The sequence below is a fragment of the Phocoena sinus genome, chromosome X (assembly GCF_008692025.1).
Source record: "Phocoena sinus isolate mPhoSin1 chromosome X, mPhoSin1.pri, whole genome shotgun sequence".
Taxonomy (NCBI): domain Eukaryota; kingdom Metazoa; phylum Chordata; class Mammalia; order Artiodactyla; family Phocoenidae; genus Phocoena; species Phocoena sinus.
Window position 1 is genome coordinate 66,711,705 of NC_045784.1, and position 72,089 is coordinate 66,783,793.

Here is a 72,089-nt window from a genome sequence, read left to right on the forward strand (position 1 = left end):
CTTTTCCCCGAACTCCCTCCCGGCTAGTCGTGGTGCACTAACCCCTTCAGGCTATGTTCAAGCCGCCAATCCCAGTCCTCTCCCTGCGCTCCGTCCAAAACCGAAACCCGAGCCTCAGCTTGCAGCCCTGCCCGCCCCGGTGGGTGAGCAGACAAGCCTCTCGGGTTGGTGAGTGCCGGTCAGCACCGATCCTCTGTGCGGGAATCTCCCCGCTTTGCCCTCTGCACCCGTCGCTGTGCACTCCTCTGCGGTCCCGAAGCTGCCCCCTCCGCCTCCCGCAGTCTCCGCCCGCGGAGGGGCTTCCTAGTGTGTGGAAACTTTTCCTCCTTCACAGCTCCCTCCCACTGGTGCAGGTGCCGTCCTTATCCTTTTGTCTCTGTTTTTTCTTTTTTTTCTTTTGCCCTACCCAGGTACGTGGGGAGTTTCTTGCCTTTTGGGAGGTCTGAGGTCTTCTGCCAGCCTTCAGTAGGTGTTCTGTAGGAGTTGTTCCACGTGTAGATGTATTTCTGGTGTATCCGTGGGGAGGAAGGCGATCTCCGCATCTTACTCTTCCGCCATCTTCAAGGTCCCCCTTAGGACAGGGTATCTTAAATTGTTTTATTGTAAGTCAAGCATGGGTTGGAGGATGATAAAAGCAGTTCTTCCAAACTCCAAAGATCTTCCCAGTCCTTGTTCTTGGCCACAGAGGTTTTGGTCTGGCTGCTCACAATCAGTGTATAATCCTTTTTTTCCTTTTCTTTTGTATTTCGTCTAGTTTCTCTTGCTCGTAGGGGGCCATGGGCAGAGGCCTTGCCCCAACCCCTCAAACCAGACTTCCTCTTTGGGGTTTTTTTGTTCTTCTTTCTCTAATTGCTGTAGGTGCAAGTTTAGGTTGTTTATTCGAGATGTTTCCTATTTCTTAAGGTGGGCTTGTATTGCTATAAACTTCCCTCTTAGAACTGATTTTGCTCCATTCCATAGGTTTTGGGTTGTCGTGTCTCCATTGACATTTGTTTCTAAGTATTTTTTAAATCTCCTCTTTAATTTCTTCAGTGACAACTTCTTTATTAAGTAGTGTATTGTTTAGCCTCCATGTGTTTGTATTTTTTACAGATCTTTTCCTGTAATTTATATCTAGTCTCCTAGCATTGTGGTCAGAAAAGATACTTGATACAATGTCAGTTTTCTTAAATTTACCAAGGCTTGATTTGTTACCCAAGATATGATCTATGCTGGAGAATGTTCCATGAGTACTTGAAAAAAATGTGTATTCTGTTGTTTTTTGATGGAGTGTCCTATAAATATCAATTAAGTCCATCTTCTTTAATGTATCATTTAAAGCTTGTGTTTCCTTATTTATTTTCATTTTGGATGATCTGTCCATCAGTGAAAGTGGGGTGTTAAAGTCCCCTATTCTGAATGTGTTACTGTCGATTTCCCCTTTTATGGCTGTGATTATTTGCCTTATGTATTGAGGTGCTCCTATGTTTGGTGCATACATATTAGAATTGTTATGTCTTCTTCTTGGATCAATCCCTTGATCATTATGTAGTGTCCTTCTTTGTCTCTAATTGCTTTAGGTACAAGGTTAGGTTGTTTATTTGAGATGTTTCCTGTTTCTCAAGGTAGGATTGTATTGTGATAAACTTCCCTCTTAGAACTGCTTTTGCTGCATCCCATAGGTTTTGGGTTGTCGTGTCTCCATTGTCATTTGTTTGTAGGTATTTTTTGATTTCCTCTTTGATTTCTTCAGTGATCACCTCGTTATTTAGTATTTTTTAGCCTCCATGTGTTTGTATTTTTTACAGATCTTTTCCTGTAGTTGATATCTAGTCTCCTAGCATTGTGGTTGGATAAGATGCTTGATAAAATATCAATTTTCTTACCTTTACCAAGGCTTGATTTGTGACCCAAGGTATGATCTATCCTGGAGAATGTTCCATGAGCACTTGAGAAAAATGTGTATTCTGTTGTTTTTGGATGGAATGTCCTATAAATATCAATTAAGTCCATCTTGTTTAATGTATCATTTAAATCTCGTGTTTCCTTATTTATTTTCATTTTGGATATTCTGTCCCTTGGTGAAAGTAGGGTATAAGTCCCCTATTATGATTGTGTTACTGTCAATTTCCCCTTTTATGGCTGTTAGTATTTGTCTTATGTGTTGCAGTGCTCCTATGTTGCGTGCATAAATATTTACAATTGTTATATCTTGTTCTTGGTTTGTTCCCTTGATCCTTATGTAGTGTCATTCTTTTTCTCTTATAATAGTCTTTGTTTTCAAGTGTATTTTTTCTGTTATGAAAATTGCTACTTCAGCTTTCTTTTGCTTTCCATTTGCATGGAATATCTTTTTCCACCCCATCACTTTCAGTCTGTTTGTGTCCCTACATCTGAAGTGTGTCTATTGTAGATAGTATATATATGGGTCTTGTTTTTGTAACCATTCAGCCAGTCTATATCTTTTGTTTGGAACATTTAATCCACTTACATTTAAGGTTATTATCGATATGTATATTTCTATTACCAATTTATTCATTGCTTTGGGTTTGTTATTGTAGGTCTTTTTCTTCTCTTGTGTTTCCTGCCTAGAGAAGTTCCTTTAGCATTTTTTGTAATGCTGGTTTGTTTGTGTTGCATTCTGTTAGCTTTTGCTTGTCTGTAAATGTTTTGATTTCTCCATCAAATCTGAATGACACCCTTGCTGGGTAGAGTACTCTTCATTGTAAGTTTTTCCCTTTCTTCACTTTAAATATGTCCTGCTACTCCCTTCTAGCTTTCAGAGTTTCTGCTGAAAGATCACCTGTTAACCGTATGGGGAGTCCCTTCTATGTTATTTGTTTTTTTTCCCTTGCTGCTTTTGATATTTTTTCTTTGCATTTAATTTTTGATAGTTTGATTAATATGTGTCTTGGCATGTTTCTTCTTGGATTTATCCTGTATCCATCTCTCTGCACTTCCCTGACTTGATTAACTATTTCCTCTCCTATGTTACAGAAGTTTTCAACTCTAATCTCTTCAAATATTTTCTCAGTCCGTTTCTTTTTCTCTTCTTCTGGGACCCCTATAAATCATATGTTGGTGCATTTAATGTTGTTCCAGACGTCTCTGAGACTGCCCTCAATTCTTTTCATTCTTTTCTCTTTTTTCGGCTCTTCAGTAGTTATTTCCACTATTTTACGTTCCAGGTCACTTATCCATTCGTCTGCCTCTGTTATTCTGCTACTGATTCCTTTTAGAGAATTTTAAATTTCATTTATTTTGATTTTCATCATTGTCTGTTCCAGTTTAGTTCCTCTAAGCCCTTCTTAAACGTTTCTTGTATTTTCTCCATTCTATTTCAAAGATTTTGGATCATCTTTACTATCATTACTCTTAAATATTTTTCAGGTAGACTGCCTATTTCCTCTTCATTTGTTTGTACTGTTGGGTTTTTATCTTGCTCCTTCATCTGCTGTGTGCTTCTCTGTCTTCTCATTTTGCTTAACTTACTGTGTTTGAGGTCTCCTTTTTGTAGGCTGCAGTTTTGTAGTTCCCATTGTTTTTGGTGTCTGCCCCCAGTGGCTAAGATTGTTTCAGTGGGTTGTGTAGGCTTCCTGGTGGAGGGGGATAGTGCCTGTGTTTTGGTGGATGAGGCTGGATCTTGTTTTTCTGGTGGGCAAGACCACATCCAGTGGTGTGTTTTGGGGTTCTGTGACCTCATTATGGTTTTAGGCAGCCTCTCTTCTAATGGGTGGGTTTGTCTTCCTGTCTTGCTAGTTGGTTGGCATAGGGTGTCCAGCAATGTAGCTTGCTGGTCATTGAGTGGAGCTGGGTCTTACCCTTGAGATGGAGATCTCTGGGAGAGCTTTTGCCGTTTGATATTACATGGATCTGGGAGGTCTCTGGTGGACCGATGTCCTGAACTCGGCTCTCCCACCTCAGAGGTATAGGCTTGACACCCGGCCAGTGCACCAAGACCCTGTCAGCCACAGATCTCAGCAGAAAAGTGGGAAAAAAAGAAAGAAAGAAAAGAAAAGAAAAATTAAAATAAAATATAAAATAAATTATTAAAATTAAAATGTAACAAAAACAGAAAGAAAGAAAGAAGAGAGCAACCAACCAAGAAGCAAATCCACCACTGATAACAAGTGTTAAAAACGATACAAAAAAAAATCAAATATTGAACTGAAAGAACCCTAGGACAAATGGTAAAAGAAAAGCTATACAGACAAAGTCACACAAAGAAGCATACACGTACACACTCACAAAAAGAGAAAAAGGAAAAATCTATATATTCCATTGCTCTCAAAGTCCACTCCCTCAATTTCGGGCTCATTCATTTTCTATTCAGGTATTCCACAGATGAGGGGTACATGACTGTGGAGGTTTAGTCCACGGCTGCTGGCTGAAATTTCCCTTTCTCTTCTGTGTTTACACAGCTCCTGTGTTTCAGCTTTCGATCTGGCCCTGCGTCTGCATGTAGGTCACCTGAGGGTGTCTGCTCTTTGCTCAGACAGGACAGGATTAAAGTAGCAGCTGATTCGGGCACTCTGGCTCACTCAGGCTGGGGGGAGGGGTGGGTACGGAATGTAGAGCGAGACTGTCTGCAGAGGCCGGTGTGACGTTGCAACAGCCTGAGCTGCACCATGTGTTCTCCTGGGGAAATTGTCCCTGGATCACAGGATCCTGGCAGTGGCAGGCTGCACAGGCTCCCTGGAGGGGAGGTGTGGATAGTGACCTGTGCTTGCACACAGGCCTCTTGGTGGCTGCAGCAGCAGCCTTAGCATTTCATGCCCGTCTCTGGTGTCCGCACTGATAGCTATGGCTTGTGCCCTTCTCTGGAGCTCATTTAGACGGTGTTATGAATCCACTCTCCACACACACCCTGAAACAATTGTCTCTTGCTTCTTTGGCAGTTCCACACCTTTTCCCAGACTCTCTCCCAGCTAGCTGTGGCGCACTAGCCCCCTTCAGGCTGTGTTCACGCAGCCAACCCCAGTCTTCTCCCTGGAATCTGACCTCTGACGCCCGAGCTTCAGCTCCCAGGCCCCACCCACTCTGGCGGGTGAGCAGACGAGCCTCTCCGGCTGGTGAGCGCTGGTCGTCACAGATCCTCTGTGTGGGAATCTCTCCACTTTGCCCTCTGCACCCCTGTTGCTGCGCTCTCCTCTGTGGCTCTGAAGCTTTCTCTCTCCACTACCCCTAGTCTCTGTCCGTGAAGGGGCTTCCTAGTGTGTGGATACATTTTCTCCTTCACAGCTCCCTCCCAGTGGTGCGGGTCCCATCCTTATTCTTTTGTCTCTGGTTTTTCTTTTGCCCTACCCAGGGACGTGGGGTGTTTCTTGCCTTTTGGGAAGTCTGAGGTCTTCTGCCAGCGTTCAGTAGGTGTTCTGTAGGAGTTGTTCCACTTGTAGATGTATTTCTCTTGTATTTGTGGGGAGGAAGGTGATCTCCACGTCTTACTCTTCCGCCATCTTGAAGATCTCTCCTTAGCACATTTTTAAGTGTATAATACAGTATTGTGAACTATAAGCACAGTGTTGTTCAACAGATCTATAGAACTTTTTCACTTTGTGTAACTGAAACTTTATACCCTCTGAAAAACATCTCCCTATTTCCTGCCCCCTAACCCGGGCAACCACCATTCTACTGTCTGCTTCTATGAGTTTGACTCTTTTAACTGCCTCATATGAGTGGAATGATTTAGGCTATTTGGAAATAGCCTAAATTTACATTGAGAAATTAATGGATAAAGAAAGTGTGGTATATACATACAACGGAATATTATTCAGCCTTAAAAATCAAAGAAGTCCTGCCCTATGATGCAACATGGATGAACCTTGAGGACATTATACTCGTTTACTTTACATCAAAGTTTTTTTCAGATGAAAGCTTGAGCAATTCGTGTTATCAATCCAGATTCCAGTAATGTGAACAGAGACTCTCCTGTTTTCCAGACTCTGTGTCAAATACTGCACGTACATTTTCTCATTTAACACTTGCAGCAACCCTCAGACTTGGAAATTACGAATATCTAGTCTTTGTTTTAGAAAGCATGGAAATTGATGTTCAAGAAGTTAAGAGACTTGCCTAGAGCTAATCACAGAACTACTAAGTCGTAGACCTAGGATTTGAATCCAGGTTGCTTGAGTTTAACTCCAATATTCTTCCCTTTGTAGGTCAGAGACATCTTATCCCACATGTGTGCTTTTGTAGGTATATCCGCCTATTGTGAAGATGAAATCTCATACCACTTTAGCCAGTATCTTTTACTTAGTGTCCATTATAGTAGATTTAGTTCTACTGAGTTGAGTCAAATATGTTTGGTAGCAGTGACATGGAACATAGAAAATACAGGCTTCTCTCTCTCTCTATTAGTGTGATTGGTGACAGCCACGACCAACCTTATGCAGAGGTAAAATAAGTAGAGTAGTAAATGTGCTGAGATTTACTGAGTACAGATTATTAGAACTAAAAAGAATCTAGATAATCCATTCCAATTTTCAGAGAGGAAACCTGACACTCATAGAAACTAAGTGACTTGTACAAAACCATGTTGTGTACTAGCAGCAGAGCCAGCACTGGGACTCATGTCTTTAAGTTCTCTTGTTTTAAGAGGAAAAATCACTCTTCTAGCTTGCTGCTGTGCTTGAAAAATCCATAATCACTAGAAGTTCAAATTTTTGGATTTTGTTATTTTGTGTTAATGCACTGATCTTCTTAGAAGAGTTAACTAACTCATGCTGTTGTAAATTCTCAATGTCTCATTGTGTACTCTCAGGTACGTGGAACCATTTGAGAGCTGAGTACTGTGGTGAAAAGGAGACAGAGCAGGACAACTTTTGAGTTCAGAGGGAGAAGAGGGAAGTCTAGGGCTCCCACTCTTAGGGAAAAAGGTCACAGAAGGGGATCCTGGGTCACCATGAGACAGTGTGAAGCCGTAAAGCATTTGGGGAGCTATGGAAAATGGACAGAGAGCACAAAAAGAGAGAGGGATAGAAAACAGTATTGCATGGCCAATGAATACTAATTCACCCAACTCCACAGTTTTGGCCCCAGGCAGCAGTGGCCTTTGAATGGCTTTATTTGCTGTTACCTTCAACTAATGTGGCCATATTGGGATTTGGAGAAATTCTTTTGTGCACTAAATATTTATATATTTCTTTACAAGTGGGCAATGATCCCTGATTATTATTCGACCCTGTGCTTCCTGGAACCATCATCGGAACATCACTTCTCATTCCTCTGTGCATGCAAATCAGCCCTGAGGCCAACTGTGTCCCAACGAACAACCAGGTAAGCACATGTTGACTGCTTTTTCTAAAATCAAGGATGCCTGATGAGGGCCTTCATTTTATAGTGATTCTAATTTGTTCCAATGTAAAATGATTAAGTCAGTCTGGTGCTGAGTTTTTGGTTAGTATCTATTCTCTTGATTGCTTATTGTTCAGTTTTGCTTCTGGTGTAATTAAATGCTTCTGGACCTTACCAATCAGAAGGTAGCTGTCAGGAGACATCTTACTTTATTTTGATGGGAGTGAAACTCACTTTCCACTTTTGTTATTCACTTTTTGGATGACCTGTGAATTTGTAAAGTTCCTTGCCCATGAGGTCTCAGTATATTAGCTTACTTTTTAATACCCCACAATGCAGGTCTTGGATTTTGTATAGGCTTGGCATGTCTAAATTTTCTTTCCTCTGAGTGCTGGGATAATTCATCCACTCTGTGACAGGTCTGGTGGACAGATTTGTACTCAAACTGTCTCTGTTCTTTGTTTGGAGTCAGTTACATTACTTTTAAATTTCTTTGTGTGCTTATTATGTGCAGAGCAGCAGGACCCTGTGTCAAGCTATGCTGTGCTAAAGGTAAGAGTAGTAACAGGAGTGACTAAAACATGGACCCTGGTCTCAAAGAAATTGCTGTCCAGTGAGGGACAGTACAATATGCATAAATGAGTTGATACATAGTAGACTATAATGAGTACCATTAAAGAGATTCAGAAGCAGAACTGTGGAATTAAAGCATCAGAAGATGTTTTATATATTTGGGAAATCAGAGAAAGCTTCGTGGAGGCAATAAGAATGTGAGCTGAATCTTAAAAGATGCATAGAATCCAGCAAGCAAAAAGTGTTGCTATAGGGAGAATGTTGGTTGACAGAGGGAACATCATTGCATTAGAGGCAATCATTTTATTAGAGGCAATGGGGAGCCATTGAAGGATTTTAAGCAGTAGAATAACATGTTCCAAGATGTCCTCCAGAAAGATAACTCTGGCAACAGTGCAAGGGACAAACTCAAGCTGGATAGTAAATGTGAGAATAGAGAGAAGGAGATGTTTGCAAGAGATATTTGGGAAGACTTAGTTATTGATTGGATATAGGGAATTGGAGAGAGCCTGGGTAACCAAGAAAATGCTTTTTCCAATAAACAAGCTAAGAACTTCAGAAGGATGCTTGCAAAGTGCTGCACTGTTGAGACGTAGGATCCTCAGAGCTAGAAGGGAAATATTATACCTTTAGAAATCTACTTAGCTGAAATATCTCTTTTACAGATTGAAAAATTGAGTACAGATATATGATATGATGTCATCATTCCAAGGTTACTTGATAGCAGAGCTAGGATAGGAACTGAGCTCTTCTGAGGACAAATCTGCTGTTCTTTCCTTGTTACCATGTTGTGTCAGCTTTATAAAAGAATAGGATTGGGGTGTGTGTGTGTGAGTGAGAGGGAGAAGGAGAAAGTTGATACCAACAAACACCATTGACTGAAGGATTGATAGAAATTAAAGGTACTTTAGTGTTCATCTAGTCTAAACATTTCATTTTATAGATGGAAGTTCTGAGGCCCAGAGAGGGGAAATGATTTGTCTGAGGCCACGTAACTGGTAGAGCATGTTTTCTGTATATTTGAGAAATTAAGATCAGCACACTTGAAGCTGAGAACAGGCTGTTATAGATACACCACTCAGGGAGAAAATGTCTAAAGAGCCATTTTGCAGGCAAGCCTATGTCCTAGGATGCCAGAGTGGAGCCTGGACTGCTGGATAAATAGGAATCAGCCAGGGAAATCATCATTGCCCCTTGTGAGAACTGGTATTAGTGTACTTCTGTGTAGTGACTACCAATAAATAGTTAAATGACAGGAAAGAAACGTTTATACTGTTTTCCACTATGGGTGTGCCAATTCACATTCCCAACAGTGTACAAGGATTACGTTTTCTCCACATCCTCACCAGAATTTGTTATCTCTTGTCTTTTTTTTTTTTTTTTTTTTGTGGTACGCGGGCCTCTCACCTTTGTGGCCTCTCCCGCTGTGGAGCACAGGCTCCGGACGCACAGGCTCAGCGGCCATGGCTCACAGGCCCAGCCGCTCTGCGGCATGTGGGATCGTCCCAGACCAGGGCACGAACCCGTGTCCCCTGCATAGGCAGGCAGACTCTCAACCACTGCGCCACCAGGGAAGCCCTCTTGTCTTTTTGATAATAGCCATTCTAACACGTGTGAGGTGGTATCACATTGTGGTTTTGATTTGCATTTCCCTGATGATTAGTGATGTTAAACAAAGGTAACCATGTGTGGTAATGGATGTGTTAATTAACTTGATTGTGGTAAACATTTAACAGTGTATATGTATATTAAATCATCATATGTTGTACACCTTAGAAAAGCATCACATTGTACAACCTAAATATATACAATGTTTATTCATCAATCATACCTCAATGAAACTGGAAAAAATTACAGGAGAGACAAATTGGTCATTTTTGAAAACAAGGGACTTCATTTTTGAGTGAAAAAGCTATATTAGAAAACTTATTTTTTTTTTGGCACATTGTGTGGCTTGCAGAATCTTAGTTCCCTGACCAGGGATGGAGCCCAGGCCACGGCAGTGAAAGTACTGAGTCTTAACCACTTGACCTCCAGGGAATTCCCTATAATAGAAAACTTCTGCTCTGTAGGTAGAGGGAGGAATAAAGTTTTCTCCCATTTAATTCCTTTCCTAAAAATGAGAACATCACAAAAAGATAAAACTAGTACCTGACACATATATACAATGGAATATTAGCCATAAAAAGAAATGAAATTGAGTTATTTGTAGTGAGGTGGATGGACCTAGAGTCTGTCATACAAAGTGAAGAAAGTCAGAAAGAGAAAAACAAATACCGTATGCTAACACATATATATGGAATCTAAGAAAAAAAAAAGGTCATGAAGAGCCTAGGGGTAAGACGGGAATAAAGACACAGACCTACTAGAGAATGGACTTGAGGATATGGGGAGGGAGAAGGGTAAGCTGTGACAAAGTGAGAGGTGGCATGGACATATATACACTACCAAACATAAAATAGATAGCTAGTGGGAAGCAGCCGCATAGCACAGGGAGATCAGCTCAGTGCTTTGTGACCACCTAGAGGGGTGAGATAAGGAGGGTGGGAGGGAGGGAGATGCAAGAGGGAAGAGATATGGGAACATATGTAGATGTATAACTGATTCACTTTGTTATAAAGCAGAAACTAACACACTATTGTAAAGCAATTATACTCCAATAAAGATGTTAAAACAAACCCAACAAACTAGTGCCTGAGAAGTATTCAACATGAAAAAGAAAAGTTTCCTCTTTTCCCTTCTAGTACTGCATTTCATATTGCTACCTGAATTCTGCTTTACTTGTTTCTTTCCTCACTTGTCTTTTCCATCCTCCCTTCACCAACCTCTCAGAATCCTTCACCTAGGTCCTTGTAGTAGAACTACAGCTATGCTTTAGGTGTACAAAGGCAGGGAAGAAAGGTACAAAATAGGCATATGGATTGTAGCTGTTTTGCCAAGTGTAAAATCCCCTGGGTTGTGATGTCTATGGCATCAGTCTATCCATTTTTGTCTGCATTTATCTCTAACTAAAATAGAAAAATAACTTATATATGAAAGAGACAGATGGAAAATTATTTAGTCCTCAGTGGAGAAGAACCAGAGATGTTGAATGAATCAATGATGCATATGTAAGTCTAAGGATGAAATCACTGCAACAATGAAGACTAAAAGAAACCAGAAAGTACAAAGAGGAGACTGTCCAAAAGATCAATAATGGTGCAAGGCTTTCAAAGTCTACTCCCTTTCAAATACACAGAAGGTTAAAATTTTAAATTAAGTTAAAGTTTAAAAGAACTTGAAGGCTACAAATGACTTATGTTCGCTATTGGTTTACTGTTTAAAATGACTGCATAGCATGGGCCAATTATATGAAAATATATGGAACTTTGCAAATTATCAGGCTATTAAAAAATCAAATCAATAAATAATCATTGAGTTTCTACTATGTGCAAGATTTATGCTGAATGTTTCAGGATACAACTATTAATAAAATAAGAGCTCTTGTCTTAGAGTTTTACAAATTAATGAAGGGAAGAGGCAGATAGGACCAATGGATGAAAGCTCAATAGAAACATTTAAAGGACTGTTTGAGAAAACACTGGAAGAAATATGACAAGTCAGTGAATGTGAAATCCAAATAAAAAGGACAGTTTGTCAGTTTGGAAGTTGCACAAATGCATGCTGGGGTGATCAGCAAAGGTTTTATAGAAGATATGAAATTTGAATTGGGTATTTAAAAAACAATTTAGGTTGGTGGCACGATGGGGGAGTAGAAAGACCCTGAGCTCACCTTCTCTCACAGGCACACAAAAGTCACAACTATTTGCAGAACAACCAAAGAAAAAGAAAGGAACCTGCCAGAAAAGATCTACAACAAAAGATATAAAGAAAGAACCACATCTAGACAGGTAGGAGGGGTGAAGTCGTGACATAGTCAAGTCCCATAGCCCAGGTTGGGAAATCCACAAAAAGAAGAATAATTAAAATTGCAGAGGTTCTCCCAAAGGAGTGAGAGGTCTGAGCCACAGGTTGGGCTCCCCAGCCCAGGAGTCCTGCACTAAGAACTTGAGACCCTAGAGCATTTGACTTTAAAAGCCAGAGGGACTTACTTTCAGGAGTCCCAGAGGGCTGGGGAAAATAGAGACTTTACTCTTAAAGGGTGCACACAAAATCTCACACACTCTGGGACCCAGGGCAGAAGCAATAATTTTGATAGGAGCCTGGGTCAGACCTACCTAATTATCTTAGGGAGTCTCCAGGAGAGACAGGAGGCAACTGCAGCTCAACCTGGGGACATAGACACCAGCAACAGCCCTTTTTAGGAGCTCCTTCTACCACGTAGACACTGGTGCTGGCAAGCACCATTTTGAAATCCTCCCTCTACGTTATTAGCCCCAGAACCCAGCCCTGCCCCCCAACCTGTAGGCACCAGTGTTGGGATGCCTCAGGCCAAGCAATTAACTTGGCATGGACATAGCCTCACCCATGAGCAGATAGGCTGCCTTAAGACCCCCTGAACACACTGCAAACCCTGGACACATTCCTGCCCACCAGAGGATGCAGGACCTGACCCCACACATCAGTGCATAGGCACTAGACATGGGACCCCAAAACTCTCCAGCCAGAGACCCCAGGATACAGCTCCCTACCCACCAGTGGGCAGGCTCAAGGCCCAGAATGCCCTGAGCCCTGGACCCTCCCTCAAAGGATCCTGCTCTAGCCTTGGGCCTAGCTTTACCCACCAGGGGGCAGACACCAGCCACAAGAAAACCACAGGTCTGCAATCTGCAGTTGCAGCCTACCCACCAGCAGGCTGGACCCTGCCCTGGGACTGGCCGTACCCCAGTCTTGTTCACCAGTGAGCCTTCTCTAGCCTTGAGCCCAGCTTCACCAGCCAGTGGGCAGATAACAGCTGCAAGAAAAATGCAGCCCCATAGCCTATGGACTTGGCCCACCAAAGCAGGCCAGATATTTCCCTGGGACTGGCTGGGCCCTGGCTCCATCTACTAATAAGCCAACACAAGCTTTGGGAAAACACAGACCCCACAGCCAACTCTGTCAGGAACTGGCCCCACCCACCAGCAATCCCACACCATTTCTGGGAACCCTGGGCTCTACAACCAGACCCTAGGACCTGACTTTCCCCACCAGTAGGCTGGCATTAACCCCATACCTGGATTCACCCATCAGAGGGTGGGCAATAGTCCCAGGGTCTCCTGGACCCTGACTTTGCCCACCAGTAACCCAGCAATAGCCCTGGGGCCCCCTGGGGTCCAGCAGCAAGTTGCCTTGTGACACGGTCCCACCAATCAGCAACCAGCAGCCTCCACAGGAGGCAGGGCCTGACAACTAACCAGACTGGAGGCCAACCAAGCCTACCAGACTGCACACATGGTCAGCCTGTCACAAAAGAAAGACACATGCAGTCTTCATAGGAGAAATTCTTGGAGCATATAGTTCTGGTGATGAGAGGGGAGAGTGCTACTGGGACTCATGGGACATCTCCTATAGAAGGACACTTCTCCAAGTTTGGGAAATGTAACCACCCGATCAGATACATAAAAATAAAAACAGCAACATACGCAAAATAAGGCAACAGAAGAACATGTTCAAAATGAAGGAACAAGACAAAACCCTAGAAGAAGAGCTAAGTGAAGTAGAGATAGGCAATCTACCTGAGAAAGAGTTCAGGGTAGTGATCATAAAGATGATCAAAAACTTGGGAGAAGAATGGATGCGCAGAGCAAGAAGTTAGAAGTTTTTAACAAAGAGTTGGAATATGTAAAGAGCAACCAAACAGAGATGAAGAAAACAAGAATTGAAATGAAAAATACACTAGAAGAAATCAACAGTAGACTAAATGATAGAGAGGAGCAGATCAAGGACCCAGAGTACAGAGTATTGGAAATCACTGATGCTGACAAAAAAGAAAAAAAGAATGAAATGAGGACAGTTTAAAAGACCCCTGGAAGAACATCAAGTGCACTAGAATTTGCATTGTAAGGGTCCCAGAAGGAGAAGAGAGACAGAAAGGGCCTGAGAACATAACTGAAGACATAATAGCAGAAACTTCTGTAACTTGGAAAAGGAAACAAGCATGCAACTCTAGGAAGCTCAGAGTCACATACAAGATCAAACCAGAGAGGAACCCAGCAAGACACATTGTAACTAAAATGGAAAAATTAAAAATAAAGGGAGAATATTAAAAGCATCAAGGGAAAAATACTAAGTTACATACAAGGGAGCTCCCATAAGCCTATCAGCTAACTTTTCAGCAGAAAGTCTGCAAGACAGAAGGGAGTGGCATGATATATCTAAGTGATGAAAGGGAAAAATCTACAACCAAGAATTCTCTACCCAGCATTGCTCTTGTTCAGATTTGAAGGAGAGATCAAAATATTTAGAGACAAGCAAAACCTAAAAGAGTTCACCATCACTAAACCAGCTCCACAACAAATGTTAAATGAATTTCTCTAGGTAAAAAAGAAAAGGCCACAGCTAGAAACAAGAAAATTATGAAATGAAAACCTCACCAGTAAAGGTAAACATACAGGAAAGGTAGGAAATAGTCCACACACAAAATTAGTATAGAAGTTAAAAGACAAAAGTAGTAAAATCATCTATATACACAACCGTGATCCCAAACCTATGGGATGAAGCAAAAGAAGTTCTAAGAGGGAAAGTTATAGCAATACAAACTGACTTCAGGAAACAAGAAAAATTTCAAATATATAACCTAAACTTACACCTAATGGAGCTACAAAAAGAAGAACAAATAAAACCCAAAGTAAGTGACACCTTCAAGATAGTGGAGGAGTAATATGTGGAGATCACCTTCCTCCCCACAAATACATCAGAAATACATCTACATGTGGAACAACTCCTACAGGACACCTACTGAACGCTGGCAGAAGACCTCAGATTTCCCAAAAGGCAAGAAACTCCCCATGTAACTGGGTAGGGCAAAAGAAAAAAGAAAAAGACAGAGAAAAAAGAATAAGGACAGGAATTGCACTTCTCGGAGGAAGCTGTGAAGAAGAAAAAGTTTCCACACACTAGGAAGCCCCTTCACTGGCAGAGACGGGGGGCGGGTGGTGGGGGAACTTCGGAGCCCTGGAGAAGAGAGCAGCAACAGGGGTGAAGGGGGCAAAGTGGAGCACAGGGAATCTGTGCCGACCAGCACTCACCAGCCAGAGAGGCTTGTCTGCTCACCCGCCAGTGTGGGTGGGGGCTGGGAGTTGAGGCTCCAGCTTTGGAGGTCAGATCCCAGTGAGGGGACTAGGGTTGGCTGGGTGAACACAGCCTGAAGGGGGCTAGTGCACCACAGCTAGTAGGGAAGGAGTCTGGGAAAAAGTCTGGAACTGCCTAAGAGGCAAGAGACCATTGTTTCAGGGTGCACAAGGAGAGGGGATTCAAAGTACCACCTCAATGAGCTCCAGAGAAGGGCGTGAGCCACGGCAATCAGTGAGGACACAAGAGACTGGCATAAAACGCTAAGGCTGCTGCTGCAGCCACCAAGAAGCCTGTGTGTAAGCACAGGTCACTAGCCACACCTCCCCTCCTGGGAGCCTGTGCAGCCCGCCATTGCCAGGGTTCCGTGATCCAGGGACAACTTCCCCAGGAGAACAAATGTTGCCACCACAGGCTGTTGCAGCGTCATGCCAGCCTCTGCCGCCGCAGCCTCACCCTGCATTCCGTACCCCTCCCTCCCCCCGGCCTGAGTGAGCCAGAGCCCCCTAATCAGCTGCTACTTTAACCGCATCCTATCTGAGTGAAGAAAAGATGCCCTCAGGCGACCTACATGCAGAGGCAGGGCCAAATCCAAAGCTGAACCCCAGGAGTTGTGCGAACGAAGAAGACAAAGGGAAATTTCTCCCAGCAGACTTAGGAGCAGCAGATTAAATCTCCACAATCAACCTGATGTACCCTGCATCTATGGAATACCTGAATAGACAACGAATCATCCCAAAATTGAAGTGGTGGACTTTGGGAGCAATTGGAGACATGGGGTTTGCTTTCTGCATCTAATTTGTTTCAGGTTTTATGTTTATCTTACCTTAGTATTTAGAGTTTATTATCATTGGTGCATTTGTTTATTGATTTGGTTCCTCTCTTCCTTTTTTATAAATATATGTATATATTTATTTATTTATTTATTTTTCCTTTTGGTCAGTTTGTAAGTGTGTATGGGTAGGCTTCTTTGTGTGATCTTGTCTGTATAGTTTTGCTTTTACCCTTTGTCCTAGGGTTCTGTCTGTCTTTTGTTTTTTTCTTAGTATAGTTTTTAGTGCTTGTTATCATTGGTGGATTTGCTTTTTGTTTGGTTCCTCTCTTCTTTCCTTCTTTCTTTTCTTTTTCTTTTTTTAAATTACTTTTTAATTTATTTTATTTTTAATAATTAAAAAATTATTTTAATAACTTTGTTTTAATTTTTTTCTTTCATTCTTTTTTTCTCCCTTTTCTTCTGAACCTTGAGGCTGACAGGGTCTTGGTGCTCTGGCCGGATGTCAGGCCTGTGCCACTGAGGTGGGAGAGCTGAGTTCAGGACGTTGGACCACGAAAGACCTCCTGACCCCACATAATATCAAACAGCAAAAGCTCTCCCAGAGATCTCCATCTGAATGCTAAGACCCAGCTCCACTCAACGACCAGCAAGCTACAGTGCTAGACATCCTATGCCAAACAAAGAGCAAGATAAGAGCAAAACCCCAACCATTGGCAGACAGGCTGCCTAAAATCATAATAAGGTCACAAACACTCCAAAACACACCACCAAAGGTGGTCCTGCCTAACAGAAAGACAAGACCCAGCCTCATCCACCAGAACACAGGTACCAGTCCCCTCTACCAGGAAGCCTACACAACCCACTGAGACAATCTTAGCCACTGGGGGCAGACACCAAAAACAACGGGAACTATGAACCTGCAGCCTGTGAAAAAAAGGAGACCCCAAACACAGTAAGTTAAGCAAAATGAGAAGACAGATTAACACACAGCAGATGAAGGGGTGAGGTAAAAACCCACCAGACCAAACAAATGAAGAGGAAATAGGCAGTCTACATGAAAAAGAATTCAGAGTAATGATAGTAAAGATGATCCAAAATCTTGAAAATAGAACGGAGAAAATACAAGAAATGACTAACAAGGACCTGGAAGAACTAAAGAGCAGACAAACAATGATGAACAACATGATAAATGGAATTTAAAATTATCTAGAAGGAATCAATAGCAGAATAACTGAGGCAGAAAAACGGATAAGTGACCTGGAATATAAAATAGTGGAAATAACTACTGCAGAGCAGAATAAAGAAAAAATAATGAAAAGAATTGAGGACAGTCTCAGAGACAACTGGGACAAAATTAAGTGCAACAACATTTGAATTATAGGGGTCCCAGAAGAAGAAGAGAAAAAGAAAGGAACTGAGAAAATATTTGAAGAGATTATAGTTGAAAACTTCCATAATATGGGAAAGGAGATAGTCAATCAAGTACAGGAAGTGCAGAGAGGCCCAAGCAGGATAAAACCAAGGAAAAACATGCCATGACACATTAATATGTGTCAAAGTATCAAAAATTAAATACAAAAAAAAAATATCAAAAGCAGCAACGGAAAAACAACAATTGATATACAAGGGAATCCCCATAAGGTTAACAGATGATCTTTCCGCAGAAACTCTGCAAGCCAGAAGAGACTGGCAGGACATATTTAAAGTGATGAAAGGGAAAAGCCTACAACCAAGATTACTCTACCCAGCAATGATCTCATTCAGATTCGACAGAGAAATTAAAACCTTTACAGACAAGCAAAAGCTAAGAGAATTCGGCACCACCAAACCAGCTTTACAACAAATGCTAAAGGAACTTCTCTAGGCAGGAAACACAAGAGAATGAAAAGACCTACAATAACAAGCCCAAAACAATTATGAAAATCGTAATAGGAACATACATATTGATAATTACCTTAAATGTAAATGGATTAAATGCTGCAACTAAAAGACATAGACTGGCTGAAAGGATACAAAAACAAGACACGTATATATGCTGTCTACAAGAGACCTACTTCAGACTTAGGGACACATACAGACTGAAAGTGAGTGGATGGAAAACGATATTCCATGCAAATGGAAATCAAAAGAAAACTGGAGTAGCAATTCTCCTATCAGACAAAATAGACTTTAAAATAAAGACTATTACAAGAAGAAGACTTTAAAATAAAGACATTACTATCCAAGAAGAAGATATAAAAACTGTAAACATTTATGCACCCAACATAGGAGCACCTCAATACATAAGTCAAATGCTAACAGCCATAAAAGTGGAAATCAACAGTAACACAATCATAGTAGGGGATTTTAACACCCCACTTTCACCAATGGACAGATCATCCAAATTGAAAATAAATAAGGAAACACAAGCTTTAAATGATACATTAAACAAGATGGACTTAATTGATATTTATAGGACATTCCCTCCGAAAACAACAGAATACACTTTCTTCTCAAGTACACATGGAACATTCTCCAGGGTAGATCATATCTTGGGTCACAAATCAAGCCTCACTAAATTTAAGAAAATTGAAATTTTATCAATTATCTTTGCTGATCACAGCGCTATGAGACTAGATAACAATTACAGGAAAACAATCTGTAAAAAATAAAAACACATGGAGTCTAAACAATGCACTACTAAACAACCAAGAGATCACAGAAGAAATCAAAGAGGAAATCAAAAAATACCTAGAAACAAATGGCAATGAAACACAACGATCCCCTATCAAACTACAAATGGCATTTTTCACAGAACTAGAACAAAATATTTCACAATTTGTTTGGAGACACAAAAGACCCCGAAGAGCAAAAGCAATCTTGAGAAAGAAAAATGGATCTGGTGGAATCAAGCTCCTGGACTTCAGACTATACTACAAAGCTACAGTAATCAATACAGTATGGTACTGGCACAAAAACAGAAATATAGATCAATGGAACAAGATAGAAAGTCCAAAGATAAAGCCACACACATATGGCCACCTTATTTTTGATAAAGGAGGCAAGAATATACAATGGAGAAAAGGCAGCCTCTTCAATAAGTGGTGCTGGGAAAACTGGACAGCTACATGTGAAAGAATGTAATTAGAACACTCCCCAACACCGTACACAAAAATAAACTCAAAATCAATTAAAGAGGTAAATGTAAGGCCAGACACTATAAAAGGCTTAGAGTAAAACATAGGCAGAACACTCTATGACATAAATCACAGCAAGATCCTTTTTGACCACCTCCTAGAAAAATGGAAATAAAAACAAAAATAAACAAATGGGACCTAATGAAACTTAAAAGCTTATGCACAGCAAAGGAAACCATAAACAAGACCAAAAGACAACCCTCAGCGTTGGGGAAAATATTTGCAAAGGAAACAACTGACAAAGGATTTACCTACAAAATTTACAGGCAGCTCATGTAGCTTGATATCAGAACAACAAAAAACCCAATCAAAAAATGGGCAGAAGACCTAAATAGACATTTCTCCAAAGAAGATATACAGATTGGCAACAAGCACATGAAAGGGTGCTCAACCTCACTAATCATTAGAGAAATGTAAATCAAAGCTGCAGTGAGGTATCACCTCACACGAGTCAGAATGGCCATCTTCAAAAAATCTATAAACAATAAATGCTGGAGAGGTTGTGGAGAAAAGGGAACACTCTTGCACTGTTTGTGGGAATATAAATTGATACAGCCACTATGGAGAACAGTATGCAGGTTCCTTAAAAAACTAAAAATAAAACTACTGTATGATCCAGCAATCCCACTACTGGGCATATACCCTGAGAAAACCATAATTCAGAAAGAGTCATGTACCACAATGTTCATTACAGCTCTATTTACAATAGCCAGCACATGTAAACAGCCTCAGTGTCCACCAGCAGATGAATTGATAAAGAAGATGTGTCACATATTTACAATGGAATATTACTCAGCCATAAGAAGAAAGGAAATTGAGTTATTTGTAGTGAGGTGGATCGACCTAGAGTCTGTCATACAGAGTGAAATAAGTCAGAAAGAGAAAAACAAATACCATATGCTAACACATATATATGGAATCTAAAAAAAAGAAAAATGGTTATGAAGAACCTAGGGACAGGACAGGAATAAAGACCCAGATGTAGACAATGGACCTGAGGACATGGGGAGGAGGAAGGGTAAGTTGGGACGAAATGAAAAAGTGGCATTGACATATATATACTACCAAATGTAAAATAGATAGCTAGTGGGAAGCAGCCACATAGCACAGGGGGATCAGCTCACTGCTTTGTGATCGCCTAGAGGGGTGGGATAAGGAGGGTGGGAGGGAGACACAAGTGGGAGGAGATATGGGAATATATGTATATGTATAGCTGATTCACTTGGTTATAAAGCAGTAACTGTGACACCATTGTAAAGCAATTTTACTCCAATAAAGATGTTGAAAAAAAAAAGAAAAAAACAAAAAAACCTCCCCAGAAACAGCAACAACAAAAAAATTGTGTAGGCTTTATAGCATATTGTTTAATCTGGTTCTTAAATTCAGTTTTATAATCCTTTGGTTGCCTTTTGGTTGGATGTTTAATCTATCCGATTTAATGTTATTATTGATATGGTTGTAATTTTGATGCCATTTTGTTTTTTGTTTTCTATATGGCTCATGAATATTTTTGTCTTATCTTCCTCTTTACCATTTGTCTTTGTCTTGAATGGCTATTTCCTAGTGTAACTTTTTCATTGTTTTAAAGATTTTTACTGTATTTTTGAGGTTTTTCTTAGTGGTTGCTCCCGTGTTTCCAATATTTAGCTTAACTTATCAAACTCTACCTCAGATTTATAGTAACATACTTCCAAAAAACTTGCGTTTTTATTTGGCTTCGCTATTGTTACCATTGATGTCTAGGTAAGTCAATTTTTCCTTATGCCTTTGAGAGTTAGTCTGTGACTTAAGGTCTCATATTAACAGATCTAAATCCAGAAATTTTCAAACCTTAGAAGGGTTCAAAAACCACACATTCTGTTAGGAATTTGTCAGCTTCTAGTGAGCAGTTTGCATTACAAAACACAGGTCTTTATGTTTGCTCATGAACAAGATATTTTGTGCAGAGTTGTAAGTGTTCTATCAAAAGAAGATGTGATTATGATTATTCGCCTGGAAATTGGTAGAATTAATGGAAGAATTACTAGCTGTGTGGCTTTGGGCAAGTCACTTAACCTTTCTGTGCCTGATTTATCTTAAGTATAAAACAAGAATAATAACAGTAACTACAACATGGCATTGTTGTGCAAATTAGGTAAATGAATATAGGTAAAGCACTTAGAATATTGCCAGGCATATAGTAATGCTCTAGAAAAGTTTTCTATTGTCATTATTATTATTACCTTGACATTTTTCTAACCTCTATCAAGCATTCAAGGCTTCTGGGTACTTTACAAAGCTCTTTGGCAAAAGCATTCATTTTCTCCACCCACCAACCCCATCTATAGCTGTGGGAAGTTGCTATTATCTAAGCCTGTTCAGTTAGTGAGAAGGAAATCCCAGTTTCCAGAGCAACAGCTAAGAGGTGATGGTGCTTCAGTGTGAAAGATGAGCTAAAAAATCTTCCAGGGACTGTGCTTGAAAAAATATTTTCTGCCCTTTCAGTGATGTAGTATCCAGTGTTATGAACTGGTTTGGAACTTAACCTTGTGGTCCCTTTCTCCCATTGAAGCAAAAAAAAAAAAAAAAAAAAAGACTGTATTAAAAAGAAAGTCTGTAAAATTCAGGATCTCGCTTGTTTTATGAAAGGTTTCAAGATATCTGATAATTAATGCAAAATAAGTAATTAAATGGCTTCACTTCCTAGAACACTGCCCAGATTTATATAGGCACTGTGTTCATTTAAAGAATATGAGGGTGTTCAAAATTGTTAGATGGACCCTGAGCCATAGGCATAGTTAAAATCCTTTGGTTACATTTATACTGTTTCTAAGGAAACTAGCATAGTTTTGAGTCTCTGGCACTTGGGGCAAATTCATCCAGTCCTTTTATATTGTTGGCAGAAAGAAAAAATGATTTGGGTTTGGAGTGTTAAGGTCTTAAGCATCTGGCTGTTCTTTTTCAAGTGTGTAAATTCCCAGTTGGAAGTTAGTCATATTTTAGTTACTTTCTTTTCAAACAGATAAAAAAATGAAATTTACACTCTCCCAGGTAGTTCTGAGTGCACTTTTTTCAGCTGCATATTCATTCCCCTGCTCTCCTGGTAGACATTTTTTTAAAATGACTTTTTGGGTTAAGTTGTGTGGCTATAAACTGGCTGTTTGGGGAACACCTTGGAGAAGTTTCATTTTCCCCCTTCCACCTTACAAATATTAGAGCAAGCACAACCAGAATGTTCACAGTGAGGATTTTTTTTTTTTTTTTTTTTTTTTTTTTTGCGGTACGCGGGCCTCTCAGTGCTGTGGCCTCTCCCACTGCGGAGCACGGGCTCCGGACGCGCAGGCTCAGCGGCCATGGCTCACGGGCCCAGCCCCTCCGCGGCATGTGGGATCTTCCCGGACCGGGGCACGAACCCGCGTCCCCTGCATCGGCAGGCGGACTCTCAACCACTGCGCCACCAGCGAAGCCCCACAGTGAGGATTTTGAGGTGAGAGCAGAAGGAGATGACAGTGGATAAGCTTCAGTACTTTCTTGTTCATTGGCCTTTTTTTCCTCATGTGTTTGTACTCTTTGTTGTAAAATAACACCTTGATGTGGACTTGTTTGTAAAGGGATGAAATGGCACAGGTTTTCACCTGATGCGTAAAACAAGACAAAACAAAACAAGTAACACACTGGTACTCTGCTTAGGCAAGAGAGAAGAGTTTTTGAGAACATTACTAATAGTAATTTTGAATTACGTAGATATAGACCCTATCCTCTTGGAGTTTGCAGTTGGGAGAGACTGACAATCAAATTATCACACAAATAAAAAAATTCACAGCATCACGTAAACTTATACCTGTGATGAATGCAGTGAAGAAAAGGTGGATATGACCTGAACTAGGGGTTAAGGAAAGGTTTCCTGAAGACATGATTACTGGGATAATTTCTGAAGGAGGAGTAAGAATTACCTTGGTGAAGGGGAGGCTAGAGAGGGGGAGTGTTACAGGCAAGGGGACTAGCATGTAGAAATGTCTATGGTGTGAGAGATCATATCTCATTCTAGGAAGATGAAGTAGGTCAGTGAGGCTGGAACTCAGGTAGAGAAAGAGTGATGCTAGAAGGGCATCTGACCCAGTGATATGATAAACAACCTGGGAGTCATTTGTGAGATTAATCAGAAAGGTACTTGAATACCTTAAGGAGAAATGAAAGCAGATGAATTAGAAGACTGAGGAATATTAATCCAAAGAGGAGAATAATAATGAGCTGGTCATACATACAGATAGACAGTGACCACGACTATTAAGTTGACTTTAATCAGTGTAGTGCATTGAGTTGCTACAATTGAGCACTCCTGAAAAAAGCTCTTCTCATTACCCATTTTTTCTCTTCACAAACCAGTTTCATTTTCACCTTGATTCACTTTATACCTACTGCATTTTATCACTTGTGTCTGGACACCTGAAAAGATTTCTCCTTTTCTTGGCTTATTTAAATACTAATTATCCATCAAGGTCCAGATCGAATTCCATCTCCTCCAGGAAGCCCTTCTGGACTTATCCATGGGACTTCAGCCTCTGATCCATTACAAAACTTCCTCTCCATACAATAACTTTAATAGTTTTCAAAATTTGCCTTTGCTACTCACTCTTTCATGTGTCTTGTGTCCCCAGCTAGACTGTGAGGCACTGCAGGGCAGTGACGGTGTCTTTCTCTTGTAGACTGATAAATATGCCAAGGACTGATCCAGGCCCAGAGTGGATGAATGACCACTTGTGGAGACATAGCCAATTCAGCAACTGACAGAAATAGACATACCTGAGATAAGTGGAGAGGGGAACAGAAAGAGCAGAGACTGGGGGTGGGGGAGAGAGGAAACGATAGAGAAAGTGCTTTTTAGAATAAGTCACTAGTAATGAGGCTAGTATCAGCTTTACACTTACTTATTTACTAGCCTTGACTCTTAGTGAGAACAGCCACAATAGAGCTGTAGAAAGAGGGAGAATAAACAAACATGAAGCATGCCTTATTTAGGAGGCAGCTTAATTACACAGATTGAGGTTTTGAAGCAGTCAGAGGATCCCTCAATTCTCCAGGAGCACCGCTCTGCCCAGAGTAAGAAAGCACCTTATCCTTGGCCCAAGATTTACAGAGAAGGGGGAGGGGTTGCTGTTGGTGGTAGTATTGGCAGTGAGTGGAGGTAGAGGAGAGAAGAATGAAGGGAACTGGCAGAAGGGAAGAGCTAGCAATGAAGTTACAGTTGGGTGAATGAATTTCTGCAACAAATTCAGATCAAAGAGAAGGGGGGAAGGAGAAAAAATAAGGAGGAAAAGAAAACAGTGTGAGCAACCAAGGCAGTAAACCTATAGGAAAAGAACTTGCCCAGGGGGATATAAGTATACAGTTGAAGATAACTTCCTATTATAAACAAATTGCATCTGTACTATTTATTTTGGGTTTTAGCAAACCTCTGAAAAATCTCATGGTAATTAGATGTCCTGCCAGGCAGTTATTTAAGAGAAGCGTAGACCCTCCTTTTGCCACAGAGCACTCCCTAGTGCATTGAAGGTGGGTAGTAGAGCTCTGGGACCCCAGCACATCTCCATCTGAGGGCACTGCACTGGCCTAAGTGAGTATAGTATTAAAATTTATTTTATTGTGGTGGTGGTGGTGGTTTAATTTTGCATAGTATAATAGGAATGTATTTACGGTACCAATCACTTTTGCCTTTCCCCGCCCCCTACTTATTATTAAGATTTTTATTGTAATTATTTTAATAAAGTTGGAACAAACATGGGCTGCTCATAAGTGAAACACTCCTCCCAGTTTGGAGTTTCGTCTCCTCCTCATTAGAATTGTAAGAGGGTGGGGGAGGATAGCCGTCCTGCATCAAAGACAGGCACAAAGGCTTTCTCTGCGGATTAATTGGTCAGGAAAGACACTTTTTATATTGTGAAGTGGCACTTAAGCCGCCAATTCTTGACTGTGAAAACTGCTTTTCCTGGGCAATGCTCTTTAAGGAAAAACTTCTTCAGTCCAGTGATTGGTGACTGAGGGAACGATGGAGCACAGGGTATTGGGCGGGATTTCTGCTCCTAATAATGCCTCCTTATCCAATGAAAAGCATTTCCTATTGAGACCCCCAAGAGTTCCCCCGGCCCTACGCTCCGGCCCGGACTTTGGGCCTTTTCTTGCGTCCTGTTTGTTAAAGGCATGCCAGCTACAGCATTCAAGAGGGCCGTTCCTTAACAAAGGGAAAGAGATAAATGTAAATAAGCTCACATTTCAGAATGAGCAGTTTGCTGTAAGAAGCTTCGGCAGCCCAGTGTCTGCTACTTTGGGCTGGGCTAACCTTTCCCTGTAAAAAAGAATAGTAGATTAAAATATGCACTTCTAAAGTGCGAGTTGCCCGTTTACATGTTTATTAGCTAATTGTCTACAGGCATGAGCACACTCTCTCATCTAGCACACTCTTTCTTGGGGTAAGTCTCTTTGAGAAAGATTTTATTCGGGCGTTTGGTGGTGGGGGGATAGCATAACAAACTTCAGTGGAAACACTGATGCTTAGAGTGTTTGGGGAAAGAAGTTAGATTTCAACTCTGAAGTGCTGAACAGGGATCTTCGAGTCGAATGGTTAAAAAAAAAAAGCAGGAATTTCTATTGTTTTGGCAATAATACTGTTTCAGTGGAAGAGATACAAGATTTTCAGGCTGTTGTTTCATGTAAACACAGTTGTCCTAAAGAGATGATTTAAAATCACAGAGTAGAGCAATTTAGAAATTCTTTTGGCTAGCTTTATATTTCTTTGGTTTACAATTGATTGTGAGCTAATGTGGCTTCTATTTTGATGAGGTTTTTTCTAGTAAAACTATACAGCAGCGTGCCTTTGATGCCTAATTGATTTATGGAGAATGTGACATTTGTTATATTGAATAATTCATGAACTAGACCATAAAGGAAGAAACACATTTCAATGAAAAACTAATTCTGGCATAAATGGAATTTGCCCTTATATGTGAACTTAAGTGCTATTTTCCATACAAATGCAATAATGTGACATATTTAAAATTCTCTTCTTGTATATCCTGAATATTTTTAAGATTTTTACTTACAAGATTTTGTTGAATTGATAAATATTGTATTTTGGTTACTTTGTTTTAGGAAATTGAGCAATGTAATTTATTATTATTCCACTGTGGAAAAGACCAGACAAATTAGAAGAGTAGAACATTTCAGAGCTTCGTGGGGTTATTCACTTTGCTACCTTACCAAATTATACCAGTTTTCTTTTTCCTTGACCAACATGAAGACAACAATAATAACCTAAGCTCCAAATTATTCAGTGGCTTTGAAACATGTTTATTTTTCAGAATAAAATTTCAAATAACATATCCCGTCAACATAGATTGTAAATCCTTTTGCCTTGTCACAGATGAAATGTGCTGTTCCTATAAAGGATGAGTTCAGCTGATACACTTGATGGCAGCTACACTCTAAAGCATCTCCAGCTAATCAGAGATGCAAATCAAAGCCCTATTGGAACAATCAGACCTGCCTTTCAGAATGTGTACTCACAAAAGTTAAAGAGAGGACTGGGAATATGCCCTACAGAAACACTCAGGCCAAGTTTAGCTAAAGCTTGATCTATTCAATTCCATTTGACAGAAAATGTAATGAGACTTGTTGCCCTTACTGTGATAAGGCTTAATTGTATAATTGCCTTTTTTTCTCAGTGTTGGTCATTGTGTATAGTCTACTCTTGGCCTTCTTACAGGGGAGGAAAAAACTCACTAATGTGTTTGTGAATACTAGTACTGAAAATTGGGAGCTTAATAGGAGTTTACCTACCATTTGGAATCAATCCTCACTTTTAGTAGATAAGTAATTAGAGCAAGGCATGGGATAAGTAGTCTACTGATTCTCTATAGTTATGTTCTGAAGTATTTCGATAACCTTATATTTTGAGGAGAGAGGTCACTGGGGAACAGGTAGAGAAGGTCAAGGATTAAGACCTAGACAATTAGAGCTGATATGGGCATAAGGACAGAGGATGAGGAAAATGAGGATATTAGGGAGACTTTACAATATAAATGGCAGCTTGATCTGTGATCCTTAGCTTTTGACAATAATTAATAATATTTACTTCTGATACTAAAATAAATCTAAACTACATATGGTGATGGATGTTGACTAGACTTACTGTGATGATCATTTCACAATATATACAAATATCGATTGAATCATTATGTTATACACCTGAAACTAATATAATGTTATATGTAAATTATACATCAATTAAAAAATAAATCTAGCAATAATTTCATTGAGTCTAATAAAAATTAATTCCCCTTATCTCAGACTTAGAGGGATTAAAAAATTTTTTTTGCAGTGACAAATGGGAGCAGGTAAAAACACTGACAGGAGGGAACAGCCAGTGAGGCCACAGTGCCATAACATGAGTTGAAGGCTGCTATTAATCAAGGAAAAATGGAAGGAGAAGAGAAACTGAGGTACAGAAGGAGACTATGACTTGGTCTCACACAGTTAGCTAGTGATGTGCCTGGACGTGGCTATATTGAATTAACACCAAATATGAAAATTTCTGGGTATTTGAACTTCCTGGTTTGCTTTGATTCTAAACAAAAAGAAGTTTTCTTTATAATCTGTATCAATTGTGAAAGCCATGAAAGAAAGAAATGTTAATGCTTCTGTCTTTCTTTAAGATAAACCAGTAAAATAATATTAATTTCATTCCAGGAATACTGCTCTCTGGAGGAGTGTGAAAATCAATTCTCCTTAATGTTAAGGTGATCTCAAATATATTTTAAATTATCTAATGATTTTATTTTTTAAGTTTTGATTCCCTTATATTAGAGAAAAATTATTTCAGGAGAGTTGAAGCATAGCAGTCTGCTTTGTTTAGGCCACCTTCAGAAGAGGGTGAGATGTGATGATAGTGTAAGTTTGCCACTAGCAGATGATTCTACTTTACAGGCAGTAAGTGAGTAGGATTCAAATTCATTTGCTACCTGTATGAATTCCACTGCAGAGTATTTCTGGTTCTATACAAGTATTTTGGGTAGAATTGTGATTTGAAGATGTTACAGACATGCTATATTAGGTTGGCCTAGAACATCCTAGTAGAAGGAGCAGTGATTGTCAGTGTGCTAACTGAAGTAATTGAAGACTTGCTCATATCACTATAGTTCAGGGAAGAAAGAAATCCAGCTGGGTTGGGGGTGGTTAGAGACAAGGCAGTAAGGTCTCTACCTGTTGTTCCAGTCTTCTTTCCTCTTCTCCTATCAAGGCTCCTGCCCAATAGTAACAGTTGCTGCCAGGGAAAAAGAAAAGAAAATAAAACAGAAAAAAACCACAAAGAACCAGTACAACTTCAGGCCAAATAAATCTTTGTTCAGTTATTTTTAATGTAATGTATTACCTTATAAAGTGGAAGAAGTATTTTTATGCCTTTTGTCACTAGTTATCTTTAAGTGATTATAAGTTACATAAACTCATGGACTTTATGTGTGTCAATATAACTAACAAAATATGACATAGCAGTAACAAGCTTAGAAAATAAAATGTTATCTGCAACTCTGTAATAATGAAATCCAAAGCATTTAGATACCATTTTAAAATATGTTGGCTCTCATTTACTCTGATTTATATCATGTAATATATTTCTTTACCTTATATTTTGGTATACATTTTATTGAAAAGCTCTCTCCATGGCACACTATTGTGAGTAATTCTATTTCACAGCATCCATTGGAGGAAGTCTCTAACCACAGTACCTCCAGAAAGTTCATTGATCACCCAAGTCTTGGATAAAATTGGTTCCAGAATTTGGTTTGAACTAATGTGGTGAGTACCACTGTCCTGGTAATAACTTTCTCTAAAATTCTTAATTTTATTCTCCAACATTTTTTCTAACCAGTGCTTCCAATTTATTATAGGTTATATGATCCAAAAATCCAGAATGAATGGAAGAGTTGTAATTGTTAATTATAATCCAGGCAGGTATGATGTAAAAGAATATTGATTCTTTGGTTTAAACCTTCTCTGCCACTGGTATATGCCTTTAGCAGTGGGAGACATGGCTTTTGCTCATATTATCAGGATCAGTATCCAAGTATATCAGATGAATTGGTATGCAAATTGATAACTAATTTATCTGCTCAACTATGTGAAATAAAGCCAGATTCCTAGCTGGAATTTAAGAGCCTCACAGGATTTGCAAATGGGCTCTTTTAGGAATATCTAATTTTTTTCCCCCAAAAGGTCTGGGGCTTCTGCTGAGATGAGATATTAAGTCTGAAGACTCTAGACAATTTCATTAGATTAGGTTGAGCAATTTGTCTACAGTTGTCTTACTCTATAACTTACTCTTAGGGAAAATTCTACTTTAGTAGGGTTGATGCAAACTTTGGTCCCATCATATTGAGCACTAAACCACATTATTTTCCAAAAATTAGACTGTGTTATCAAGTGAAGTGTTAGTGAGAGACTGGAACATTTTTTGGTGAAAAAAATTAAGTTAAACACCGAGGATAGGAACTGCTCAGATTAGGGCCTGTGTCAATCTCCTCCTCTTTTCAAATAAAGTAGGGGGACAAAACAGCCATAATAATCTTAGTGTGAACCAAATTTAACATAGAAAGCCTTTTTCAAAAGGATATTTCTTGCATAAAAATAAATGAGGACAAAAAAATAAAATAAACGAGCTTGTCAGTCTAAACATTTGACACAGAGAGAGGCTTGTTTGAGATGAGACCTGATATAGATCAATTTCCCAGCTCAATTCTAGAGTGAAATATTTACCTATGGTTTCCTCCATATGTAATTTTATAAGGCTAGGTTGTGTTTTGAAAACTATTATGAAACAGCAGCCAATGCATAGGAACATCAATTGGAACCGTGTGAATGATTGTGATCTGTGCTTGTGACTTGGCCTAGAAAATTTCCTTAAGGAGTCTTCTCTGTTAGCAGCCACTCATCTGAGGAGTGGCAGTCTAGACATATTCCCTATTACTCCAGCAGGATGGTTTTAATCTGTATTTTTGCAACATTTTTTAGTTTGCTTCACTGCTAGATATTTATAGAAAGGACACAATAGGTTTCAGCTTCCTCCGAAAACTATTGTGTCAGTGTTCCTAAACTTTGACCAGTAGAAAGAGGAAATGCTCTGGGGATCAGAAGCACTCTGATCTGACCCAAGCTCGTTAAAAAGGGAGCAAAGCAAGAAAATTTAAGTATACTCTGCCTTCAAGGCCTTGCCTCCCTGAGTTCTGGATTGTCTTCTGTAGGGAACAAAAGCAAGCCAGCCTTTCTAGGCTACTGGGCATATGCCAGAAATTAGAGCTTTGTTTCCAATGTATCACCTGAAAATTTAGCACTTAGTGAAGTAATTTAGGTATTCATCTTTATAGGGCAAAAAGGCTAACTCTACTTCCTCCAGGAGCCCAAAAGACTGCAAACATGGTATATTTCATTATGATTAGAAATTTTTTATAAGGGAAAAACATTGTGAACACTACTATGAACTGCCCATACTGGCTCCATATGTGTAGGTCAAAGTTAAAAATTCAGCAAGGGTTAGATTTCTCTTTGGTCAACCTCCAGGTGACCTGCTTCCTGTCCATTGTCACTGAAAATGCATGCAATCAGCACTCTGAACCCTTAGGTGATTAATTGTTAAAATAATTGGCTGTAAAAGTCTTCACAAGATAATAGTCTAATGCTACTTGCAGTGAAAGATGTAATTAACTGTGTCAGCCTATATTTTTTCTTCTTCATCTTATCTGAAGCTCAAGTGTTGGCCCTTTGCCTCCATTCAGTGCACAATATGTTAGCCATTTAGGAAAATCCAGTGGTTAAAAAACACTGTTTATTTCAGTCAAAAGAAAAGAAGCCAGTCAGAAAAGAGACCTTGTTTCTCTTTTTCACTGATTCTCCTTCAGAATTAGTTTAAGAGCCAAATGCCTCTCTGATTTTTTTTAACCATAGCTCAGTGGGAGATATTCCTTTTGGGACACACTCCTGGATTGTCCCATTATGACAAAATTGTGTAGTTAAGGTTGAAACTCAAGGGGGGATTTCTGAAGTAAAGGGTATACATGGTGTTAAGAGAAAGATGTGTTGCTAATATGAAGTTCAGCATACCAAGAAAGACAGAGACATAGGTGTCCAGCTGTGCCAGAGGAGGGAGAAGGAAAAAACTCCGGTAATGTTTCTTTGTGGTTAGGTTGGGCTGAATGCTTGTCAAGCTCATAAAGCTACTCACAAGCCCTGTTGAATCTTCCTAGCCTCAGCTGTGAGGCTAGAGGTAATGTTTATACAGGGAAGAGAAACAGTATAGCCAAGTTACAGAGTGAACCAGTGTCTGAATCAGAAATAGAACTCCTTGCTTACAGTGCTGTGTTAAATCCCAGCACCACACCCTCGCTGCTAGACAGCAAAGGGGCTGTGTGTTTGAGCAAGAGAAAGCTATGAATAGGGCCTTAGTGACAGTTTTCCCATGCTCTCTCTTCAGGATTGAGACTGTAATGCTTTCTTGTCTGTGGTCCTTTCTCTCCCACAGGATTTGGTTACTCAATGCAGGTAAGTAGAAGTGCCAGGCTTTTGCAGACTGCCTGCTGTGGATATAGTGTATATGTTCTGGGAGATATAAAACTGAATAGATAACTGCGGAGTAAAGCTCACCTATTTGAAACATGCCATCTTGGGAAGTACAAAATCATACATAGACAGTGAACTAGAAGTATACTGTGTAAAAGGGTCACCAGTGGGCAGACTGGAGGGAGTCTGAGCAAATGTGAAAATACTTCTATTATGAAAGCATTTTTCAAATAAAATAAACTTATTAGCAGTACTTTTTGTAGAAGGCAGGTGCAAGCAGATCATAGTGAATGAAGCTTGGCTTTAATGTAGGGGTTTTGCATTCCTGTAATTTCTTTAGATTGTGTGACTATATTAGAAGGATATTTTTGACTATCTTGATTTCTTTCAACAATGGAAAAAAAATGACTTCCAGCCTAATGGGTAGCGTGTGGGGGTGTAAAATAGTATATAATGTGGTTTAAGCAGTTGAGAAGTTTGCCACTCTTTTTGTTTCTGCCACCCCCTTGGCCACTGTGTACTGTTCTTTCTGAGAAAATTGGAAGAAGTGAGATGAAGCAAGGTAGAGAGGGTGGAATTGGAGGACTTATAAATTGGGAGTACCCTCCAAGCCCTTAATACAAATTAGATGGAAGCACTGACCTCTCCCCAGCAAGGTCTTCTTTTTTTTGTCTTTTCTTCTCCCTTTTCTCTCAATTCTTCAGTTTTTCCTTCTCTGCTACTTTCTTTGCCATCTTCTCTTCTGCTCTCCCAATCTATTTTTATTTCTTCCTTCTCTGTTTCTTTTTTTCCTCCTGGACCTTACTTTGTCAAGGTTCCTACTATAGCCTGTTTTCGTATACCAAGGTTACTTCTGGCAAAAGTTGAGCTGGGCCTGTGAGATGAAATGGCCAAGAAGAAATATGATCTTAGAGCAGTGTTAGGCTCAGGGGAGGCACTCCATAAAGCTTTGTTGAATGAGAAATCAGGAACGGCACACTTCCAATTTTAACTTTAAAACTTTAGCTATTAAAAATGCCAACCCTTTACTTTGCACCCTATATTCTCCAACGTCAGCTCTCGTTCTGGGCACTGCAGTGAGTGATTTTTTTTTTCTCAAACCAGTTTTTTTCCCCTCAGGCCAAACACTGGTTGAAGTGGCTTCAGGCCTCTATATCTATGGCAGGTTCCCCCTGCCACTCCCTTCTCTGATACAGAGGCCCTTTGACCTGTTCCCTGGGAGGTGGAAGGAAAGAGTGACATAAGGAGGAATCACTTCAGAGAAATGGTTTTTGCGTTTTAAAATATAATCATATGAAAACCCATTACTGGATAAGTCAAGAACAAAGACCACTTTTATTCCATATCTTCCTCATTGAAAACAATTCATTCAGCTGCAACTTGTTCATAGTGTATTATAGAGCATTCAGAAGACAATCCTCCAATGGCAGCTGTTGACCTAGGAGATGGTTAGTAAGATTTCTATATGCACCTTTGAACAATGATGGTTCAGATACCCAACAAAGATGATTAGTCAGTGACAGCCACGTGTACAAGTGGTGGCAGTCAGAGGGCATGTAACTGGCCAGATCAGAAATGTACAGGGGGATGGTTGTTCACCTCAAATCTACCTTTCATATTTCACTTGTATTCAGCCAGGAAAGGCTTTATTGACCAGGGCCATTTTAAGAGCTGAAGGCATGATAGTAACTGATGGAATGAGCAGTGGGAGAGGGAGTAGGAAAATACCCAAGGCTTAGGGTCTGGCATGAAAAAAGCTTAGAAAGGGACTACAGTCTGAAAGAGGGAAACATTGAGATTGTCATTTGAAATATCTCTCTATAAAGGCAACGTAGTATAGTGAAAAAAGTTTTAGTCAGAACTTTAATATACTGAGGGATCCCTGCTCTCTAAACTTATATTTTGGAAGAAAAGGTGAATCAACATTTTAATTCAGGAGTTTACTCATAACTTTTTAAAGAGGTTGTCCTGGAGGTCCCATATTCACCTGTACTCTTGTGCAGTAGAACTAATACTCAGACAATGAAGTTTAGTAATACTAGAAAGTAGACAATGTATTGATAATTTAGAGTAGCTTGATAATCCTTTAGTTAGGAATTTTTTAAAAAAACACCTGAATTCTGGTTCTGACTGTATCATTTACATGTTCTTCCATTTCTGACATTATTGTAATTCTAAATTACATAAGCCTCAGTTTCTGCTTCTGTAACATGGTGATAAATTCCTGCCTTGCCTGCCTTATGGTGTACTTGTAGGAATCAAATAAAACATGCTTTTGAAAGTTAAAAAATCATACAAATTTCAAAGTATTAACATTGTTTTAACCATCAAAGTCACCCTCGCCCCCACCCCGCCCCTACCGGCCTTGGGCTCCCCAGAAACAAATACCTTATTCCTGTGCATTGCAGTGCTACAGTACTGCAATTACTGTCTTGAGTGTGATCTCTCCTACTCCTGCAACATACTCTTGTAGTACCTTTTAACATATGGTAGGTACTCAAAAGTTATTTGTTAAACTGAATTGAATGTGCGTGTTATTTCCAGTCTGGGTAGACAGAATATCTTTTACTCCACAGAAATCGTGGATGGAAGGTAGATTTGATGACTGGTTCCATCTTGTCTCCCATAGGAGGAAAACATTTCCTACCAGTCCTTAGTCTCAGAGTGCTGAACCCTGCAGCCAGCAGGCCTCCTGAAAAAAATCCATGGGTGACAGAAGATTCATTGACTTCCAATTCCAAGATTTAAATTCAAGCCTCAGACCCAGGTTGGGCAATGCTACTGCCAATAATACTTGCATTGTTGATGATTCCTTCAAGTATAATCTGAATGGTGCTGTCTACAGTGTTGTATTCATCCTGGGTCTGATAACCAACAGTGCCTCTCTGTTTGTCTTCTGCTTCCGCATGAAAATGAGAAGTGAGACGGCTGTTTTCATCACCAATCTGGCCCTCTCTGATTTGCTCTTTGTCTGCACTCTACCTTTCAAAATATTTTACAATTTCAACCGCCACTGGCCTTTTGGTGACACCCTCTGCAAGATCTCTGGGACTGCATTTCTAACCAACATCTATGGGAGCATGCTCTTCCTTACCTGTATTAGCGTGGATCGTTTCCTGGCCATTGTCTATCCCTTCCGATCTCGTACCATTAGGACCAGGAGGAATTCTGCCATTGTGTGTGCTGGAGTCTGGATCCTAGTCCTCAGTGGTGGTATTTCAGCCTCTTTATTCTCCACCACTAATGTCAACAATGCAACCACCACCTGCTTTGAGGGCTTCTCCAAACGTGTATGGAAGACTTATCTGTCCAAGATAACCATATTTATTGAAGTTGTTGGTTTTATCATTCCTTTGATACTGAATGTCTCTTGCTCTTCTGTGGTGCTAAAAACCCTCCGTAAGCCTGCTACACTGTCTCAAATTGGGACCAATAAGAAAAAAGTGCTGAAGATGATCACAGTGCATATGGCAGTCTTTGTGGTATGCTTCGTACCCTATAACTCCGTCCTCTTCCTGTATGCCCTAGTGCGCTCCCAAGCCATTACCAATTGCTTGTTGGAAAGATTTGCAAAGATTATGTACCCAATCACCTTGTGCCTTGCAACTCTGAACTGTTGCTTTGACCCTTTCATCTATTACTTCACCCTTGAGTCCTTTCAGAAGTCCTTCTACATCAATACCCATATCAGGATGGAGTCTCTGTTTAAGACTGAAACACCTCTGACCACAAAGCCTTCCCTTCCAGCTATTCAAGAGGAAGTTAGTGATCAAACAACACATAATGGTGGTGAATTAATGCTAGAATCCACCTTCTAGGTATGAGAACTCTCTTTAGGTCCAGATATGGTTTCTTCTACAATTTTCCTATGCTATGAATAAGAGAAAAGATTTCAAGCTAATGATATTGAGAATAGTGTACTGAATACAGTCAGATACATTTATTTGAAAGTTTATTGTACATATGCTGTTTTGTTCAATAATTATAGGTCAGGTCTAATTACAACAACAAAAAGTTATTGCCAAACTCTTCTGCTGGGTTGGAAATTCATTGTACCACATTATATAAGTGGACAGTAGCCTTGGATTTAGTGATATGGAGATTACTTAAAAACTTTAAAAAATATATTTCTACTCTAATAATATTCGGTAATTAGGTTGGGCCTATAAATATAGAACAAATTCAGGGATTATTTTTTTTAAAAACAACCTTTTGTGTTACTACTGATATATGCTAGTCTTTTTTTTTCTTTTTGAATTGTCATTGAGTTTATTTTAGCAGACTAACATATTTTAGCTTAACATTATTAATAAAAAGTATCAAATTTAAGAGAGCTAGCAAAATTTGTTGTATATATTTTGAAAGCAGAAACATAAATTTTGTTTGCATGAATATGGCTGGGAAGAAACAGAAGATTAACTGGATTTACATATTTGCAGTCACCAGCAGTGTCAGTTTTTAAAAACGTTTTCCTTTTTCTACACTACATTAAATTTCTCATATGAAACTTCAGATCCAGAAAGCTGCTAAATATGTGCCCAAAACAGGGCAAAATGGAAAATCACATAAAACAACAAATATTCATTAAAAACTAAGAGACATCAACATTTTTTCTAAGAATTTCCAATTATCCTTCTTTTCAGAGACTGGTTTTTATAAATATTTTCTATATGAAATTTTGGAGCACAGTGCAACCAGAAGGCTGCTGCATTTGTGCCCAGGTCAGGAGCAAATTGAAAAAATTTAGAAACAATAACAAAAAAACCATAAAACAAAAAAAGTTTTTTAAAACTTGCATTAATCATTTTTGGGGGGAGGGAGTAGAGATCTGTAACTTTAAATTACTTATTCTTTCATATTAATTTTGGAGCACAGTATAGCCGGAGAGCTGCTGAATTTGTGCCCAGGTTGGGAGCATATTGAAAAAAAATACATAAACCAAACTAAACCAATACAAACAAACAAACAAACAAAAAACAGAAAAATTGCAAAATGGTAAAACCAACAAAAAATTCCTAAGACTTGCATTAATATTTTATTTATTTTTTGAGTATATGTAAACTTAAAAATATTGAATTATTTGTAAAAAATTTTAGAGTACAATACAGGTAGAAATCTGCTACATTTGTGCCCAGGTCAGGACCTCATTGGAAAAAATAAAACAAAATGACCCCTTAGAAAACAACAACAAAAAACACAAAAAAAACTTAGAACTTTTTTTTCTGAGCATTTTTCAAACTTACAAACAGCTATAACTTTCATATGACGCTTTGAATTAAAATGCAGCTAGGAAGCTGCTAAACTGGCATCTAGTTCAAGAGCAATTAAAATCAATATTTAAAGGTATACAAAAAAGAAAACATTTTTTATAACTAACTTAAACAACAAAAGCAACAAAAACATCCTTATAATCTCTTACTATTTATTGGATGAAGTGTAGGTTTAAGAATATTAAGACCTATAAACAAAACTTCTGAGCACGGTATAGTTTGAAAGATGCTACATTTGTTCTCATATAAGAAGCAGTGGAAATAAATATCCTGCATGCCTACTACACACACACAATTAAAGCACTACAAAACCAAACCAAAATATTCTTAAAATATGTTTTACTCGATTTTTAAGTTATTTGGAGATGTGATAATTTTAAAATGCTAAGATTTTTAAGTAAAACTTTTAGGAACAATGCATCTTGTAAGTTGCTGAACTTGTGCCAGGGAGAGATTAAAAACCGTACAACAATGACAAAAAAGTAAAACTTTTAAAGCAATAAGCAAATTGTTAAAACTCTCATTAACCTTTGTTTTTCTTTCTGACATATGTAGATTTAAAAATACTAAGATTTTTAGATAAAAATACTAAGATTTTTATATAAAAATCCAAGAGCCTAATGTAATTTTAAAAACCACCAAATCTGTGCCTGGGTTACGAACTAAGTGAAAAAAAGGCTAAAACAATAGAACAATAATAAAAATGAATTCTCAAAAATGGCATTACTTTTTCCTCATGATCTAAAGTCCTAAAAATAAACATGCAATAGATAGAATATGTAAGGCATTAGGTTGAGTTAGATGAAATTAGGTTAAGTTAGGTAAAGTTTGGTTGTTAAGTTATGTTGTAAAATCAAATTAGTAATCAAAGTATGAATAATCTTTTTCTTTTGGTATTCTTTCTTTTCTGTTTCTTGTAAGTATAAACTATATGTGAACTTTTGTTTGTGCCCTGGACTCTCAAAATTATGAAATTTGAAGATTATGACACCAAACCATTTACTAGGATATATTAACCAAATTGACATAAAATACATCAATAAACCAGTTTCCTTTTGTGTAATTTCCATATTTAGTTTTGTTTACTTTTCCATATTTCAATTTATCTTAATTTCCAATTTTATAGTTAATATAACTTGCTAATAATAAAAATTTTTGTCATGTTAACAATGTAACCAACAAAATGTAATGTAAACTAAATGTAAAATTGCCTTTTATTTTACATTTAAAAGCAAAAGCAATCATTCAACTGTATTTACAACTTGGATTTTAAATGCTTATTAAATGTAATAAAATACACTTGGATTATCTAGCAGTTATACTTTGGTCAACTATTTATTCAACTTTCCCTTTTTATTGAATTACAATTGACATGCAATATTATATTAGTTTCAGGTGTGCAGAAGACCTGAATAGACATTTTTCCAAGGAAGATGGTCAACAGGCACATGAAAAGATGCTCAGCATCACTAATCATCAGGGATATGCAAGTCAAGTGAGATACCACCTCACATCTATCAGAATGGCTATTATTAAAAAGACAAGAAACAAGAAATGTTGACGAGGATGTGGAGAAAAGGGAACCTTCAACTTTGCCTTTATTTGTGGGCACCCAGAGACAATTTTCTATTATCTTTCCTCCATCCTTCAAGAAAGAACTTATTAAAGTATATTTGTTCTCAAACCAATTCCAGTACTTTGTTTTGGAGGCTGTCTAAAGACTAATGCGGAGTTGCAAATGGCAAATCCATGGGTGACTTTTCAGAGATCAAGTTGAAAGGTTAAGTTGGTTTGATTTATTTGGAGTTTATTGCCAAGCTGACTCTTGAATCTGATTTCTCAGATTTGAGGAAACATCCTAGGATGACTGGGAGGCCTGGGGAAAGTCAGGGGAGAAAAAAAATCTGACAACAATTAGAAGATTTTGGAAATAGGTGGCTGACTGATCAATAACTAAAACAGGTGGTGGTCCCAGAGTAGCAGCACAGGGAGTTCATAGTCATTGTCCCCATGCCTTCGAACTCTCAGGGAAAGCAATGTCAGCATCTCATAAACAACTCTGTGTATTGGTTCCCCATGTGATGACATCAAACACTGCCTTTTCTAACATCACGACCAGCATGATTAGCCCTAGGCTATGTTTAAAATTATAAGAACTTTGTGATTAGTGACCTTCTAGATCAGATCCTCAGAAAAAAATGGGGACATGTTATTGGTGTCACATCCTTATTAGCTTTCTTCCACCTCTGTCTCTACCCCCAAACCCCTGTACCTTATGTTTGCTATTGTTTCCCAAACTCTCTACCTGTCTTTCCTGTGGCCCTTTAACATCTCTCCCTACCTCTTACAGAAATAGTGCTTCTTTGTGGACTGAAAACAATACATAAACGTCTGTCAAGACAGTGACACGTTGAACAGATTTACAAGTTGCCAATGATTGACCCCTTCACCCACTGCTTTTAATCCTCCCTTTGTTGTTTGCATCTTATAAAAGGAGTCTGGTTAATTCAAATGACTGAAGCAGGGTTGGGATGGGTAGAGATGACTGTCCTGGTAAATGGTGAATCATCTGTTGAGCCTCTGGTAAAGCCTCTGTACTGCAACTCTCTTGTCCCACTCTCTTGACACTACCCTGTGTACCACTGAGTCCAAAACGTACACTGCCTTCCTCCAGACAGCCCTATTTTCCAAAATTGCCTGTGGTTACTGAATAAAAATTTCCCCTTGTATTCAGAGTTTTGCGTAGCTATATACTTCCCACTGCTTCCCTTCTTTCTCTCTCTGAGTGTGGGGAATGAAGCTCTTCTCTCCCAAGCACCCAGAGAGGTACTGAGTCCAAGAGGGTAGAGGAGTAGAGCCAGTGTGAAGCCTAAAATGTGGCAGTGAGGGAAGCCAGGCAAGCTCTAAGATTGGAATGACTTGTGTGTGCCTTGCAACCAGCTTTCCTACTTACTTATCATGGAGGAGCTCCGATCTTATAGGTGAAATGCTTATTACAAAGAGCCCTCATTCCCACTACTAGTCTAGGATAAACTGTCTGCTCAGTTTTTTACCTTCCTTACTCAAGTTGGTGGTGTCAAGGCCAAAACTAGGGGGCACCTTTCTCAGTTGGGATTCTGGACTAGCCTTGATTCAAGGCAGTTTGAGGTTCTTGAGAAACAGGCTGGGGGAATTCCTAGGGACCAAGAATTCATTCATTTACTTAGTCAACGTATTTCTTGAACACCAACTATGTGCCAGACATCCTTCCAGGCACTGAGGATGTGGTGGTGAAAATAACAGAAAAAAACTGTTTTTAAACCTTATGTTCTTGAGTCATATCAGGCATAGCCAAAAACAAATAAATAAGCTAAAAGTAATATGACAGATGATAGTAAGTGCTATGCAGCGAAGTAAAGGAGAACACATACCTGAAACCAAATTTCGGGCTCCCAGCATACTGGATTAAAACTTTAAAGATCATAAACATTAAAAACAGGAGTATGCCTCTCCCTAAATAAGTAATTAAAATTAATTTTATGCTATACTTAACAATTCATGTAAGGAAGTGCAAAAAAGTTCTGACTTTAAAACATCACATTACCAATGTTTGTTTTCAAAGGAGTTATGTAGCCCTGAATTGTCTAAATTCTGTAGTTATTCTGTCTACCTTTGGGTGTTTATGCTCTTGCTCAAGCCACAGAGATCTCAAAAGGTTAATGAAAACCCAGGCATAGGCAACTTTCAGTCAGCAATGCTGATAATGTCATGGCCTCAGCCTCCTCTCCCCTCAGGCTTCATCTTACAGCAAGAGGCTCACTTGCTTTCTATCTGTCTCTCTGTCTCTGTCTTTGTCACTTTCTCTGACTCTTTCTCTCCATCATTCCTTTCAGGAAAACATGCTCCCAGAAAAGGATCTGAATACTAACTCTGTGCTGTAATAAAGAGATTTGGGTTGGAAACCCAAATCTGGTTTTTATATTCCACTTTCCTACTCACTGTGTGAACTTGGGCAAGTCCCTTCCTCTCTTTGTGACTGAGTTCCATTATTAGTAAAATGAGCAGGTTGTTAGTTACCTCTGAGGTCCCTGATAGTTCTAAGACTGGAACTCCAAACTCACTGATGTTGTGCCAGAACTAACAGTACTTAATAATAATGCTGATATGGATGAAGGTGCTTACTAAGTCCCAGATACTGTACTAAGAACTTTACATGTGTTATTTTACAATATTATGAGAGAGGTTTTATGATTAGCTTCATTCTACGGTTGATAAAACTGAGGCTCAATTAGCTGAAGAAACTTAAAATAGCCATAGAACTAATAAGTAGCAGTCTGATTTGATCCTAGTTCTGTATGTCACTAAAGCCTGTGTTCTTAAACAATACTGCTTTGTCCATCCAAGACTATGGGTCTTAAGCATGAGGAAGACAATTTTAATGCTGGAACTTCAGCCTTTAAGGAGAAGAAGAGAGAGGTTTTAGGGATAATGAATCCTTTTAAGTTCCTTTGAAAACATTCCACAAAAGTGGCTGCCTATTCCCACGTGAGGCCAGAAAGAGTTTGAATAATAACAATAGCAATATTAATGGAAATATTTCAAATGTTCAATATGTATCAGGAAGAAGCACACAAAATGCTATGATCTTGTTTTAAAGATGACAAAACTGAGGCATTGGGAGCCTAAGTAACATGCCCAAAGTCGTACAGCCAATCGAAGGTAGAACCAAGACTTATATATCCATATTTATATGGGATAATTTGAATCAGCTACCAAGAGACTTGTTCTAATATATAATAACTATCAAATGCTTACTATGTGTCAGGTGCTGTTCTTTACAAATATTATCTCTTTTAATCTTCATAACAATCTTGTGAGGTAAGTACTCATATTATCTCTCTCTTTCACAAGCGAGGGGACTGAGATACAGAGAGTTAAGGAACTTGCCCGAAGTCTCATAGATAATGAGTAGGTCTTTATGAAATCCAGCACCTAACCATGGTAGGGCCCCCAATATCAAGCCTATATCTATTCCCCTACCTTATCTCTTAACGACTCTCTCCTTCATACCTGAATTCCAGATATATTGGTCTTCTTTCCATTATTTAATAAGTGAAGCTCATTCTTGTCTTAGGGCCTTTGCCTTTGCTGTTCTCTCTGCTTAGAGTACTTTTCCACTAGGTCTTCATGTGGCTAGCTCCTTCTCATCATTCAGGTTCAAATATCACCTCCTCAGAGAAGCCTTCCCTGATCATCCAATCTGGAGTAGATATGCAGTTACTCTTATCAATTTATCATATTATAATTTTCTTCATAGAATTCTCTGATATTTTTCTTTTTAATTCATTTGTTCAGTGTCTGTCTACATCACTCTCCATAAAATGTAGGTTCCATGAGGGCAGTAATCATGTTGCTCTTTTTCAGTACAATATCTAGTACATAGTAGACACTCAAGTAATATTTTTTGAATGAATCAAAGTGGAAGAACCGGTATGGGAAACCAGGTCTGTATGACTTTAAGGCTCTTGCTCCATACTGCCTCTTTTATTTATTTATTCTTTTACATCTTTATTGGAATATAATTCCTTTACAATGGTGTGTTAGTTTCTGCTTTATAACAAAGTGAATCAGTTATACATATACATATGTTCCCATATCTCTTCCCTCTTGTGTCTCCCTCCTTCCCACCCTGCCTATTCCATCCTTCTAGGTGGTCACAAAGCACCGAGCTGATCTCCCGGTGCTATGCCGCTGCTTCCCACTAGCTATCTATTTTATGTTTGGTAGTGTGTATATGTCCATGACACTCTCTCACTTTGTCACAGCTTACCATTTTCCCTCCCCATATCCTCAAGTCCATTATCTAGTAGGTCTGTATTACTGTCTTACACCTAGGTACTTCATGACATTATTTTTCTTAGATTCCATATATATGTGTTAGCATACAATATTTTTCTTTCTCTTTCTGACTTACTTCACTCTGTATGACAGACTCTAGGTCCACTCACCTCACTACAAATAACTCGATTTCATTTCTTTTTATGGCTGAGTAATATTCCATTGTATATATGTGCCACATCTTCTTTATCCATTCATCCAATGATGGACACTTAGGTGGTTTCCATCTCCTGGCTATTGTAAATACAGCTGCAATGAACATTTTGGTACATGATTCTTTTTGAATTATGGTTTTCTCAGGGTATATGCCAAGTAGTGGGATTGCTGGGTCTTATGGTGGTTCCATTTGTACATTTTTAAGGAACCTCCATACTGTTCTCCATAGTGGCTGTACCAATTCACGTTGCCACCAGCAGTGCAAGAGTGTTCCCTTTTCTCCACACCTTCTCCAGCATTTATTTTTATTTTTTTAACATCTTTATTGGGGTATAATTGCTTTACAATGGTGTGTTAGTTTCTGCTTTATAACAAAGTGAATCAGTTATACATATACATATGTTCCCGTACGTCTTCCCTCTTGCGTCTCCCTCCCTCCCACCCTCCCTATCCCACCCCTCCAGGCTGTCACAAAGCACCGAGCCAATATCCCTGTGCCTTGCGGCTGCTTCCCACTAGCTATCTACCTTACTACGTTTGTTAGTGTGCATATGTCCATGACTCTCCCTCGCCCTGTCACAGCTCAACCTTCCCCCTCCCCATATCCTCAAGTCCGTTCTCCAGTAGGTCTGCGTCTTTATTCCTGTCCTACCCCTAGGCTCTTCATGACATTTTTCTCCTTAAATTCCATATATATGTGTTAGCATTTGGCATTTGTCTTTTTCTTTCTGACTTACTTCACTCTGTATGACAGACTCTAGGTCTATCCACCTCATTACAAATAGCTCAATTTCGTTTCTTTTTATGGCTGAGTAATATTCCATTGTATATATGTGCCACATCTTCTTTATCCATTCATCCGATGATGGGCACTTAGGTTGTTCCCATCTCCGGGCTATTGTAAATAGAGCTGCAATGAACATTTTGGTACATGACTCTTTTTGAATTTTGGTTTTCTCAGGGTATATGCCCAGTAGTGGGATTGCTGGGTCATATGGTAATTCTATTGGTAGTTTTTTAAGGAACCTCCGTAATGTTCTCCATAATGGCTGAACCAATTCACATTCCCACCAGCAGTGCAAGAGTGTTCCCTTTTCTCCACACCCTCTCCTGCATTTATTGTTTCTAGGTTTTTTGATGATGGCCATTCTGACTGGTGTGAGATGATATCTCATTGTAGTTTTGATTTGCATTTCTCTAATGATTAATGATGTTGAGCATTCTTTCATGTGTTTGTTGGCATTCTGTATATCTTCTTTGGAGAAATGTCTATTTAGGTCTTCTGCCCATTTTTGGATAGGGTTGTTTGTTTTTTTGTTATTGAGCTCCATGATATGCTTATAAATTTTAGAGATTAATCCTTTGTCAGTTGCTTCATTTGCAAATATTTTCTCCCATTCTGAGGGCTGTCTTTTGGTCTTGTTTATGGTTTCCTTTGCTGTGAAAGAGCTTAGAAGTTTCATTATGTCCCATTTTTTTATATTTGTTTTTATTTCCATTACTCTAGGAGGTGGGTCAGAAAGGATCTTGCTGTGATTTATGTCATAGAGTGTTCTTCCTATGTTTTCCTCTAAGAGTTTGATAGTTTCTGGCCTTACATTTAGGTCTTTAATCCATTTTGAGGTTATATTTGTGTATGGTGTTAGGGAGTGTTCTGTTCTCATACTTGAACATGTGACAGTCCAGTTTTCCCAGCACCACTTCTTGAAGAGGCTGTCCTTTCTCCACTGTACATTCATGCCTCCTTTATCAAAGATAAGGTGACTATATGTGTGTGGCTTTATCTCTGGGCTTTCTATCCTGTTCCATTGATCTATCTTTCTGTTTTTGTGCCAGTACCATATGGTCTTGACTACTGCAGCTTTGTAGTATAGTCTGAAGTCAGGGAACCTGATTCCTCCAGCTCCTTTTATCGTTCTCAAGATTGCTTTGGCTATTCGGGGTCTTTTGTGTTTCCATACAAATTGCGAAATTTTTTGTTCTAGTTCTGTGAAAAATGCCAGTGGTAGTTTGATAGGGATTGCATTGAATTTGTAGATTGCTTTGGGTAGTAGAGTCATTTTCACAATGTTGATTCTTCCCATCCAGGGACATGGTATATCTCTCCATCTATTTGTATCATCTTTAATTTCTTTCATCAGTGTCTTATAATTTTCTGCATACAGGTCTTTTGTCTCCGTAGGTAGGTTTATTCCCAGATATTTTATTCTTTTTATTGCAATGGCAAATGGGAGTGTTTTCATGATTTCACTTTCAGATATTTAATCATTAGTGTATAGAATGCCAGAGATTTCTGTGCATTAATTTTGTATCCTGCTACTTTACCAAATTCATTGATTAGCTCTAGTAGTTTTCTGGTAGCATCTCTAGGATTCTCTATGTATAGTATCATGTCATCTGCAAACAGTGACAGCTTTACTACTTTTCTGATTTGGATTCCTTTTATTTCCTTTTCTTCTCTGATTGCTGTGTCTAAAACGTCCAAAACTATGTTGAATAAGAGTGGTGAGAGTGGGCAACCTTGTCTTGTTCCTGATCTTAGTGGAAATGCTTTCAGTTTTTCACCATTGAGGATGATGTTGGCTATGGGTCTGTAAATATGGCCTTTATTATATTTAAGGAAAGTTCCCTCTATGCCTACTTCCTGCAGGGTTTTTATCATAAATGGGTGTTGAATTTTGTCGAAAGCTTTCTGTGCATCTATTGAGATGATCATATGGTTTTTCTCCTTCAATTTGTTAATATGGTGTATCACTTTGATTGATTTGCATATATTGAAGAATCCTTGCATTCCTAGAAAAAAACCCACTTGATCATGGTGTATGATCCTTTTAATGTGCTGTTGGATTCTGTTTTCTAGTATTTTGTTGAGGATTTTTTGCATCTATGTTCATCAGTGATATTGGCCTGTAGTTTTCTTTCTTTGTGACATCCTTGTCTGGTTTTGGTATCAGGCTGATGGTGGCCTTGTAGAATGAATTTGGGAGTGATCCTCCCTCTGCTACATTTTCGAAGAGTTTGAGAAGGATAGGTGTTATCTCTTCTCTAAATGTCTGATAGAATTCATCTGTGAAGCCTTCTGGTCCTAGGCTTTTCCTTGTTGTAAGATTTTTAATCACAGTTTCAATTTCCGTGCTTGTGATTGGTCTGTTCATATTTTCTATTTCTTCCTGATTCATTCTTGGCAGGTTGTGCATTTCTAAGAATTTGTCCATTTCTTCCAGGTTGTCCATTTTATTGGCATAGAGTTGCTTGTAGTAATCTGTCATGATCTTTTGTATTTCTGCAGTGTCAGTTGTTAGTTCTCCTTTTTCATTTCCAAATCTATCAATTTGAGTCTTCTTTTTTTTTTTGATGAGTCTGGCTAATGGTTTCTCAATTTTGTTTATCTTCTCAAGAAACCAGGTTTTAGTTTTATTGATCATTGCTAACATTTCCTTCATTTCTTTTTCATTTATTTCTGATCTGATTTTTATCATTTCTTTCCTTCTGTTAACTTTGGGTTTTTTTTGTTTTGTTTTATTGTTTTTGCTCTTTTTGTGGTATGCTGGCCTCTCACTGTTGTGGCCTCTCCCATTGTGGAGCACAGGCTCTGGACACGGAAGCTCAGCGGCCATGGCTCATGGGCCTAGCTGACAGCAGCATCTGGGATCCTCCCATACCGGGGCACAAACCCGTGTCCCCTGCATCGGTAGGCAGACTCTCAACCACTGTGCCACCAGGAAAGCCCTGGCGTTTTTTTGTTCTTCCTTTTCTAATTCCTGTATGTGCAAGGTTAGATTGTATATTCGAGATGTTTCCTATTTCTTAAGGTAGGATTGTATTGCTATAAACTTCCCTCTTAGAACTGCTTTTGCTGCATCCCATAGGTTTTGGGTCATTGTGCCTCCACTGTCATTTGTTTCTAGGTATTTTTTGATTTCCTCTTTGATTTCTTCAGTGATCACTTCGTTATTAAGTAGTGTGTTCTTTAACCTCCATGTGTTTGTAATTTTTACAGATCTTTTCCTGTAATTGGTATCTAGTCTCATAGCATTGTGGTCGGAAAAAATACTTGATACAATTTCAGTTTTCTTAAATATAGCAAGGCTTGATTTGTGACGCAAGATATGATCTATCCTGGAGAATGTTCCATGAGCACTTCAGAAAAATGTTTATTCTTTTGTTTTTGAATTGAATGTCCTATAAATATCAGTTACGTCCACCTTGTTTAATGTATCATTTAAAGCTTGTGTTTCCTATTTATTTTCATTTTGTATGATCTGTCCATGGGCAAAATTGAGGTGTGAAAGTCCCCTACTATGAATGTGTTACTGTCGATTTCCCCTTTTATGGCTGTTAGTATTTGCCTTATGTATTGAGGTGCTCCTATGTTGGGTGCATAAATATTTACAATTGTTATATCTTCTTCTTGAATCGATCCCTTGATCGTTATGTAGTTTCCTTCTTTGTCTCTTCTAATAGTCTTTATTTTAAAGTCTATTTTGTCTGATATGAGAATTGCTACCCCAGCTTTCTTTTGATTTCTATTTGCATGGAATATCTTTTCCCATCCCCTCACTTGCAGTCTGTATGTGTCCCTAGGTCTGAAGTGGGTCTCTTGTAGACAGCATATATATGGGTCTTGTTTTTGTATCCATTCAGCCAGTCTGTGTCTTTTGGTAGGAGTATTTAATCCATATACATTTTAGGTAATTATCAATATGTGTGTTCCTATTCCCATTTTCTTAATTGTTTTGTGTTTGTTATTACAGTTCTTTCCATTCTGTTGTGTTTCTTGCCTAGAGAAGTTCCTTTAGCATTTGTTGTAAAGCTGGTTTGGTGGTGCTGTACTCTCAACTTTTGCTTGTCTGTAAAGGTTTTAATTTCTCCACCAAATCTGAATGAGATCCTTGCTGGGTAGAGTAATCTTGGTTGTAGGTTTTTCTCCTTCATCACTTTAAATATGTGCTTGCAGTCCCTTCTGGCTTGCAGAGTTTCCACAGAAAGATCAGCTGTTAACCTTATGGTGATTCCCTTTTGTGTTTTTTGTCATTTTTTCCTTGCTGCTTTTAATATGTTTTCTTTGAATTTAATTTTTGACAGTTTGATTAATATGTGTCTTGGAATGTTTCTCCTTGGATTTATCCTGTATGGGATTCTCTGTGCTTCCTGGACTTGATGAACTATTTCCTTTCCCATATTAGGGAAGTTTTCAACTATAATATCTTCAAATATTTTCTCAGTCACTTTCTTTTTCTCTTCTTCTTCTGGAACCCCTATCATTCGAATGTTGGTGCATTTAATGTTGTCCCAGATGTCTCTGAGACTGTCCTCAGTCCTTTTCATTCTTTATTCTGCTCTGCAGTAGTTATTTCCACTACTTTCTCTTACAGGTCACTTATCCGTTCTTCTCCCTCATTTGTTCAGCTAGTGATCCCTTCTACAGCATTTTTTATTTCATTTATTGTGTTGTTCATCGTTACTTTTTTCATCTTTAGTTCTTCTAGGTCCTTGTTAACTGTTTCTTGCATTTTCTCTATTGTATTTCCAAGCTTTGGGATCCTCTTTACTATAATTATTCTGAATTCTTTTTCAGGTAGATTCCCTATTTCCTCTTCATTTGTTAGGTCTGGTGGGTTTTTATCTTGCTGCTTCATCTGCTGTGTGTTTTTCTGTCATCTCATTTTGCTTATCTTAATGTGTTAAGGGTCTCCTTTTTTCAGGCTGCATGTTTGTAGTTTCCATTTTTATGTTGTCTGTCCCCAGTGGCTAAAGTTGGTTCAGTGGGTAGCGTAGGCTTCCTAGTGGAGGGGACTAGTGCCTGTGTTCTGGTGCATGAGGCTGGATCTGGTCACTCAGGTGGGCTGGTCCACATCTGGTGGTGTGTTTTGGTGTGTCTGTGGACTTATTATGATTTTAGGGAGCCTCTATGCTAATGGGTGGTGTTGTGTTCCTGTCTTGCTAATTGTTTGGCATTGGGTGTCTGGCACTGTAGCTTGGTGGTCGTTGAGTGAAGCTGGGTGCTGGTGTTGAGATTGAGATCTCTGGGAGATTTTCTCTGTTTGATATTATGTGGAGCTGAGAGGTCTCTTCTGGACCAGTGTCCTGAAATTGGCTCTCCCACCTCAGAGGCACAGCAATGACTCCTGGCTTCCGCCCCAAGGGTCTTTCGTCCACACAGCTTAGAATGAAAGGGAGAAAATGTAGAAAGAAAGAAAGAAAGAAAGTGGATAAAATAAAATAAATTAAGATAAAAGAAAGTTATTAAAATAAATAATAATTATTAAGAAAAACATTTTTGAAAAGAAAAAAAATGGATGGATATTACACTAGGACAAATGGTGAAAGCAAAGCTATACAGACAAAACCTCACACAGAAGCATACACATACACACTCACAAAAAGAGGAAAAGGGGAAAAAATAATAAATCTTGCTCTCAAAGTCCACCTCCTCAGTTTTGGATGACACATTGTTTATTCATGTATTCCACAGATGCAGGGTACATCAAGTTGATTGTGGAGCTTTAATCCGCTGCTTCTGAGGCTGCTGGGAGAGATTTCCATTTCTCTTCTTTGTTTGCACAGCTCCTGGGGCTCAGCTTTGGATTTGGCCCCACCTCTGCGTGTAGGTCAGTGGAGGGTGTCTCTTCTTCGCTCAGACAGGACAGGGTTAAAGGAGAAGCTGCTTCAGGGTCCCTGGCTCACTCAGGACGAGAGGAGGGAGGGATGCGGATGTGGGGCGAGCCTGCGGTGGCAGAGGCCGGCAGGACGTTGCTCTAGCCTGAGGCGTGCTGTTCGTTCTCCTGGGGAAGTTGTCCCTGGATCATGGGACCCTGGCAGTGACAGGCTGCACAGGCTCCCTGGAAGCCAGGTGTGGATAGTGATCTGTGCTCGCACACTGGCTTCTTGGTGGCAGCAGCATCAACCTTAGCATCTCATGCCCGTCTCTGGGGTCCGCGCTCTTAGCCGCGACTTGCACCCGTCTCTGGAGCTCCTTTAAGCATCGGTCTTAATCCCCTCTCCTCGCGCAATAGGAAACAAAGAGGGAAGAAAATGTCTCTTGCCTCTTCGGCAGGTCCAGACTTTTCCCCGGACTCCCTCCCAGCTAGCCGTGATGCACTAACCCACTGCAGGCTCTCTTCACACCACCAACCCCAGTCATCTCCCGGTGATCCGATTGAAGCCTGAGCCTCAGCTCCCAGCCCCACCCGCCCCAGTGGGTGAGCAGACAAGCATCTTGGGCTGGTGAGTGCCGGATGGCACTGATCCTCTGTGCGGGAATCTCTCCTCTTTGGCCTCCGCATCCCTGTGGCTGCACTCTTCTCTGTGGCTCCGAATCTTCCCCCCCTCTGCCACCTGCAGTCTCTGCCCATGAAGGGGCTTCTAGTGTGTGGAAACCTTTCCTCTTTCACAGCTCCCTCCCACTGGTGCAGGTCCCATCCCTATTCTTTTGTCTCTGTTTATTCTTTTTTATTTTGCCCTACCCAGTTTCGTGGGGAGTTTCTTGCCTTTTGGCAGGTCTGAGGTCTTCTGACAGCGTTCAGTAGGTGTTCTGTAAGAGTTGTTCCATGTGTAGATGTATTTCTGGTGTATCTTTGGGGAGAAAGGTGATCTCCACTTCTTACTCTTCCACCATCTTCCCCCTCTCTCTCATCTCTCTCTTCTTGAGATGAGTTTGGGAGTAAATTGGGAGTCATTGATCAGAAACGAGATAAGTTCTGGTCAATGTTCAAGAGAAATGCACCTTCTCCAGCTGGCAGAGACAGCCAATATGGAAGGTGAGAAAGCCTCTGAAGGTACCTTCAGTTCTGCTTAACCAAGATGGGATTCATCTGTATCTTCAAGAACCGGCCAGCTCACAATTCAACTCTGTTAGGGAACAGACAGCTATACATTTTCCATATAAATTCCAAATGGCCACTGCTCATTTGTATCCCATCTTCAAATCCAGCCATCCCATTTCCCCTGAGGTTAGCTGACCAGCAGCTGAGAAAAGACTTTTTCTCTATGAATGCATAATTGGCCATTGATGAACAAACAGGCAGTCACTCAGTCTACCTGACCTAGGAAAAAAATTCCTGACCATCCTTCCAGATGTCCATGTCAGTCAACACAATCTCCATATAATTTATAAGGTATTAAATATCAAAATAATGGATCTTTTCAGTTAGCATCTTGGCAGATGATGATAGCAGTGCATTTTATGTGAGAAGCCAGCACAGACTTCTCCCACTAAAACTGAAAACAGAAAACTGTGAGCACTGACCCTAGATCCTCTCAGAAAAAGGCTGCCATTATACTCCGTTACAGTTAAAGCTATGTATGCACTTCCTGGATGGCATCCAATCACATAGCTCTTTTCCCTCCCTTTTACGTTTTTTCTTTTTTAGCAAAAACATGCCTTCTCAATGGCTAGACAGTGATTTCCAGTAAAGAAATAGACTGAAAATCAACCAGGGGAATGTGTGCTGAAAGTAATTAGAGATTTTTCAGAATCACCAGTAACAAGATAATTCTTTGTAGTCAAATTTATGTGCTGTGTGACATACCAGATGGATTGAACACTCCAGTCTAATGTATAATTCAGAAGAGCCAGCAAGTGCCAGAAAGTACAAATTAAATGAGGGGAAACTGAAAAAGGAAAGGTGGAGTTATTTACTTAGGACTGCAATATAGCTGATGAGTTTTAAACATGCTCAAGATTTGTCTCCTTTCTTAGAGTTCTTCCTTGAATACTTGGAAAGATATTTGGGAACCCCCAGGTTCTGCACAAATTCAAACAAAGAAAAAGAGTATTGAAAGTAGCCTCTTTAGGAAATTAGGTATGTACTTTGCCTACTGTATTCTAAAATAAAGATATTTTGCTCTTCAGTGTTCAGGTTCTGATGAAAGTCAGCATAAAGCAAGTGGAAAAGATGTTGAGCTTTGGGGAAAAGAGAAGGTTCAAGGGATAAATCAAGAGGCAGTATAAGGGGAATCGGGAAGATGGCGGAAGAATAAGATGCAGAGATCACCTTCCTCCCCAAAGATACACCAGAAATACATCTACACGTTGAACAACTCCTACAGAACACCTACTGAACGCTGGCAGAAGACCTCAGACCTCACAAAAGGCAAGAAACTCCCCACGTACCTGGGTAGGGCAAAAACAAAAAAAAAGAAAAGCAGAGACAAAAAACTAGGGACAGGACCTGCACCAGTGAGAGGGGGCTGTGAAGGAGGAAAGGTTTCCACACACTAGGAAGCCACTCCAGGGGTGGAGACAGTGGGTGGCGGAGGGGGGATAATTCAGAGCCGCGGAGGAGAGCACAGCAACAGGGGAGTGGAGGGCAAAGCAGAGAGATTCCCGAATAGAGGATCAGTGCTGACTAGCACTCACCAGCCCGAGAGGCTTGTCTGCTCACCCACCAGGGTGGGCGGGGGCTGGGAGCTGAGGCTCGGGTTTCGGATCACAGGGAGAGGACTGGTGGCGTAAACACAGCCTAAAGGGGCTAGTGCACCATGGTATGCCGGGAGGGAGTCCGGGGAAAAGTCTGGACCTGCCGAAGAGGCAAGAGACTTTTCTTCCCTCTTTGTTTCCTGGTGCGCAAGGACAGGGGAATAAGAATGCTGCTTAAAGGAGCTCCAGAGACGGGCGCAAGCTGCGGCTAACAGCACGGACCACAGAGACAGACATGAGATGCTAAAGCTGTTGCTGCCGCCATGAAGAAGCCGGTGTGTGAGCACAGGTCACTATCCACACCTCCCTTCTGGGGAAGCTGTGCAGCCCGCCACCACCAGGGTCCCGTGATCCAGGGACAACTTCCCCAGGAAATGCACGGCATGCCTCAGGCTGGAGCAATGTCCCACCGGACTCTGCCGCCACAGGCTCACACCACATCCACACCCCGTCCTCCCCCCAGCCTGAGTGAACCAGAGCCCCCAAAGCAGCTGCTCCTTTAATCCCGTCCTGTCTGAATGAAGAAGAGACGCCCTCCAACAACCTAAACCCAGAGGTGGGGACAAATCCAAAGCTGAGCCGTGGGAGCTGTGCGAACAAAGAAGAGAAATGGAAATCTCTCCCAGCAGCCTCAGCAGCAGCAGATTAAAGCTCCACAAACAACTTGATGTTCCCTGCATCTGTAGAATACATGAATAGACAACATATCATCCCAAATTGAGGAGGCGGACTTTGAAAGCAAGATTTATTATTTTTACCACTTTTCCTCTTTTTGTGAGTGTGCATGTGTATGTATCTGTTTGAGATTTTGTCTGTATAGCTTTGCTTTCACCATTTGTCTTAGGGTTCTAACTGTCCAGTTCTTTTTTCTTTTCTTTTAAAAATTATTTTCTTAATAATTATTTTTTATTTTAATAACTTAATTTTTTATCTTAGTTTATTTTATTTTATCTTCTTTCTTTCTTTCTTTCTTTCTTTCTTTCTTTCTTTCTTTCTTTCTTTCTTTCTTTCTTTCTTCTTTGTCTCACTTTTATTCTGACCCATGTGGATGAAGGCTCTTGGTGCTGAAGCCAGGAGTCAGTGCTGTGCCTCTGAGGGGGGAGATCCAATTTCAGGAAACTGGTCCACAAGAGATCTCCCAGCTCCACATAATATAAAATGGGGAAATCTCCCAGAGATCTCCTTCTCAACACCAGCACCGAGCTTCACTCAACGACTAGCAAGCTACAGTGCTGGACACCCTATGCCAAACAACGAGCAAGACAGGAACACAAACCCCACCCATTAGAAGAGAGGCTATCTAAAATCATAATAAGTCCACAGACACCCCAAAACACACCACCAGACGTGGACCTCCCCACCAGAAAGACAATATCCAGCCTCACCCACCAGAACACAGGCACTAGTCCCCTCCGCCTGGAAGCCTACGCAACCCACTGAACCAAATTTAGCCACTGGGGACAGACACCAAGAACAACGGAAACTACGAACCTGCAGCCTGCAAAAAGGAGACCCCAAACACAGTAAGATAAGCAAAATGAGAAGACAGAAAACCAAACAACAGATGAAGGAGTAAGATAAAAACCCACCAGACCTAACAAATGAAGAGGAAATAGGGAGTCTACCTGAAAAGGATTCAGAATAATGATAGTAAAGATGATCCAAAATCTTGGAAATAGAATAGAGAAAATGCAAGAAACATTTAACAAGGACCTAGAAGAACTAAAAATGAAACAAACAACAATGAACAACACAATAAATGAAATGAAAAATGCTGTAGATGGGATCAATAGCAGAATAACTGAGGCAGAAGAATGGATAAGTGACCTGGAAGATAAAATAGTGGAAATAATGACTGCAGAGCAGAATAAAGGAAAAAGAATGAAAAGACCTGAGGACAGTCTCAGAGTCCTCTGGGACAAAAATAAACACACCAACATTCGAATTATAGGGGTTCCAGAAGAAGAAGAGAAAAAGAAAGGGACTGAGAAAATATTTGAAGAGATCATAGCTGAAAACTTCCCTAATATGGGAAAGGAAAGAGGTAATCAAGTCCAGAAAACACAGAGAGTCCCATACAGGATAAGTCCAAGGAGAAATACCCCAAGACACATATTAATCAAGCTGTCAAAAATTAAATACAAAGACAACATATTAAAAGCAGCAAGTGAAAAACAACAAATAACACACAAGGGAGTCCCCATAAGGTTAACAGCTCATCTTTCAGCAGAAACTCTGCAAGCTGGAAGGGACTAGCAGGACATATTTAAAGTGATGAAGGAGAAAAACCTACAACCAAGATTACTCAAACCAGTAAGGATCTCATTCAGATTGGATGGAGAAATTAAAAACATTACAGAAAAGCAAAAGCTGAGAGAGTTCAGTACCACCAAACCAGCTTTACAACAAATGCTAAAGGAACTTCTCTAGGCAAGAAACACAAGAGAAAGGAAAGACCTGCAATGACAAACACAAAACAATTAAGAAAATGGGAATAGGAAAACACATATCGATAATTACCTAAAATGTAAATGGATTAAATGCTCCCACCAAAAGACACAGACTGGCTGAATGGATACAAAAACAAGACCCATATATATGCTGTCTAAAAGAGATGACTTCAGACCTAGAGCAACACAGAGACTGAAGGTAAGCGTATGGCAAAAGATATTCCATGCAAATGGAAACCAAAAGAAAACTGGAGTAGCAATTTTCATATCAGAAAAATAGACATTAAAATAAAGACTATTAGAAGAGTCAAAGAAGGACACTACATAGTGATCAAGGAATCAATCCAAGAAGAAGGTATAACAATTGTAAATATTTATGCACCCAACATAGGAGCACCTCAATACATAAGGCAAATACTAACAGCCATAAAAGGGGAAATTGACAGTAACACACTCATAGTAGGGGACTTTAACACCCCACTTTCACCAATGGACAGATCATCCAAAATGAATATAAATAAGGAAACACAAGCTTTAAGTGATACATTAAACAAGATGGACTTAATTGATATTTATAGGACATTCCATCCAAAAACAACAGAATACCCATTTTCTCAAGTGCTCATGCAACATTCTCCAGGATAGATCATACCTTGGGTCACAAATCAACACTTGGTAAATTTAAGAAAATAGAAATTGAATCAAGTATCTTTTCTGACCACAGTGCTATGAGACTAGATATCAATTCCAGGAAAAGATCTGTAAAAAATACAAGCACATGGAGGCTAAACAATACACTACTGAATAACGAAGTGATCACTGAAGAAATCAAAGAGGAAGTCAAAGAATACCTAGAAACAAATGACAATGGAGACCTGATGACCCAAAACCTATGGGATGCAGCAAAAGCAGTTCTAAGAGGGAAGTTTATAGCAATAAAATCCTACCTTAAGAAACAGGAAATGTCTTGAATAAACAACCTAACCTTGCACCTAAAGCAATTAGAGAAAGAAGAACAAAATACCCCCAAAGTGAGTTGAAGGAAAGACATCATAAAGATCAGATCAGAAATAAATGAAAAGGATAGGAAGGAAACGATAGCAAAGATCAATAAAACTAAAAGCTGGTTCTTTGAGAAGATAAAAAAATTGATAAACCATTAGCCAGACATATCAAGAAAAAAAGGGAGAAGGCTCAAATCAATAGAATTAGAAATGAAAAAGGAGAAGTAACAACTGACACTGCAGAAATACAAAAGATCATGAGAGATTACTACAAGCAACTCTATGCCAATAAAATTGACAACCTGGAAGAAATGGACAAATTCTTAGAAATGCACAATCTGCCAAGACTGAATCAGGAAGAAATAGAAAATATGAACAGACCAATCACAAGCACTGAAATTGAAACTGTGATTAACAATCTTCCAACAAACAAATACCTAGCAGCAGATAGCTTCACAGGCGAATTCTATCAGACATTTAGAGAAGAGATAACACCTATCCTTCTCAAACTCTTCGAAAATATAGCAGAGGGAGGATCACTCCCAAACTCATTCAACAAGGCCACCATCAGCCTGATACCAAAACCAGACAAGGATGTCACAAAGAAAGAAAACTACAGGCCAATATCACTGATGAACATAGATGCAAAAATCCTCAACAAAATACTAGCAAACAGAATCTAGCAGCACATTAAAAGGATCATACACCAAGATCAAGTGGGGTTTATTCCAGGAATGCAAGGATTCTTCAATATATGCAAATGAATAAAAGTGATACACCATATTAACAAATTGAAGGAGAAAAACCATATTATCATCTCAATAGATGCAGAGAAAGCATTCAACAAAATTCAACACCCATTTATGATAAAAAAAACCCTGCAGAAATTAGGCATAGAGGGAAATTTCCTCAGCATAATAAAGGCTATATATGACAAACCTGCAGCCAACATCTTTCTCAATGGTGAAAAACTGAAAGCATTTCCACTAAGACTAAGGACAAGACCAAGTTGCCCACTCTCACCACTCTTATTCAACACAGTTTTGGGAATTTTACCCACAGCAGTCAGAGAAGAAAAGGAAATAAAAGGAATCCAAATCAGAAAAGATGAAGTAAAACTCACTGTTTGCAGGTGACATGATACTGTACATAGAGAATCCTAAAGATGCTACCAGGAAACTACTAGAGCTAATAAATGTATTTGGTAAAGTAGCAGGATACAAAATTAATTCACAGAAATCTCTGATATTCCTTTCCACTAATAATGAAAAATCTGAAAGTGAAATCAAGGAAACACTCCCATTTACCATTGCAACAAAAAGAATAAAATATCTAGGAATAAACCTACCTAAGGAGACAAAAGACCTGTATGCAGAAAATTATAAGACACTGATGAAAGAAATTAAAGATGATACAAATAGATGGAGAGATATATCATGTTCTTGGATTGGAAGAATCAAAATGGTGAAAATGACTCTACTACCCAAAGCAGTCTACAAATTCAATGCAATCCCTATCAAACTACCACTGGCATTTTTCACAGAACTAGAACAAAAAAAAAATCACAATTTGTAAGGACACATAAAAGACCCTGAATAGCCAAAGCAATCTTGAGAACAAAAAATGGAGATGGAGGAATCAGGCTCCCTGACTTCAGACTATACTACAAAGCTACCGTAATCAAGACATTATGGTACTGGCACAAAAACAGAAAGGTAGATCAATGGAACAGTATAGAAACCCCAGAGATAAACACACACACATATGGTGACCTTATCTTTGATAAAGGAGGCATGAATGTACAGTGGAGAAAGGACAGCCTCTTCAATAAGTGGTGCTGGGAAAACTGGACAGGTACATATGAAAGAATGAGATTAGAATACTCCCTAACACTGTACACAAAAATAAGCTCAAAGTGGATTAAAGACCCAAATGTAAGGCCGGAAACTATCAAACTCTTAGAGGAAAATATAGGCAGAACCCTGTATGACATAAATCACAGCAAGATCCTTTTTGACCCACCTCCTAGAGAAACGGAAATTAAAACAAAAATATACAAATGGGATCTAATGAAACTTCAAAGCTTTTTCACAAGAAAGGAAACCATAAAGAAGACCAAAAGACAATCCTCAGAATGGGAGAAAATATTTGCAAATGAAGCAACTGACAAAGGATTAATCTCCAAAATTTATAAGCTGAACATGGAGCTCAATAACAAAAAAACAAACAACCCAACCCAAAAATGGGCAGAAGACCTACATAGGCATTTCTCCAAAGAAGATATACAGATTGCCTACAAACACCTGAAAGAGTGCTCAACATCATTAATCATTAGAGAAATGCAAATCAAAACTAAAATGAGATATCATCTCACACCGGTCAGGATGGCCATCATCAAAAAATCTAGAAACAATAAATGCTGGAGAGGGTGTGGAGAAAGGGGAACACTCTTGTACTGCTGATGGGAATGTGAATTGGTACAGCCACTATGGAGAACAGTATGGAGGTTCCTTAAAGAACTACAAATAGAACTACCATATGACCCAGCAATCCCACTACTGGGCATGTACCCTGAGAAAACCATAATTCAAAAATAGTCATGTACCAAAATGTTCATTGTAGCTGTATTTACAATAGCCAGGAGATGGAAACAACCTAAGTGTCCATCACTGGATGAATGGATAAAGAAGATGTGGCACATATATATACAATGGAATATTACTCAGCCATAAAAGGAAACAAAATTGAATTATTTGTAGTGAGGTGGATGGACGTAGAGTCTGTCATACAGGGTGAAGTAAGTCAGAAAGAAAAAGACAAATGCCATATTCTAACACATATATATGGAATCTAAGAAATAAAAGAAAAAAAAGGTCATGAGCAACTTGGGGTAAGACAGGAATAAAGATACAGACCTACTAGAGAATGGACTTGAGGATATGGGGAGGGGGAAGGGTAAGCTGTTACAAAGTGAAAGAGTGGCATGGATATATATACACTACCAAACGTAAAATAGATAGCTAGTGGGAAGCAGCCGCATAGCACAGGGAGGTCAGCTTGTTGCTTTGTGTCCACCTGGATGGGTGGGATAGGGAGGATGGGAGGGAGGGAGACGCAAGAGGGTGGAGATATGGGAACATACTTATATGTATAACTGATTCACTTTGTTATAAAGCAGATAGTAACACACCATTGTTATGCAATTATACTCCAATTATGATGTAAAAAATAAAAGAAGAGAGAGATGAAAGTTGCAAAACCAATGATGGTGCCTCTTTGGCCATGAAGACTTTTTCTTCCAGTGTTAATTCACCTGCTTGTTCCTTGCAGAAACACTTGCAGTCACCCTTGTGTTTGCAGCTTTAGTTTTCTTCTGGGCCATTTTTGGCTTCGTGTTTAGGTCTTAATTTGTGAGGTGCTTGAAACACCTCCCTCTAAAGCAGGGCATGCCTGTGGATTAGCTGTTCCTGCAAGCTGAGATGGATTTTCAACAAGTTGTTCACTCTGTCTTGCCCGGTGCCTGTGACAAACGGCATGAATTTGCTAGGCAGTGAGCTGGGGCGGAGACTATAGTGGGAAAAAAGGAGTAAATGGAAAAAACTTCACTTTATTGAGTTAACAGAAGATGAGTTAAAAAGCAATGAAATTAATATTTTAAATAAAGTCAGAGTTCAAAAGCGTCAAAACTGCTTTTATGAACGTAAATTTTAGCTGATTTTTAGAAACTGAAACCAGCATTTAATAATCAACTTCAATCTTTTTTAAGCTCCTAATCAAGCATTATACTCACGGAATGCTGGTTGCCAATATTGTTTCTGCATGCAGAGCTTATTGTAAGTGTTGTGTGTGCTGTGTGTGTGTGTGTGTGTGTGTGTGATATGTACACATGCTCATAGACATACACGTCATATGTATGTCTATATGCAGGTATGTATATGTTTCTTGTATGTTATATGTTTCTTTTAAAACTCATTTTGTAAGTTAGTAATGATGTCTGAAAAGGGTGGTCACTAATAGCAGTGAAATTTTAGCCACCTGATGACCAAAAATAGTAGATACTGTAAGTTCCACTTCTATGAAAAAAGTCTGTGAAGGTAGATTTGTTATAATGGGGAAATTTTTTTCTGTTGCTTTCTAGAAAAACTGAAATATTATATAAGCTCACAAAATGCAAATCAGTAATAGAAGGGAATACCTCCCAATCTAACTCCTCAACAATATACTCAGAAAAACAGTAGCTACTTATCATTTATGTGTTTAAGTATCATTTAAGTCCAAGTTCAACCATCACTTTCTTGAGTTAAGATTTCCTTATTACCCTCAGGTAGAATTAGCTGGTTGTTTTCTACTTTTGGCTATCATAGCATAGTTTTAAATAATTCTATTTTCCTGTTTGTCACATTATATCAATATTATAGTTTGTCTACTTCTATATTTACTCTTCTATATAACATATTTACCTCTCTGGCACTGCTTACCTCACAAATAGTGGATGCTTAATAAATACTTGTTGTTTGAAGGAATGAGTAAGTGAGAAAGTACCATATTTGAACATACTGCAAAGAACTCTAGGTACAGTGATCACAACTTCTGAATCAATTATTAGGTCTTATGGCCTATCAAATGACTTTTATGCTGCTTTTGGGTATGAGTGGCAGAGGTAAGAGATGTATTTTGAAAAGCAAGGTATTGTAACTGCCAGGCATTTGCAGTGATTTATGAGGACATAGGACATAGGATACAATACTTGAAATTGAGTCTGTTCTTGAAAAAACTGATATGTATAATTACCATAACTATAGGATCTCAAGAATGGTTGATTAAGGAGTGTGCATTTTATCTGATAAACGTTAGCAATCTACTGTAGTAGTGGGATTGTTGATGGTCCTGATCCCTGAAAGAAAGGTAGTGCACTGGGGATACTTAAAACATGGACTGTGAAATACATAAATAAGTGGAGTGAGCTCAAATGACTTAAATCTCTGGAATATTTTTACACAGAAAGAACAAAGTACATTATTTTCAGTATGTACAGATTATCTAGTGACTTTTGCAAGGGCCCAGCCTAGTCTTCTGGGGATGAGAGAGGAGAAGAGGTTAATATTTCTTGAGTACCTATTATGTGCCAAGTACTGCACTAAGATTTTAATATACATTATCTAATTCAATCTTATCTCTCAACCACTCTGTAAGGCAAGTATAATCACATTCTTAAAGTTGATCAAAGTAAGGTTTGAGAGGAGTGCAGTTGAGATTTGAACCCAGTCTGAATGATTCCAAAAGGGTGGGGGTGGATTTCAAAGACAGATTAATTTAAAGTTCATAATCTAACCACTGCACTTTGATGACTCCTAAACAAGTCAAATTAATATAAGTTCATATATTCAAGGGAAAATAATTACAATATATTAAAAACTATGATAAGAATTGTCATATACCACACTTATCCTCATAACAATTCCTTAAAACAGCACTGCAAGGTAAGTATTATTATCCAGATAGAAAAACTGAGGTTCAGAAAAGTTAATAACCTGCCTAAGTCAAATAGTTAGTGCATGATAGCTTGAACACTTGTACAGACACTCACTGTGCTTCCAAATCCCGGGCCTTTTGGGGTATGTTTTGAACATATACTTGTTGATTCTCTTGCTCTCGTTCTGGAGGGGGCTGTAGTTCGTTCTTCTGTGACAGACTTCCTGTCTTTTATCCTAGGACTCAGGTAGTTCTCAGCAGTGCCCAAGAGCAAGCACACCTTTAAGACTGTGAGTAACATATTTTTACCATGTATACACTGTCATTCAGATTGCAAGGCCCATAAAATGTGAACTTTGCCTCCCTCTGTCCCTGGAGCTGATAGGGAAGCATCTCTCAGAAGGGATATCTATCAGAGCATTCCCGGGTTCCTGAAGCTAAAGATTGGTTGCTATCTCAGCAAGTAATCTAAAGTATCAGTGAACATGTATGTTCTGAAGTGAGTTGGATGTTGCTTCTAAATATCACTGAGCAACTGAGGTTGCAGGGAGGGAAGGGGAGGAGGATATTGAGGACTAGGCCTCTAAAAACAAGCTAGTTATACTTTTCCCTGGAGGCAACTTTATGAGACATTCATGAAGGACTTTATAAATGTGCAATGCTTGTATACTTGCTTTCACTCTTTCCAAAGTCTGTTCCTGGAATCCCTCCCCCTGTGTAAATAGTTCATGTTTGCCTCATGTTTGTCCACTGTTTGCCTCAAAGAGAAACCAAAAATAGCTGCAAGTTTGTGCTTCATGAGAAACAAGTGTCTGAATAGTTCTTGTGGAAACATGCTCCTTCTTCCATTTGAGTGGTCAAAGGAGAAGGCCTAGTCACACATAAGCACAGACACAGAGCAGAGAACAGTGAAAGGAAAAAAAAAATGAGTATTCCCTCAATTCCCCTCTCACCCACTACCCTTTTTTCCACAAATAATGGAACTACCAAGTGTTTCCAAGAAATTCTTTAAAATGTTGCCTTTATCCTGTGGAATTTATGCCATAAAATGTTAATAGTGTATGCATTTTCATACAAAATGAGTTACAGGCACTGTTTGCCTATGCATCAAATCCCTCTGCAAGGAATGCATATGTGGTGAGAAATTCACTTTAGCAGAAGCATTCCCAAGGCTTAGGCAATAGCTTATCAGAAAGGGATTTTATTGCTCTGGTGAAAGGAAGCATTTAGCACAAAGGGTGTTTCTGATGGGTTGCAGAAAGGAACAATTACTTTCCTTCTGGGTGGAACAACCATCCAGAGAAGATCACTTAGCTTGAAAAAACACTATTTGCTGAGCAGTTGCACTGACTAATTCACCACTAGGTGTGAGGGAAAAAAGCACAGTTGAAAGAACATTCACCTTGGAATTAGGCCAGAGTTCAAACCTCAACTTTTTTGCTTAGTAGTTACATGGATTTTGGCATTTCACTTGACTCGTGCATTATATCTTCTTTATATTTAAAGTGAAAATATATAATAATATCTACCTCATGGTGCTGTTGTAATAATCAGAGATGATGACTGTGCAGTATTAGGAGCTGTTTCCCTGGAGATGCTAAGGAATCTGGGTATGCTTCAGACTTCTTGGAGCATGGTGCTTAGGCCTTTGGTAGATAAGATTTTGGTAGATATGATTAACCTATATAACCATTCCCAAAGGTGCAGCTGAAGATAGGGTGAAGAAAATAAGCCAACACTATGATTTTATATTTTGAGAAGGTCCTTTTCCCCTGTTTCTTTTTTTTTTTTCTTCTTTTAGCTGCTCTTCAGAGAAACTCCTAGGGAAGCCACTAAGTAGCACCTGAATTTTAAAGGTAAACTGTAGACAAACAATCCAAAGAGAGTTTCTAAGGAGAATGTCACCCTGCTAGCAAGCAGTCCTGGCATTAACTCTTTGTCGATGTCAAGGTTGGTAGAACTTCTAGAAGGCAAGAGTGAAGAGGAGTTTCATAATTATCTTTGCCCCTTGCTCCTTATGTAGTTAAAGGGCTATTGTCAGAGAGCTTACCCTCCAGACACTTTAAATTGTTAAACCCAAACTCGAACTGAGGGTATAGTTTCTGGAATCAGATAAATCTGGATCTGAATCTTAGTGCTGCCACAGAACCAGCTTGAACAAGAGGATTGAAATTTTTGTTTTTTTTGGTTTTTTTAAAATCACCTTTATTGGGGTATAATTGCTTTACAATGGTGTGTTAGTTTCTGCTTTATAACAAAGTGAATCAGTTATACATACACATATGTTCCCATATCTCTTCCCACTTGCATCTCCTTCCCTCCCACCCTCCCTATCCCACTCCTCCAGGCGGTCACAAAGCACTGAGCTAATCTCCCTGGGCTATGCGGCTGCTTCCCACTAGCTATCTACCTTATGTTTGGTAGAGTATATATGTCCATGCCTCTCTCTTGCTTTGTCACAGCTTACCTTTCCCCTCCCCATATCCTCAAGTCCGTTCTCTAGAAGGTCTGTGTCTTTATTCCTGTCTTACCCCTAGGTTCTTCAGGACATTTTTTTTTCTTAAATTCCATATATATGTGTTAGCATATGGTATTTGTCTTTCTCATTCTGACTTACTTCACTCTGTATAACAGACTCTAGGTCTATCCACCTCATTACAAATAGCTCAATTTCGTTTCCTTTTATGGCTGAGTAATATTCCATTGTATATATGTGCCACATCTTCTTTATCCATTCACCCAATAATGGGCACTTAGGTTGTTCCCATCTCCGGGCTATTGTAAATAGAGCTGCAATGAACATTTTGGTACATGACTCTTTTTGAATTTTGGTTTTCTCAGGGTATATGCGCAGTAGTGGGATTGCTGGGTCATATGGTAGTTCTATTTGTAGTTCTTTAAGGAACCTCCATACTGTTCTCCATAGTGGCTGTACCAGTTCACAATCCGACCAGCAGTGCAAGGGTGTTCCCTCTCCTCCACACCCTCTCCAGCATTTATTGGTTCTAGATTTTTTGATGATGGCCGTTCTGACTGGTGTGAGATGATATCTCATTGTAGTTTCGATTTGCATTTCTCTAATGATTAATGATGTTGAGCATTCTTTCATGTGTTTGCTGGCAATCTGTATATCTTCTTTGGAGAAATGTCTATTTAGGTCCTCTGCCCATTTTTGGATTGGGTTGTTTGTTCTTCTGTTATTGAGCTGCATGAGCTGCTTGTTAATTTTGGAAATTAATCCTTTGTCAGTTGTTTGATTTGCAAATATTTTCTCCCATTCTGAGGGTTGTCTTTTGGCCTTGTTTATGGTTTCCTTTGCTGTTCAAAAGCTTTGAAGTTTCATTAGGTCCCATTTGTTTATTTTTCTTTTTATTTCCATTTCTCTAGGAGGTGGGTCAAAAAGGATCTTACTGTGATTTATGTCATAGAGAGTTCTGCCTATGTTTTCCTCTAAGATTTTGATAGCTTCTGACCTTACATTTAGGTCTTTAATCCATTTTGAGCTTATTTTTGTGTATGGTGTTAGGGAGTGATCTAATCTCATACTTTTACATGTACCGGTCCAATGTTCCCAGCACCACTTATTGAAGAGACTGTCCTTTCTGCACTGTATATTCCTGCCTCCTTTATCAAAGATAAGGTGACCATATGTGAATGGATTTAGCTCTGGGATTTCTATCCTGCTCCAGTGATCTATCTTTCTGTTTTGGGGCCATTACCACATTGTCTTGATTACTGTAGCTTTGTAGTAGAGTCTGAAGTCAGGGAGCCTGATTCCTCCAACTCCGTTTTCATTCTCAAGATTGCTTTGGCTATTCAGGGTCTTTAATGTTTCCATACAAATTGTGAAATTTTTGCTCTAGTTCTGTGAAAAATGCCAGTGGTACTTTGATAGGGATTCCATTGAATCTGCAGATTGCTTTGGGTAGTAGATTCATTTTCACAATGTTTATTCTTCCAATCCAAGACCATGGTATATCTCTCCATCTATTTGTATCATCTTTAATTTCTTTCATCAGTGTCTTATAATTTTCTGCATACAGGTTTTTTGTCTCTATAGGTTGGTTTATTCCTAGATATTTTATTCTTTTTGTTGCAATGGTAAATGGGAGTGTTTTCTTGATTTCACTTTCAGATTTTTCATCATTAGTGTATAGGAATGGAAGAGACTTCTGTGCATTAATTTTGTATCCTGCTACTTTACCAAATTCATTGATTAGCTCTAGTAGTTTTCTGGTAGCATCTTTAGGATTCTCTATGTATAGTATCATGTTGTCTGCAAGCAGTGACAGCTTTACTTCTTCTTTTCCGATTTGGATTCCTTTTATTTCCTTTTCTTCTCTGATTGCTGTGGCTAAAACTTCCAAAACTATGTTGAATAAGAGTGGTGATAGTGGGCAACCTTGTCTTGTTCCTGATCTTAGTGGAAATGCTTTCAGTTTTTCACCATTGAGGATGATGTTGGCTGTGGGCTTGTCATATATGGCTTTTATTATGTTGAGGAAAGTTCCCCCTATGCCTACTTTCTGCAGGGTTTTTATCATAAATGGGTGTTGAATTTTCTCAAAAGCTTTCTCTGCATCTATTGAGATGATCATATGTTTTTTCTCCTTCAATTTGTTAATATGGTGTATCACGTTGATTGATTTGCGTATATTGAAGAATGCTTGCATTTCTCGAATAAACCCCACTTGATCATGGTGTATGATCCTTTTAATGTGCTGTTGGATTCTGTTTGCTAGTATTTTGTTGAGGATTTTTGCATCTATGTTCATCAGTGATATTGGCCTGTAGTTTTCTTTCTTTGTGACATCCTTGTCTGGTTTTGGTATCAAGGTGATGGTAGCCTCGTAGAATGAATTTGGGAGTGCTCCTCCCTCTGGTATATTTTGGAAGAGTTTGAGAAGGATAGGTGTTAGCTCTTCTCTAAATGTTTGATAGAATTCGCCTGTGAAGCCATCTGGTCCTGGGCTTTTGTTTGTCTGAAGACTTTTAATCACAGTTTCAATTTCAGTGCTTAAGACTGGTCTCCTCATATTTTGTATTTCTTCCTGATTCAGTCTTGGCAGGTTGTGCATTTCTAAGAATTTGTACATTTCTGCCAGGTTGTCCATTTAATTGGTGTAGAGTTGCTTGTAGTAATCTCTCATGATCTTTTGTATTTCTGCAGTGTCAGCTGTTACTTCTCCTTTTTCATTTCCAATTCTATTGATTTGAGTCTTCTCCCATTTTTTCCTGATGAGTCTGGCTAATGGTTTATCAATTTTGTTTATCCTCTCAAAGAACCAGCTTTTAGTTTTATTGATCTTGCTATCGTTTCCTTCATTTCTTTTTCATTTATTTCTGATCTGATTTTTATGATTTCTTTCCTTCTGCTAACTTTGGGGGTTTTTTGTTCTTCTTTCTCTAATTGCTTTAGGTGCAAGGTTAGGTTGTTTATTCGAGATGTTTCCTGTTTCTTAAGGTGGGCTTGTATTGCTATAAATTTCTCTCTTAGAACTGCTTTTGCTGCATCCCATAGGTTTTGGGTCATCGTGTCTCCATTGTCATTTGTTTCTAGGTACTTTTTTACTTCCTTTCTGATTTCTTCAGTGATCACTTCGTTATTAAGTAGTGTATTGATTAGACTCCATGTGTTTGTATTTTTTACAGATGTTTTCCTGTAATTGACATCTAGTCTCTTAGCATTGTGGTCGGAAAAGATACTTGATACAATTTCAGTTATCTTAAATTTACCAAGACTTGATATGTGACCCAAGATATGATCTATCCTGAAGAATGTTCCATGAGCAGTTGAGAAAAATGTGTATTCTGTTGGTTTTGCATGGAGTGTCCTATAAATATCAATTAAGTCCATCTTGTTTAATGTATCATTTAAAGCTTGTGTTTCCTTATTTATTATCATTTTGGTTGATCTGTCCATTGGTGAAAGTGGGGTTTTAAAATCCCCTACTATGAGTGTGTTGCTGTCGATTTCCCCTTTTATGGCTGTTGGTATTTGCCTTATGTATTGAGGTGCTCCTATGTTGGGTGCAGAAGTATTTACAATTGTTATATCTTCTTCTTGGATTGATCCCTTGATCCTTATGTAGTGTCCTTCTTTGTCTCTTGTAATAGTGTTTATTTTAAAGTCTATATTGTCTGATATGAGAATTGCTACTCCAGCTTTCTTTTGGTTTCCATTTGCGTGGAATATCTTTTTCCATCCCCTTACTTTCAGTCAGTATGTGTCTCTAGGTCTGAAGTGGGTCTCTTGTAGACAGCATATATATGGGTCTTGCTTTTGTATCCATTCAGCCAATCTGTGTCTTTTGGTGGGAGCATTTAGTCCATTTACATTTAAGGTAATTATCGATATGTATGTTCCTATTCCCATTTTCTAGATTGTTTTGGGTTCATTATTGTAGGTCTTTTCCTTCTCTTGTGTTTCTTGCCTAGAGAAGTTCCTTTAGCATTTGTTGCAAAGCTGATTTGGTGGTGCTGAACTCTCTCAACTTTTGCTTGTCTGTAAAGATTTTAATTTCTCCATCAAATCTGAATGAGATCTTTGCTGGTTGGAGTAATCTTGGTTGCAGGTTTTTCTCCTTCATCACTTTAAATATATCCTGCCACTCCCTTCTGGCTTGCAGAGTTTCTGCTGAAAGATGAGCTGTTAACCTTATGGCGATTCCCTTGTGTGTTATGTGTTGTTTTTCCCTTGCTGCTTTTAATCTGCTTTCTTTGTATTTAATTTTTGACAGTTTGATTAATATGTGTCTTGGGGGTATTTCTCCTTGGATTTATCCTGTATGGGACTCTCTGTTTTTCGTGGACTTGATGAACTATTTCTTTTCCCATATTAGGGAAGTTTTCAACTATAATCTCTTCAAATATTTTCTCAGTCCCTTTCTTTTTCTCTTCTTCTTCTGGAACCCCTATAATTTGAATGTTGGTGCATTTAATGTTGTCCCAGTGGTGTCTGAGACTGTCCTCAGTTCTTTTCATTATTTTTTCTTTATTCTTCTCTGCGGTAGTTATTTCCACTATTTTATCTTCCAGGTCACTTATCTGTTCTTCTGTCTCAGTTTTTCTGCTATTGATCCCATTTAAAGTATTTTTCATTTCATTTATTGTGTTGTTCATCATTGTTTGCTTCATCTTTAGTTCTTCTAGGTCCTTGTTAAATGTTTCTTGCATTTTCTCTATTCTATTTCCAAGATTTTGGATCATCTTTACTATCATTATTCTGAATTGTTTTTCAGGTAGATTGCCTATTTCCTCTTCATTTGTTAGGTCTGGTGGGTTTTTATCTTGCTCCTTCACCTGCGGTGTGTTTTTCTGTCTTCTCATTTTGCTTATCTTACTGTGTTTGGGGTCTCCTTTTTGCAGACTGCAGGTTCGTAGTTCCCGTTGTTTTTTGTGTCTGTCCCCTGTGGCTGAGGTTGGTTCAGTGGGTTGTGTAGGCTTCCTGTTGGAGGGGACTAGTGCCTGTGTTCTGGTGGATGTGGCTGAATCTTGTCTCTCTGATGGGCAGGTCTACGTCTGGTGGTGTGTTTTGGGGTGTCTGTGGACTTATTATGATTTTAGACACCCTCTCTGCTAATGGGTGGTGTTGTGTTCATGTTTTGCTAGTTGTTTGGCATAGGGTGTCCAGCACTCTAGCTTGCTGGTCGTTGAGTGAAGTTGGGTGCTGGCGTTGAGGTGGAGATCTCTGGGAGATTTTCACCATTTGATATTATGTGGAGCTGGGAGGTCTCTTGTTGACCAGTGTCCTGAGGTTGGGTCTCCCACCTCACAGGCACAGCACTGACTCCTGGCTGTAGTACCAAGAGCCTTTCATCCACATGGCTCAGAATAAAAGGGAGAAAGTTTAGAGAGAAATAATTAGTAGAAGTAGGAGGAAAGAAAAAAAGAAAGAAAGAAAGAAAGAAAGGAAGGAAGGAAGGAAGGAAGAAAGAAGAAAGGAAGGAAAGAAGGAAAGAAAGAAAGAAAAGAAAGAGGGAGGGAGTGAGGGAGGGAGGGAAGGTGGAAGGAAGGAAGGAAGGAGGGAAGGAAGCAAAAAAGAAAGAAAGAAAGAAGATAAACTAAAATAAAATAGAGTAAAATATGATAAAGTTATTAAATTAAAAAATAATTATTAAGAAAAAATATTTTAAAAAAACAGACCTATAGAACCTTTGGAGAAATGGTGGAAGCAAAGCTATACAGACATAATCTCATACAGAAGCATGCACATACACACTCACAAAAAGAGGAAAAGGGGAAAAAATCATAAATTTGGCTGTCAAAGTCCACCTCCTCAATTTGGGATGATTCGTTGTCTATTCATGTATTCCACAGATGCAGGGTACGTCAAGTTAATTGTGGAGCTTTAATCTGCTGCTTCTGAGGCTGCTGGGAGAGATTTCCCTTTCTCTTCTTTGTTATCAAAGCTCCCAGGGGCTCAGCTTTGGATTTGGCCACGCTTCTGCATGTAGGTCGCCGGAGGGCATCTGTTCTTCTCTCAGACAGGACAGGGTTAAAGGCGCCGCTAATTCAGGGGCTCTGGCTCACTCAGCCCAGGGGGAGGGAGGGGCACGGAGTGCGGGGCAAGCCTGCAGTGGCAGAGACCGGCAGGACATTGCACCAGCCTGAGGCGTGCCATGCGTTCTTCCGGGGAAGTTGTCCCTGGATCCCGGGAACCCGGCAGTGGCCGGCTGTGCCGGCTCCCCGGAAAGGAGGTGTGGATAGTGACCTGTGGTCGCACACATGCTTCTTGGCGGCGGCAGCAGCAGCCTTAGCCTCTCCTGCCTGTTTCTTGGGTCCGTGCTTTTAGCCTCGGCTCACGCCCATCTCTGGAGCTCCTTTAAGCAGCGCTCTTAATCCCGTTTCCTCGCGCACCAGGAAAGAAAGAGGGAAGAAAAAGTCTCTTGCCTCTTCGGCAGCTCCAGATCTTTTCCCGGACTCCCTTCCAGCTAGCTGTGGTGCACTAACCCCTTCAGGCTGTGTTCACACCGCCAGACTGAAGCCGGAGCCTCAGCTCGCAGCCCTGCCCGCCTCAGCGGGTGAGCAGACAAGCCTCTCGGACTGGTGAGTGCTGGTCGGCACCGATCCTCTGTGCGGGAATCTCCCAACTTTGCCCTCCGCATCCCTGTTGCTGCACTCTCCTCCACGGTCCCGAAGCTCCCCCGCTCTGCCACCCACAGTCTCCACCAGCGAAGGGGCTTCCTAGTGTGTGGAAACCTTTCCTCCTTCACAGCTCCCTCCCACTGGTACAGGTCCCGTCCCTATTCTTTTGTCTCTGTGTTTTCTTTTGCCCTACCCAGGTACGTGGGGAGTTTCTTGCCTTTTGTGAGGTCTGAGGTCTTCTGCCAGCATTCAGTAGGTGTTCTGTAGGAGTTGTTCCACGTGTAGATGTATTTCTGATATATCTGCGGGGAGGAAGGTGATGTCCGTGTCTTACTCTTTCGCCATCTTCCCCTCGTCTCAAAGGCTTGACCTTTTTGGACTCCATATCATTCATCTGTAAAATAGAGTTATGTTGCAGGGCTGTTTGAGGATAAAAGGCAAAGGTAATTGTAAAGCACATGGGACAGCTCCTGGTATATACTAGATATCCAACAAATGATAGATGATATTATAATTGAGCTGGGTTGAGGCAATTGATACTTAAGAGAAGTGCTTGTAAACCATTCTCTGGACAAAATTGAGTTTTTAGACAGATGTATAACTTCATTTAATATTTATTGTGTACCTACAATTTTCTAGGAAAATGTGTAAAACAATAAAAAAGATAGGTTTCCTGCCTTCACGGATCTTGAAACTGAATAGAAGAAACAACAAATAAACAATTATAATGTGGTAAGCAATATAATGGAGATGGAAGTATGAGAGGATGGCATGAGAAAACACAGCAGTGCTATCTAACCCAGATTTCAGAGGCAAGAGAGGATTTTTGGAGGAGGTCATGTATAAATTGAAAACTGATGGAGAAGTAGGAGTTGGTCAGATGGAAAGAGATTTATGTTTTGGAAAGATCATTCTGGCTACAGTTCATGTAGTACATTGGAACAAATGTAGAAAGTTCAGTTAAGAGGCTATTTCAGAATTCCACCAAAGAGATGATGGTGAGGGAGTCAAAGGAATATACAGAATCATGACAAATTAAGAAGTAGAATCTTCAAGGTTTAGTTATTAGATATGGTGTGTGAGGGACAGGAGGGTCATGGACAACTAGGTGCCTACTTGTGTCATCCACTGAGATGGGGAACACAGGAGGAGGAAACAATAATGAGTTCAGTTTTGGATATATTGAATTTGAGCTGCATGTGGACCTTCCAGTTGAGAGTGTCAATTAAGCAGTTATATATGCTTATTTGAATCTTGGGGGAATGATCTGGATTTAGGAAAGGAGAATCAAACCTAGAGGTGGTAGATGAACCCATGGGAATAAATTAAATCATCCAGAAAAAGTATTTGGAGTAAAAATAGAAGTGGGACAGGGACAGGTTCCTGAGAAACACCAAAATTCAAGAAGCAAGCAGAGAAAGTAGAACTTCAAAGGAGAATGACAAAAAGTGACTGAAGAGATAAGAGGGAATACTGGCAAAGACGGTATTATGCAAGCCATGGGAGGAGACGACTCAGGAAAGAAGGGTTACTAATATCAAATGCTGACATAAAGGTAAATGAGTAAAGAAATGAAAAGTGTTATTTTTATTTGGCAATAAGAAGATTGTGATGTTAATATCATGTCGTTGACTTTCACTGAAGGATGAAATAGGACCAAATGATAAACATCACAACAGATCCTATAAAACTGCTACTACTGAAAACTTGAGTCTTTAATGTTTTTCCCTGTTCATAATATACATATACACTTACTACA

General features: G+C 39.4%; 1 protein-coding gene across 2 annotated transcripts; it reads left to right on the top strand.

Moving 5' to 3' along the window:
* Nucleotides 1-25,163: 25,163 nt before the first annotated feature.
* Nucleotides 25,164-36,545, top strand: LPAR4 (lysophosphatidic acid receptor 4). 2 transcript variants are annotated; one of them, XM_032620250.1, is made up of 4 exons: nt 25,263-25,457; nt 27,733-27,782; nt 28,738-28,839; nt 34,223-35,922. In XM_032620250.1, the coding sequence occupies exon 4, from the start codon at nt 34,299-34,301 to the stop codon at nt 35,409-35,411; it is 1,113 nt and encodes a 370-aa protein (XP_032476141.1). In that variant the 5' UTR covers nt 25,263-25,457; nt 27,733-27,782; nt 28,738-28,839; nt 34,223-34,298; the 3' UTR covers nt 35,412-35,922. The 2 variants fall into 2 exon arrangements, with proteins under 2 accessions (XP_032476142.1, XP_032476141.1); XM_032620251.1 differs by lacking the exons at nt 27,733-27,782; nt 28,738-28,839 and having other exon boundaries at nt 25,164-25,457; nt 34,223-36,545.
* Nucleotides 36,546-72,089: the final 35,544 nt, after the last annotated feature.

Coding starts and splice junctions, on each gene's coding strand:
- LPAR4 (XM_032620251.1), top strand. CDS start 34,299: ATGGGTGACAGAAGATTCATTGACTTCCAATTCCAAGATTTAAATTCA.